The 60,780-nt window shown below is 55.8% G+C and overlaps 2 protein-coding genes and 1 long non-coding RNA gene across 5 annotated transcripts; 1 reads left to right on the top strand and 2 right to left on the bottom strand.

Moving 5' to 3' along the window:
* The first annotated feature begins 288 nt into the window (after window positions 1–288).
* Window positions 289–26,318, top strand: LOC118157547 (ADP-ribosylation factor-like protein 3). Its single transcript, XM_035311939.1, has 6 exons — window positions 289–379; window positions 7,818–7,961; window positions 9,110–9,226; window positions 13,713–13,763; window positions 15,729–15,914; window positions 24,395–26,318. Exons 1-6 carry the CDS (start codon window positions 377–379, stop codon window positions 24,440–24,442), a joined length of 549 nt encoding a protein of 182 aa, XP_035167830.1. The 5' UTR covers window positions 289–376; the 3' UTR covers window positions 24,443–26,318.
* Window positions 9,642–22,421, bottom strand: LOC118157548. 3 transcript variants are annotated; one of them, XR_004746665.1, is made up of 3 exons: window positions 22,256–22,421; window positions 17,337–17,401; window positions 9,642–10,188 (listed from the first exon to the last, which is right to left on the bottom strand). It is a non-coding gene; the product is annotated as an uncharacterized LOC118157548 (long non-coding RNA). The 3 variants fall into 3 exon arrangements; XR_004746667.1 differs by lacking the exon at window positions 22,256–22,421 and adding an exon at window positions 21,942–22,077; XR_004746666.1 differs by lacking the exon at window positions 22,256–22,421 and adding an exon at window positions 18,009–18,146.
* Window positions 26,319–34,525: 8,207 nt separating the features above from the next.
* LOC118157546 (probable E3 ubiquitin-protein ligase TRIM8) lies at window positions 34,526–60,222 on the bottom strand. Its single transcript, XM_035311938.1, has 7 exons — window positions 59,492–60,222; window positions 58,539–59,189; window positions 38,559–38,654; window positions 37,689–37,922; window positions 37,207–37,238; window positions 36,799–36,914; window positions 34,526–36,054 (listed from the first exon to the last, which is right to left on the bottom strand). Exons 2-7 carry the CDS (start codon window positions 59,106–59,108, stop codon window positions 35,447–35,449), a joined length of 1,656 nt encoding a protein of 551 aa, XP_035167829.1. The 5' UTR covers window positions 59,109–59,189; window positions 59,492–60,222; the 3' UTR covers window positions 34,526–35,446.
* Window positions 60,223–60,780: the final 558 nt, after the last annotated feature.

Raw genomic sequence — 60,780 nt, forward strand, 5'->3', positions numbered from 1 at the left:
CCCGTTAGCGCTGCGCGGCGCCGCCATGCGCGTCCCCCAGGCTGCGCGCCCCCGCGCCGCGCCCCCCGCCCCCGCCCACGTGACCCTCACCTGCGCGGCCCCCAGACCCCCTAGGCGCGTGCCGCGCCGCGTGGCCGCCCCCGACCAATCACGGCGAGCCGAGCGGCCGCGCCCACCCCGCGGCGGAGGGGGGCGTGGCCGGCGGGCGTGGCCGGTGGGCGTGGCCAGCCTCAGCGCCGGCCCCGCCCCTCTTCCCCCTCCCCGCCGGCCGTGCGCGCGTTGCGTCCGCACGGCGGGAAAGCGGTGACGTGATTACGCACGGCGGCGGCGTGTGCGTGACGCAGTTGCCCATGGTAACGCCGGAGCCGCGCGGAGGATGGTGAGCGGCGCGGCCCGGCCCGGCCCGGCCCCGGGGAGCCCCGCGGGTATCGGGGGGCGGCACCGGCCTCACGGGGAACCCTTGGGGGTCTCGGGGCCGGTCCGGGGAGATCGGGGCTTGGGGGGGGGGTTGGTTTGTGTGGGTCTGGGGGGTAGTGGGGCCTGAGGCGGGGGTAGTGGGGCCTGGGGGGGGGGTAGTGGGGCCTGGGGAGGGTTGATGGGGCCTGCAGGGGGCTGTGTGGGCTTGGGGGAGGGCGTCCTGTCAGCGCTGCCGCCTCCGGGGGGATGGGTTTGGTGCTGTGAGGTGTCTGACAGGAGCGGTGTGGGATGAGGGGGGGCTGGGGGTCTTTCGTGCTGCGGAGCGTGTGTTAATGGCAATGCTGGGGGAGAGGTGGGTGGTGAGGTGCGGTGTGGTCTGATTTGAGGTTGGGTGGTGGGCTGGGATGCTGGTAATGACCTGGGTTCGGATGTCAGAGCGGGACAGGGGGTGCTGGCAGAGTCTGGGGGTGCCAGGTGGGTGAGGACCAGCAGCAGGGTGCTGTGGTGGTGGGGAGCTGCTGCTGGGGTGCTGAGAGCACAGGCAGAAGGAAACGGCATCAGGGATGGATCTGCCCCGAGGACAAAGCAGTGTGTTGTCCAGGAGCCTGCTGGATGTGTGCACAGGAGGAGGCGTGAGTGAGAGCAGCGAAGGCAGCTCCGCATCCTCACTGGGTTAATTCTGGCTGCGTCCCCACCTGCTGGGCTGCAGAGAGAGGCTGAGATAAGGTCTGCAGGATCTGCTCTATTTTAGATCAGTTGATGATGGAGCGTGTCACGCCAGGCACCAAAACCGTCACAGGATGGACATCTGCTGTGGAGATGAAGGCAGCTGCCTCCAGCAGCGCCGTGCTTTGCGGGACACATTTGGCCTGCAGCTGCTGCTAGCCAAATCTGCTCTTCTGCCGTGTGATGTCCCGATAAACTGGTGTCGTCTGGGATCTGGCTGCTGTTATCTGAGGGCTTTGTGTGTGGAGAGGGTGGGCTGGGAGTTTTCCAGCGCCTGTGTTATTTGATGCGGCGTTTTAATGCCTCTTTGTCTATTTTCCAGTTCTGGGAGTTGTTTGTCGGATTGCAGCCTCGCAGACGGGGTGGGTGGCACTTTGGGGTGCCCGATGGACGGGTTGTGCTGGGCAGAGGACCGGGGAGCTCTGTGCCGTCTCTCTGGCGTCTCAATTTTCCCTCAAACTGAATAACCGTTAGTGGTAGGAACCCTCTGAAACACCAGCAAATATAACTAGAGCAGCCCGGGGGTGTGGGTCAGCAGCCAGAACTGATGCAGACAGCTCCATGTAACAATTTACTGCTTGTCATCTGAGCGCGTAGCTGCCCGAGCATGTTTCTGGCACTGGTAGGCGCTGACCCCCCCCTCGATGGCTGCGTGCTCTGACTCCAGTGATAAGGGCGTTAATGCCGAGGTTTGCGTGAGATCGGTGCTGATCCAAGTGAGTAGGTTCAGAGGGGAAGCGTCTCGTTCTGCCGAGCACACCAGCGGCTCTCACAGCTGTGGGGCAGTGGTGGCAGGAGGTCACAGGTGGAGCACGGAGGGAAAGACGGGCCATAAAAACGCAGAGCGTTTTATCGGGATGCGCAGCGCTGGGCTCCGTGGCTTGGCTGAGCAGCACGTGTGCTGGGCTCGCAGCGAGGTGAGGGGAGATGCTACGGGCAAGGATGTGCGGCTTTCCAGAGTTTGGGAAGCGCTGGGCAAAGCAGGGCTTGCAGGGTACTTGTCACACTGCGTAACGATTTCACCCGGTGAGATGGCGCCTTCCTGGCCCGTAGCAGGGCCGGAGGATGACCTGTGTTCTTCTCAAACTGTTGACTGAAGCTCGCGTTGTTCTGTCAAAACCAGGGCTGTCAAAACACGGCCCTGTTGTATCGCTGAGGAAACGGAGTCGTGGGGTGTCTAGAGAACACCAGGCAGGTCTCGTGGAGAGGTAGAGGTAGATGTGTAGTCGGGCATCTTCCTCCTGGCCCTGACCTCCAGTTTCTAGGACAAATGGCATTGCAGGGACTGGACGAGGCTGTCAAGTGCCAAAAGCACCGTAGCAGAGGCGAAGGGCGTTGACATCATCCGGTGGTGGGCTTAACTCTTTGCACAGGGCAGAATGCCGCCTTGCAACCTGCTCAGAGCATTTGATTTTAATTATGGAAGGCGAATTCCTGCTGCTCCTGGTTAATACACCAAACCAGAGAGTGCCGCGTGACCTCTCTGGCAGAGACCTATGTTAGGAGGTTTGAGCTGGAAGAACTCCGTAGGTGACTTGCCTCTGAATGTGAGATTTCGGAGGAGAAAAGGAAGTCTGCGCTGAATGACACCATATGGTGGAGACATGCAGCAAGCAAATGGCTTGCTTGGGAGTTCTGCCAGAGGAAGAAGTATTGAATCAACGGCGCTCAATAGATTAATTTACTTCGGTTGTATTTTGAGAAAGGCTGGGTGATTTTATGACCATTAGTGACATTTGCAGCTCTGCAGCCGAAGATAAAGGTAATCAGACGTCATTCTTCAGGGCCCCAGCTAATCAGCGCAGTTGTCAGAGCGGGCTCTTCTCCTCCAGCTCCCTGTGCGCAGAAGTGCACGCGGGACAACAAATGTAGCCTCAAATATCCCCGCTGAAAGCCGGGTGTTGGGCTCAGCGAAACCACTCGTCCTTCCCCAGGCGTGTGGCTGCTGCGTGACTGCCTGCAGGCACGGCTTGCTTGTCTTTATCTCGCTGTTTAAACGCGGCGAGCTGCTGCTGTAGCGCTGGTTGTGGGCCGGGGCTGCGCTGTGCTCGGTGCTGTGCGCGCAGAGCAAGATGTGTCCCCGCTCCTCAGAAATACGGGGTGAGGTGAGAGATAACAGAGCGATACGAGGAGGAGAACGCCGGGCAGGTTGGAACTTGGCCCGTTCGCCGCCTAAACCTCCTCAAGGGCTGTAGGTGTGGCGGAGGAGGAATTAGCAGGAGAATCGAGGAGTGGTTTTAGGGATGTTTTGCGAAGTTTCTCCCACGGTGGTAGGGGAGGCACAAAGGGGCTGGCCTGAGAATGGAGCCAGGCCTGGTGCAGCTCTGGGAAGCGGAGCTGTCAGCTGGAGGGGGACAGCACGACGTGGGGACGGGGTGTCCACGTGGGGACAACGGGGTGAGACGTGGCCACGGGGGCAGGCTGAGAGGCAGAGCTTTGCGGCTGCATCGTGTCTCGGCGAATTGATTTGATTTCGGCTAAATATCCACGTCTACTAGATAAGCAGTCGCTGGTGACTGAGGGCGGTTTTGTTTTAAATCCATTATCTGAGCTTTGTGGCTAATAAAGTTCAACAATGCATTTACTTCCCTCTCCTAATAGGAATCAACTGTGCTCGGCCGTGGCTTGCGGGCTGTGCTTTATCCGTGCCCTGTGTATCCAGCCCTCAGTACAAGGGGAGATTGTTCTTTCCATTCCGGCCGCCTATTGCCGATCTGATACAATATTTAAACAGATTATCTCAATGCTCTGTTTGTCCCAAACCAATTTTTGTTTTGGCCTGTAAAGTGAATCTTCCTTTCAGCGGCTTCTGTGGTGCAGGATGTAGTTACATGCATCAACTAGTTCAAAAGGCCCATCTACAGCCGGGATTTAAAGCTGAATAAACCCACAAAACCCTTAGCTAGGCCTATAAATGTCACTGTATCTTTATATATGCCTGTACTTTTTTCTTTTTTTAAAAGAACGGGATTACTGCGTGCAGCTATAACTGGAAGCCCTTTGATAATTCAGTGGGTATTTTAAACCTAGCAATGATACGCTTTCATAAAACCGCACATCCCTGTTTTCTGAAGGATGCTAATAAGATGGTTAGCCCTTTCTTTCATGTTCAGCGTGTTTATGAGGGCACTTACCATTTAGCTGCATCTCTGAATGTAATGCCCCGCTCTGATTTCACAGTAATTGGCAGGAGCCTTTTTCTTCTTTCTGTGCGTCCCCGCTCGCTGTCTGGAAAATGCACTCTCCTCCTTGCTGACCCCATCAGTCTGTCTCCTGGTGGTGCCATAAAGAAAACCCTCTCCACCAAGGATAATGATGTTTATAAACAAGCCAATCTGATAGAAAACACCCAGTTTGCTTAACCCCGAGGGGACCAAGCAGCGGCTGCCAGCCGCCTGTGCCCGGCCTTGGGTTCCTCTGCGCGCCTGCCCCTCTCCAAAGGCTGCACGCGCTGCCACGCTGTGCCGCTCGTTATCTCAGCAGCATCTGCAGTTCCCTTCTCTCTTACAGATGCCGCAGTCTGCTTAGTTTTGTGCAAGTGACGTGCTGCCCTTAGCCTCCTGCCAGCCGGCTCTGCAGCTCCTCAGCCGGGCGACGTCTCCCCTGACCTGCAGGAGACGCGTCCTGCTCCTCACCCTGCTCCTCACCCTCCAGCCCAGCCTGTGCCGGGCATCCTCCCTGCTCGGTTCAGGCTACATCCCAACACCCAGACATTTGTCTGTTAGCTGTGCTGCCTCAAAGGCCTCCATCCAAGTTAGTTTCAGCGTTGTGTTTGCAGGCAGAGGAGTGCTAATCCATCAGCGTGTGTGCAGGGAGGGTCGCTTGTCCCACGTAGCGGCTGCGTGCAGCAGGGAACTCAGCTGAGTGATTTTTTCCAGTCTACCGAGCTGTCAGGAAATGCTTTCTGTCTTCCTAGCTAGTGTGCTCATAAGACCAATTAGAAAAAATAATAAATACATTAGAAACCAGTCTGTGAACAGCTTTCCTTAATCTTAAATATTCACTAGAGGGAGGATGCAGGGTACAAGTTTTCAGTTCTATTTACGGAATAGTAACGAGCGTAGTAGCCAAGGCTGTGATTTGGCTGGTGATTTAAATTGTGTATACAAAGCATGTAACCTATGCTGGCAGCTAGTGAAATAAAGTCCACTTCTATATTGGCTTGCTTGTCTCCCAGCCTTTTAAATCAGCTTACTTTATACCTTAGAGAATACTTTTATTTCTATATATATCCTCGCGCCTATTGGCTACCCCAGATAATCCTGTGATCAGCCGTGCAGCGGTGTCACTCGAGTCGAATGGGGAACGATGCTGATCGTTTTCTCGTAGGCTGTCATACTAGCCCAGAAATAGCATCCGTCTACAATGGGAGAAGCTCTATTAACGTTTACAGCAGTTCCTCTTCCCGACCCCTGAGAATTGCTCCCTGGTACATACATAAGCAGCGCTTCCCAATGCGTTTCTCTGCGCTCGCTATTTTGGAGTTGGATCCCGAAACGTAAGGGCTCCTAATCCTGCTCTGCTCTGGGATATGCTCGTCTGCTCTTAGCAAGTGGTGCTGCGAATAGGATTAGCATTTCAACAACTTCTTTTTTTAACTGCGAGCAATAAACTAAAATAATAGGGCCTGATTCAGGGCCCTCTGCAGTTGGCAGTGGTGCTCGAGCTGGTATGCGTTGGCTTTGGGTCAGCCCTGTAAGAATGGGGACTTCACAGCCTTTCCCTGCAAAGGAGGGGGAACGTGTGAATTTTAGAGTTCCTGCTCTCGTGGGGTCTGTCCACACTGAGCTGAGCTCCGTGGATTTACAAGCCAACAAACACAGCCGTAAATTTGCCAGCAGGTGAAAAGCAAATGCGCGTTGCTCACCAGGCAGTTAAAACTTGTGTTTTTTAATGATGTCAAGGGCACTGAGGACACGCACGGTAACAGGCAGGCGTTAGGGGCGTTCCTGTCACTCTGCCTTTCCCCTGCCCTCAGCCCCATGAAGCTCAGCCCGTCAGCAGAAGGAGCCGGGCGCCGTGGCTGCGGGAAGGAGCTGCAGGGCTGTGAGGAGCTGCGGCAGCTGGCTGTGCCTGACGCGGCGCTTCAAATCCATCAGCCACGGGCCCGGCAGCGGGAGCCAGCTGTGAGCACCCTGGGGCTCTTCGACTAATGGTGATTTGGGGGTTTACTGCGCCTGCACCCCGTGGGCACGGCACCCTCTGCCAAGCAGGGCCTGTTCCTGATTAACGCCCCTCGAGCTGGGCCTGCGTTCCCAGGTTTTTACCAGCCTGCTTCTGATAGAGGGGATGCAGCCCCAGGGGCAGGCTCGGGGTAAGATTTCAGTTTTGCTGTTATGGTTCCCTGCGTGACCTCAGAATTTCTGACCCTCAGCTCGACACGGGGTGTTTTAAAAGCACAGGCACGATGGCAGTCACGCAGATTTTTACAAATACCCTCCAAAGGCAGTTTAATAAGTTCCTCCTCTTCTCTTTCACATCATGTATTTACCGTTTCTGGTAGTTAAATGGATAACCAATAAATTACTTCCCAATCAGAAATTGCCAGGATAAAACCTAGTTTGCGTTTGAATCTTGGCATATTCTTGCTCTGCGCTATTGAAAGCCGTGGAATTGTGAGATCCATAGGGCTGTGTCCTTTCCGAAATGCTCCGTGCCACCTCTGCACCGAGCAGTGGCTGGTGGTGTCTCGCAGGTGCTCCAGGTGGGCTCCCCAGGAGCCAGCGGAAGGGCAGCGCAGCAGCTCCCTGCAGCTCTTCATCTTGAGGACAGGTTTCTGATTGCCGGGATCCGGAGGGGATCGGGAGCAACCTTCATGGCTCAAATAGTCCTTGGCTCCCAGTTGGAATATTTAGACTTGCAAGAGCATCCGTGCACTGCAGGATCAGGTGGAATTGGGGTGATTTGCGCCTCTCAGCTGCATGCCAGGATCCCGAGCGCTCCCCCAGCCGTCACAGAGAGGTCTCCGAGCGGTGGCACCGACAAAAGCTTGGGTGCGCTGCCGTAACGTGCCTGGCTGTAAATGAGCTGACCTGCATATTCTGTTTCCTAATCCTGAGTGATACTGTCAGCTCAGAGAGCTGAGCCTGGCTAATGACTGCAATCCACTGTGCTTTTCTTAGCGAGGACGTGTGGTGATCTGAGATAGTTGTTAAGTGCTACATCCTGAGAAGCAGAACTGCACGTGCCCCATGGGTCCGGCATGTTTTAGGCAGATAAACGGGGTTTGAGATGATCAGGGAGTTACTATGAAAAGAACTGGTGTCAGGTACACAGTAACCTACAGTTAACTAGGAGGGAGATTAAATTAATGGGGTTTTCCCTCTGATAAAGATAATGAAGAGCTTGCAAGGACTTGGTTTGCAGCTCCTACACATTATATCCTCAGGCGCTGTCTTCCTGGCACAGGCAGTGCCAAGCAGCTGCATGACGTGAGCAATGCAGCCAGTGGTGCACCCCACTGAGTGAAATCTGTGCTCTCTGAGACCTCGCTGCTGGTCCTTGGGATGAAGGAGGTCCTTGGGGATAGATGAGGAAATGGGGACAGGGGAAAAGGTTCAAGTTGTCCTGGAATCCACTGCCATACAGAAGCTGTTTTGAGGAAAGGGGGGCATGGCGTGGTGGGAGGAGAGAGTCAGAGGGGAAATAACAGCTAGTCTCTCTTGCTGATTTAGGGTTTACTCTCAATCCTGCGTAAACTGAAAAGCACCCCAGACCAGGAGGTAAGGATCCTCCTCTTGGGACTGGATAATGCAGGCAAGACCACGCTCCTGAAACAGTTGGCATCGGAGGACATCAGCCACATCACACCAACACAGGTGAGGAAGGCCTTTCCCTGCTCAAGGCAATTCTCGTGGTCCCACTTGCTTTACAAAACTACAAACCACTAACAATTCAGGAGAGTATTTCAGTAAAAGGGGGCGGCGCAGCTGGAGTCTGGTACCCCATTAAGTTTCTGAGTTGTCTGTGTAAGAGGAGGCTCCCTGAAATGGTCCCAGATGATGCTCCCAGAGAGCACCAGGCCAGATCTGCCAGGTAGCACAAAAGTGAAGGTGTGCTGTGAAGTTCTGCAGAAGGCTTTTGGGTCATGCTGGTGTTACGTGGATGAGCCTTAGCTACCATTTGTCCACACCAAACAGCGGACTTGTGCAGGGGATGTCCCCATCTCCCTGCATCTTTCACCCATCCAGCTCCAAGCGTCTCACATATTCCATCGCTCCTTCTCCGATGCCTCTGGCCTCCTTTCTTTGAGCTCAGGGCTGGGGAGAGGGACGTCACCCCTCAGGAGTGCTGCAGCACTGCTCCTGTGTTGACCAGAGGAGGTTGCTAGAGAGCTGTGGGAGATGCTTCCCCCACCCCATAGCTGCCTCGCAAAGCTCCCAGCCCCAACACCCCGATTCCAAGCCCCAGTCCCCTGGGTGGTGTGGCAGCACGTTGCCAGCCCACGCCACATCCTGTTTTTCTACTTGAATGCCCTTTCAAATGGTGCTTTAATTGATGAAATGGACCCTTCAGACATGCAGCTGTTGCTCTTTTAAGCCTGGCATTAGTTGTGTCGTGTCGAATTGAGTTGAGACCTCTGGCTTCGTGTTAGCTAGGACTCTACTCAGCTTTCACAGGCTCGGTCCTGCTTCTCACAGCGCCCTTGTTTTCTCCTTATCTGCAGCTCTCCCACCTCTTCCTGCACCCACCCTGCTGAGCCTTCCCGGGGCACTAACTGCATCATATGTTTCCGCAGCCATGACAGCATCAACCCTTGACCCAGGAGCACAGGCGAGCTGATGGCTTGGCGTCTGCATTCGCTTTTGCCGGTGCCCCTCCTGCAGCCGATCCATCTTTGTGGCTGCCTGGCCCACCTCGCTGCACGTTGCAGGCACGGGATATATAAGGTGTTAATGTCTGCCTGTGAACATGATCCAGCCATTCAGGTTTATGCTCCATGTGGCTTTTTTTCTGCTCTTTCCAGGGCTTTAACATCAAAAGCGTACAGTCCCAGGGCTTCAAGCTGAACGTATGGGACATAGGTGGACAGAGGAAGATCAGGCCGTACTGGAGGAACTATTTTGAAAACACTGATATCCTTGTGAGTATTGGCTGCAGCTGAATGCTGTGTTCATGCAATGGCTTTCCAAGATCTCGGCCAGAAATTCAGGAACAAGCAATGTAATGTCCCAGCCCTCAGCAACACCATTGCCATTGTAACAGGAGTTATTCTGAGGAAAATGGCAAGATTGGTTGGGTGCAGTAAGAAAAATACACTGATGTTTGGAGAAATCATGCAGTTGTATGTTTTTACTTTTACAGGACGGGGCTGGTTAGAGCTAGCCAGTTCCTTTCCTCTCATCTCAGGCTCTTTCACATGAAAGAACATTAATAACTTTAAGTTTGCCCATCTATAGCTCCTTTCACTGGAGGCTCTGAAGGCTTGTCATGGGTATTAGTGACCTGAGCCTCGCATGCAGTGGCAGGTCAGTGTGGTGCCTTTGTTTCGTAGCTGGAGAAACTGAGGCACAGAAGATTTCAGTGTCACATCTGGCATCAGATAGGAAGGCTTCTGGTTGAGGGGCACAGAGAGACCCCTTGTCTTTTCCTTTGGTCCTTTAATCATTAGACTGTCCTTTAATGTTTTTGACAACTTAGCTGCAATTACCTTACAATTTGCTACAGCTTACTACAATTGTAATTACGCTGCAGGGCTGTGCCAGAGCACGTTACCCTGGGACCCTCCGAGTGAGTTCTGACTAGTTTCAAAGAGCACCTCTAAAGCTCAGCCACACGTGGCAGGCTGGGGGCTCCAAGCCCACCCTCCTGCCAAGCGGCATTGCCAGTGGGAGCAGAGAAAAGGCTGCTCTGAGCAAGGTCTGCAGGCTCCCAGGGGAAAGCAGGAAGCTCTCTCTGAAAGACGCCCTTCCTCCCTTCTGTCACACACATACTCACCAACGTGCTGGGAGCTTCAGTGCACTTCCACAGACGGACCAGTGCTGCTAGGAACAGGACCCTTTGCTCCACGGTTCGTGTCTGGAAGGGCCAGGCAGTACCTGCAGGCTTAGAAAACATTGTCCAACCAAAGCTGTTATTTAAAGGGGACTAAAAAGTCCCCAGCAGTCTCTCTGCAGATTCCCCTTTTTCAGCATTCATTTGTAATCTGATGTTTGAGGTCAACCACTGTGGCATAAACCTGGGCAGCTGCTTTTGCAAAGAGCAATGGTGCGATCTTCCTAGGGGGAAGATCTGTGTTTGAAGAACCAGCAGGAGAAATATCACGTACCCCTCTGTGGCCATCAGGAAGGGGAGCATGGCACGGCTGTGAGGTGATCAGACCCACTGAGTCCAGGCTCTGCAGCTGCCTGCGGTGGGGAGGCCGTAGGTTTGCAAATCAAAGTCAACACCGCAAAGCAGCAGCTAGGGGATCTTTGTCTCTGCTACAGCAGTTGCTCAGGCTGCAGAGACTGCGCGACTGCAAAACACTATCTGGGAGTCTGCTGGCAAAAACAATGAACTGTGCTGGTCTGTGGGCTTCCTCCCTTCCCAGGGTGTGCTGCATGGGAGAAATAAAGATGAATTTTAAGGCTGAAGGAGATGAAAGCAGTTGTGTTCCCTATCCTCCTCCCTTCCCACCTAAATCAATGCACAGAGAAAACCTTTCTTTTCATACGAGTAAGAAAATAGGTAGAAGCGGAGTCAGTTGTGGGAAGCAGCAGAGTGAATACAGAGAGGGAGTGAGTGGTGTGCTTGTGGACCTGAGCTCTCCTGCCTGCATTCCCTGATGGCCAGCCGGCAGCCAGTCCCAGACTGGGAGCTGTCTGCACGTTAGTGCAGTGCTTTGCCATGTCCATACACATCAAAACAGGGATAGTATCTAAAAGGATGGGACTGAGCTCTCCTGCCAGCCCTCGCACCTCTTACAACCGGTAATTTATCCCCTCACTAACCTGGTGCATGTCACACCTCTGTAAAATGAGCTAACTTAGCCCTCATACTATTCCCTCATCCAGCCCCGCTGCTTGCAATTTCTCCCCAGCCCACTTACCCCAGGTTTTGTTTTGGCCTATTGCTCAAAGGAGGCACCCAGCTTTACAAGAATTCCTTTCTCAAGCTCCAGTACAATGTACTCAAGGGCTGTTCAAACTGGTGAGCCGTGCTGCAAAACACTACAGCCAGAAACAAGATCTTGTGTGGGCCTGGCTGTAGGAGGAAGACAGAAATAAGATACGCCACAGTTCCCAGGACCCCCTGCTTCTGTCTTCTCCTAAACTATATTGCACAAAGCAGAAAGGACCCTCTGAAGGGTATTAAAAAGCAGGAAGTGATTGCAAATTCAAATCCATGCAGGTGCCTTTGAATGAGAGCTTGGTCTTGCATCACACACCTGTGATATTTGGAAGCTTAACCCAGGCAAATAAGGTGTGGATATCTGGCTGATTGCATATTCAGACAGGCACCTGCAGCTATTTGGCACAGTGCTTTCTGGTTTGGAAGTAGGCACTCCGCACATACTTTACCTTCTCCGTGCTGTGCTTCTGTGGCTTTCGCCCTGAGCGCTGTTGTCTCCAATTCTTATCTTGCAAGATAGCTCCCTTGCAAGCAACGGAGAGAAAGCCTGGCTGGCTGGGACTCGGGGCTCTTCCTTGCCAGTTAGAGGAGCACCGTAATAGGGGAGGTGCCACCTCTCAGACGAGAAGGAGCACATTGAGAATACTCACACGGGCATTGCATTCGTGCGTCTTTAAGCTTCCCCTGAGACATCCTGAAGGAGGAAAGATGACAGTCAATTTTCACAACCACCAGCCTGCAGCTTCTTCCTTTCTTTTGGTTTGCGCTTCCTACCCCGAACGGGGTGCACAGGGGGGTGCTTTGGAGGGGCAGGGAGGACGCAGTATGGCTGATGTACTTGCGATCACACTGCGGTGGGACGCTGTCACGCATGCCTGTGGGCCTGTCCCCCTCACGTGGCACTGGGCACGTGCACTGCTGCCACATCCCTGTACAGCTGCGTCCAGCCCCACTGCATATCCCCCAGCCTCTGTCAGCACGCATCAGCCTGCCCTTGGGAGGACGACAGACCCCAAGTGATCGGCAGAGGACTGCGAGGTTGCTGGTTTTCCTCCTTCTCAAGCCTGGCATGCAGATTCTCCTGATGTGCGTTTGGTCCTGTTTTAAACAACCCCAGCCCTGCTCATTAAGGGAGTGACTGCAGATTAGTAGATATTGCTGCTAGAGATCTTCCCTCCCCCTACTATTTGGTCAAAAATATCCTGGAAGCATGGAGTCATACGCTGAGACTGCCTGCGAGGATGCCATTTATCTTGATGGCGGGGTGCTGTGCTCATCTCTTCCCTCAAACCCAGGCTGACACTTGCTCCCTGTAAGCCACCAGAGCATGCATATGACATGCTAACATCTTCAGTCAGCGCTGATGGAGAATGGCAGGGACTGGAAGCAAAAGGCTCAGTGTTTGTCACCAGTCCTGGCCCTGTCTGCTGCCCCAGCATCCTTCTCCTTCAAAACCCTTCCCAACTAATAAAAAAGGGGTGCCAGGAGATTCTTGCCTGAGTACTGAGGTTCCCCAATTTCTTTAAATGTAGCTCGATATGTGTACGTGTTGAACCGCAATGGTATTGCTGCAGGGAGGGACGGTGGCTGGACTTACTAATTACTTATCTAGGAGGATCTTCAAGGAGCCTTTTAGCCCGTGCAGACTGAGAGCTGCCTCTGTTGGAAAGCTCCTTCGCATTTACAGAAGGAAATCAGCACGTGAAATGCTGCTCGGAGGCGGCAGAGCCCCCCTGCCAAGGCAGGGAGCCCTCAGCCTGGAGAACCACCCTTCTCCCTACCAGGGGACAGATGTCTGGCTGGGACCTCCTCGTGGACTGTGAGAGGTGGTGCCCAGCTCCGAGGGGGTGGCAGGGCTATGAGGTCACACCTGGTGAGCCAGCTGCTCCGTCTCCTCCACCATCCTGGTGGACAAGCTGGCAGCTGAAGACAGTCTTGCAAGCTGGATCCAGCCATCATCCATGCCCACCTGTTCCAGGAGGTTGCAGCAGGAGAAACTCACTGTCCCCAATATATTCGTGCTTCCTCTGTCCCGAGTGCCATGATGTGCCCTGATGGCTTATGAGGAAGCGATGTGTCCTGCTAGAGGGCAGCACGGCCTGTTCACGGCAGTGCAGTGCTTGGTCACCATGTTTACTAGGGTGATGGCTCGTCTGGCTCCCCACATCTCGCCATCCTGTGCTCAGCTTCAGCCTGTAAGCTGGTCATTACTAAAGATGCCAGGAAGTCTCCTGTTCTCTGCAGGTAATAGCTACCACGGAGGCAGTAAGAGCATTCCCAGTACTGCCGCCAGCTCCTTTCTGATCCCAACCACATGGCTGTTCACTCCCTCTGGCTTTTAGAAAGGTGGTTCCTCTCCTTCCTGTCACCAAGTTTTGTCAACATTTGCTATATAAATAATACCAAGCAGCTTTATGCCCCAAGGCATAATTATTAGGCTCGAGTCATTTAAACACACGCTAGTGTGGAAGAATACTGGCTGGGAGAAGTAACGTTTCCCCTCCTTTCTTTTTCAGATCTATGTCATTGACAGTGCAGATAGGAAGAGGTTTGAAGAAACGGGTCAGGTGAGTTTCTTATGCCCAGCTTCCTTTGAAGTAACGGAGTGCTTCTGAGTGCCCCTTGCTCACAAAAGTTAGGAGGATGATTTTGTTGTTTATGAGGGAAATTTGCATTTCAAGAGAGACTTGCCTTTCAACATCAATGCAGATTATTTTGGTAGATGGGAAACAAGGAACATAGGTAGCCTAATTCTGTTTAAATAGAACAGTTTTCATTAAAATTATACAATAATAGCAAAGGGAGCCCAATACTGAAAGCAAAAACTTCTCTAAGTCCTTTAAACCTTGCCAAACCAAGACCCTGAGGAATCTTATTTTCTTATTTACAAAGTTGAAATGGAAATCATATTGACTTGATTGTCTTTTGGATGTAATTGAAAAAAAAAAGAAAACAGGAACTTTGTAAGTAGGACTGGCTAGAAAATACGATTTCCGTTTTACAAAGTTTTGATGTTTTGTAACATTTTGTGTTTTAGGATGGAATAAAAATAGGACTTTTGTAAAATTTAGAAAGTGACAGCATCCTGAAATAGCTTGCAACAGATTCACCCCCTTGAAACGGGAAAGTCAGAAATGAGAGATTTAGGTTAAAGCCCTCTGTTCTGCCCGATTTGAAGGAGCCACTTGATCTTTTGTCTCTCAATTCTCAAGGGCACACCCTAACAGCAGGACTGTTGGTTACTCTAGGGTTGGGAGGACTCTCTCTCCTGTTGGTGCTGTTTCATTTTATATCAGCAATTAAATATTCATTAGGCAAAAGAGAGGAAGCAGAAGCTTAGAGCACTTGCCTGAGTCAGGCGGGTTCAGCCTGGACCCCTCACATTTCCACAAACAATTTGGTTTCAATAAATCAGACGTGTCAGATGAAAGACCTATTTTGTTGAAAAATTCCCAGCCAACTCTGTTTATAACTCCATTCTCTTGTCCTGTTTTCCAAACCAAACATTGCTTTTGGGGGGATGGAGTCAGATTACCACTGCAGTTTAGCATCTCCCTGGCTGCACTCATTTAATTCAAAAGTTTCTAGTCAGGGGATGAAAGATGTGAGGACAGTATCTGAAAGTGAGACCCTGCCAGCTAAATAAGGAGCCCACAGAAATCTCATCTACTCATCTGTCTGCAACGCCAGCAGTCCCTACAGGTTCAAGTTCTGCTGGGCTTGCCATATGCTCACATGGCGAAGTGACTTGAGACTGTACTCGTTTCACATGAGGCTGTTGCACAACTCTAGACATGAAGTATTCCAGCCATCGTTGATCTACTGCAGATTCAGATTTGAGCTATTAAAAGACTCTCTAAGTCACCCACTTTTAAATGAACAAACCCATTTCTCAGGATGCCACCCAACGTGTGCTGCACATATGGAGCCAAAATCCAGCGAATAAAGCTGATCTAGCTTGTCTTCAGCTAGCCAGTGCTTTCAAAGCATTGCCACTTTCTTGTGGGATTTCCATTTCTGGGAGGGAAAAAAAAAAGGAAAAAGAAAAAGTCCTCTGCCACTCAAATTGCTGCTTATAGTACTTGGAACAAAACCCCGAAACTCATTATTAGCGAAGATATCAGGGCTTGTGTCAGCGGCTGCTCAGGTACAAATGCCAGTCAGGCAGTAACTTAAAACAAATTCCTCGTACTGCCAATTTACATGTTTTTTTGCTGTTTCATCAGTTTTGGTCTCTGAGGAGCAGAGACTGGTAAAACACAGAGTTGTAGCCTTTAAGGCAACTGCTAATTTCAGACTAAGATGAAGATTTTTGTAACCTGTAATTGGAAGAAATAGCTTTTGAACCTTGGGCACAGATGATTGTATACATTTTTGCTCTCTTATAATAAGATCCAAGTTTCACTGGAACAAATCTTCCAGCATTTGCCCTAAATATATTTCTAATTAGAGACAACCACTGGTGGTTGAAGGTTTTCTTCCCTTCCCTCTCTCTGTCTTCCCCCCACCCTACTCCCTTGTAAATGATATAGGAGCTGGCTGAGCTTTTGGATGAAGAAAAGCTTAGTGGAGTCCCCGTGCTCATATTCGCTAACAAGCAGGATTTGCTGACGGCTGCCCCTGCTTCAGAGATTGCCGAGGGACTGAACCTACACACAATCCGTGACAGAGTCTGGCAGATCCAGTCTTGTTCGGCTCTTTCTGGAGAGGGAGTACAGGTGAGGCTCTGGAGAAGGCTTGCTGTGCCAGCAGGCCATCTGCGAGAGAGAGAGCTCCTTGTCTGATGATCTGCAGGGTGGGGCTGGACCGGCTGCGTCGCAAAAGAGGGTCAGCGCAGCCAAACCCCGCGCTGCGCACAGCATGGGGGGCGCATATCTCATGGCCTGTGCAAAGGGGAGGGGGAGCTACAGGCCCTTGGGATCTCTCCATCCCTAGGAAAGGGGAGCCAGCACCTCCCCACCCTGGACCCCTTAGCCGGGCCAAACAAAGACATTGATTTATTTTAAAGAGACTGCTGTCAGGTTAATCATTTTCACAAAACAAATCGCCTTTTACTATTAACCCCTTTGACTGTTACAAGTGTGCACTTTAGAAATCTGATTTACCTTCACTACTAATGTCATTTGGCGTTTTGCTCAACCCAGGCGCCAGAGAGAAAGCGATCAATTTTTCTGGTCCAGAGAAACACAAGAGCTGCACATGGGGCAAAGACCACTTCTGTCTAATGGCAGCGTGTGGGGCAGCAAAAACCTGCACTGGGGCTGAGCTGTGTTCCTGTGCCACACTGTAATAGCTGAGCCTTGTGCTGCTGTGCTGTAGCCAATTTCTGCAGCATAGTAGCTCTTTGTAATGTAAATGGGACCTAGGTTTGTTTATTTCACTCTTAGGCTTTCCTGAATTAATGAAATATTTGCAGTGCTCCCAATCCGAGCAGGCAGGATTACTCCCTTTACCGATACTTAAAGAAACAGAATCGTGAAGATATTTATCTTCATTGCAAATTCAGTAAAACCTTATTTGCAGATGCTACAGAGATATTCAAGATAGTCAGATCTCAAGCTGAGTATGAAAAGTCACAGAAGAAGCCCACAACACTGAGTGGGCAGTAAAATGGCAGATGAAATTCAGCGTTGACAAGTGCAAAATGATGCACAAGAGGAACAACAACCCTAACTATACGCTTACAGCGATGGACTCAAAATTAGCTGCCATTACTCAGAGAGCAGATCATTGGGAACAGCAGCTTAGTGCTCGTCAAAGGCCAAAAAGGAAAATCAAATGCTAGGGAATTACCAGAAACCAAATAAGAAACTTTCCAGAAAACATCTCTTATGTAGCAGAATAAAAGCACAGTGGCTCCCAGCCTTGAACGTGACATTCCTTTCTGCCTCTGTTCCCATGTAAAAAGACTTCTGTAGTAGTAGAATCAGAATCAAAGAAGAAGTTAGGTTAAAGGGTCTTTAGGACATCTTCAAACCACCCTCCTCCTTCAAGGAGGGATACCTACAAGTGTAGAGGAGGATGCTGAAGGCCTTGTCCAACCAGGTCATAAAGATCTCCAAGCTGGGAGATTCCCCAGACTCTCTATGAAACCTCACCCAATGCTTAACTACCCTCACCAGGAAGGATTGTCCACATACCTGCTCAGAAGTATGAGAGATTTGAAGATCTTCTTTTGAGAACGATCAGCGGTACAGAGTGGCACCTGTAAACAGAGAGAATAAAGGGGTTAGGACTTGCAGCTTGGAAGGGAGAGGACAGAGTGGGAATGTCTTCAGAATTTGTAAAATAAGGCTTAAAAATGGCAGATAGACCATATGCTATTTCTCACATTGCTAGAGGAAGGGCTGATTATTTCTTACTGAAATAATCAGACCGCCTTTTAAAAGGAATAAAAACTGCTTCTTTGCTCGCTGCATAATTAGTTATGGATCTCATTGGCACAGAACGCTGAGGAGACCAAAGCTATCAGTAGGTTCAGAAAAATACTAAGCAATTTCTAAAGAAGAAGTTATCTGAGAATCATCTTCAGATAACTGCTGTTCACCAAGATCTGGAGATAGCTTTTTAATGAGAAACAGCTTGGGCCATGGACTGGGAGGGGAGAACAGAGCAAGCGAGATCCTGTTCCTGCATGTCCTTTGCCTTGGCATCCCAAAAGGCCATTCCGGCCTGGAGGAACCCCTGGCCTGACCCACTGCAGCAGTTCTGCTTTGAAATTCTTAACCTAACATTTAGACCTAATCACAGCAGACGGTGTCCTTCAAAGAGCCTCTATTTAGTTAGCTAAGATACAAATTGTTGTAACCAACCTTGTGAAAAGCTCCAGCTCTGTGATCTTTATTTGGAAGGGGTGGTCTTCGAGGGAAACACATTCCTCAGTGGCAGCGTATGTTCAAGTCCAAAGAAATGTGGTCAAGATCAAGAAAGTGAGGTTGTAGTTCAAAGGGTTGCAGACAAGCGCAGGTTACCTCCTTCCTTCCTCCAGACCCTCCCCTACGTTATGTAAGCCCAAGCCAGCTCCCCAGCTGTGAAGAGGCAGTAAAATGGTGGATGAAATTCAGGGACGTGGAAGAACTAAATGATAGATAACAGCACTTCCTGATGATGAGCTTTGACAAAAGCCTCCTTCCCCAACTGATCTATGGGCTCTCGGAAGTGCCCTACCCGCTTATTTGTTGTTGGGTCCTTCTTTCTCTGCCCTGTCCTTGAAGTACAGTGTATCCCTACACACTTAGTTGAGTAAAATACACAGCCCGATATCCTCAACAAGAAAAATTACATCAATTTCTGTTCTTACTTCCAGAAAACAGAAGACAAGAGCTAAATAAAAGTATTTGCAGCCATATATACTTTGTTTATCATGCTTATCTAGACAAATTAATTTAGATGCAGGCCAGATCACATCCTGTTTTGTAGTCCCCAGTCTCCCTGCCCTAAATACTGCAGCTTATTCCATAAATGATTGTTGCAGAAAGGTCAGGTAAGTTACAAACTCTCTGCAGCTTATAGAAGAAAAAGCCCTTAAATCTCTCTTCTGCTGTAACTCCAGCCCTGTCAGATCAGGCAGCGAGGATGCCAAGCTCCCCCTTTGCTTGCAGACTCATTGAACAAAATGTTCTGTGGGATGGCTTTTAAACTAAAGGATTTTGGGTGCAACTGGATTAGCCCAGGAAGAAACAACATCTTCATCCCTTGAACTCTCAGGAGAGGTTAACATACTCAAAATTTAGGGCAATCAAATTAAAAATTGTTTAAAGAGTGAGATTAAGAAAGAAGGTTTTGAGGATCGTGGCACATGATACCTCTACCAGTGGCTCAGAAAGGGAGCTCTCTGTGTGCAGTTAAATCTCAGGTCACTGCTTTAAGGACTTCTTTGGGAAATGACAATGAGTGACAGAAAAGTAAATGAAGATGGGGAAGCCTCAGGTATTCAGAATGAAAGCCGAGCAGCAAGCACGCTAACCATCGCTGCCGATGGAATACATGAGCTAGAGTAAAATCGGAGACATCACTGAAGGATTTTGCAAGTGAGAGTGGTGGCACATCTAGTACCGAGCACATGCATGGATAGAGTTCATAGAGGAAGATTTTTGTGATAGCTCGAAGGAAGAGTGATGAGGAAAGATAAATAACACCAACAGATGAAGGAGAAATAGTTTGAAGGTCATTTAATTAGTTTAGCTGCTAGCACCATGGTGTATAGAATTGGGTAGTTAAGACTGGGGATTTCAAGGTTAATGAGATTAGATTATGGTTAATAGAATGATATAAATTTAGAGAATTTAACTATTATTTGAAATAGGTTATTTAATAAAACTCTTAATTAAGGAGGGAATCCATATTGTCATCTTCTCTTTTAAAACAAGCCATTGGGGACTAGGGGAAAGGGGCCCAGTAACGTCCTGGGCAGGCTCAGGAGAGAGGTGACTGGGTTAACTGGAAATTCTGCGTAGAGCTTTCCCCTCTAGAAGCCAGCTGGTATCCCCCACTATGCCAGCTGAAGACTTCATTACCTCCTAACTGAAACCATGGGCAGCACTTTGCTTCTTAATCAGACTTCGTAGGGCCATTGAGAGAGGAGCAGCATCCCTCATGCTTAGGGGCTATTTCAAGCAAACCGTCTGCTTGGGTCTGATTTTGACCTTCAGACCTTGTCAGGAGAGCAGGAAAGCCTTTTCTCCCTGCCACAGCCCCTTGGACTGTGCCTCTGGAGCAGCATCCCATTTCTACTTACACCGAGACCCTTGCAAACAAACGAGGGAGGCAATCGCTGATGCTAGCAGAGAAAAGCAAGAGAGCTCTTGCCTCACAGCAGCTCTCCGCTGCCACGTAGGCTCTCTGGGGGTTGTGCTCTCCGACCAGATCTCCGGTTGTAGTCCTTGGCGTGCAAAAGCTCTGCACGTTCCACCCCAGCCAGCTGGGGTGGGGTGAAAGCAGAAAGGACTCCTCTGCTTTGCTGCCTGCCCTCTTGCTGGAGGTGCTACTTAGGGGCCAGGGCGTGTATTAAACATGAGTCAAGCCTTTGGACCGCTCCGTGCTCTGCAGCTCGTTTCTCGTTTGAAGCAAGTCTCCGATCAAGGCAGCAGGAGCTCCGCGTGCCCTGAGGAATCATCCTCCAGAACGATGCTGCAGCATATTGTGTCCAGAGTCTCCCAAGCATAATGGCACCCTGGAGACCATTAAAAGCCAGTGGAAATGAGAGTAGCCACTAAACTTCTCTAATTTATGCCAGAGCTGCTCTGGCCCAAAGGACTGTGGGAAAGGCTGAGCCACTTTCTCCTCCCTGGCTGTTTCAACCTAGATGAGAAGGGAGCCCGAGCCCTGTGTTGTGCTGGGGCTGCCATTCAGCACTTCCACAAGGGCAAGATCGAGCACAGGGCTCCCAACAATCATCTGGGTTGCATCCTCTGAGCTAGGTTTTGTCTTAAAGATGTCTTAGCCACAGCAGGCTAGCCAGAGTTCCTCCACGTCTTAACAAGGTTCTGGGGCTACTTGTAAATGTGATTTAAAACCAATTTTGACGACTGCAGCTCTCCTGGGGCAGGCAGAGCCAGTTGATGATGAGGAAAAGCAGCAATATTTCCAGATTACAGGGCAAAGTCTTGTGATTTTTAAGCAGGGTAAGAAGAGAGTCTACAAAGCTGCATCAGGGATACAAGGTCTCAGAGGACAAAAGAAAAGCTTGCACCCAGGCAAAAAAAAACAATGGATGATGTACTTGTGGGAGCCTGTAAAAGCCTGCCTGTGCGATGACTGGAGGTACAAAGAAATGACAGATAATGAAGGCACAGTCCTAGCTGTGCAGAGAGAGAAGAAAGTGACAGTTAAAATAACATACACCAAAAATGCTAGAGATGGAGAATTTTGCACTCGCCTGACCCAATTTATTATGGCAGACAGAGGATTACATGAAAGGATTAAGCTTTGCTGTCCTTAAGGTCACATTAGGGGTCACAAGTTTGTGGCCTTGCCTGATCCCTGGCTTACAGGGGAGCAGGAATCGGGAGGCTTTTTCTGGAGTGGAAGGGACTTGTTCCCGGTGTTTGAAGTCAGATTACTTCACTCCCCCAGCTGCAAAGCTGATAATGCAGAGAATAAGCAAGCAGCGGGCTAATCTCAAGCAGGACTTCGTATTTCTCCTGGGGGAGGCTCTACCAGCTCTCTCCCAAAGGGTGCACAGTACAACTCCCCTGGCGCAACAGCAGATGTGACTGCAGCAAGGCGGGGTTGTGCCAGGCAGCATTTCTCTGCAAGGAGCATTATCTCCTTCCCTGGAGTTCGCTCTCTTTGCTTTGGTAAAGTTTACTAGCTGCTTGTTAAGGAGCTAAGAGAGCTGAAGCTGAAAGATCTGAAATCTTTCCCTGGCTAAGTTTTCCCATGGTTGACTTGAGGCTGGAATACTAATGTTGTATCCGTCTCCATCCTCAGAATACCTGCCAACGTTTCTGTGTCTCAACAAAGCAGCCCAAGGACATCTATCAAGATCTAAATGTTACTGTAGGGATTGTACTTTCTGCACAGAGCCATCTTTTAAGCATGCAGATATAGGGACAGAATGTGTAGGGACAAAGGATGACAGCAGTTGACTCCTCACGGGCTTGACTCTTTCAAGCATCGTTTCCTCCTTCCCGTGTGCTTTCCCCACAGCAGCTCTTTGTGTTTGCAGCAGCTTCTCTGCATTTCTTTGCCTTACCAACCCCCTGTCCAGCTTCACACCTTAGGTAGAAAAATTGCAAACGTACCTTTTGGTTTCTTTTGCCTTCCACTGCATTCGCTGTTCTCCAAAGCATTTGGGGACGCTGCAGAAGACGTGCACCCTAACAAAGGTGCACCAGAAGCCACAGAGGTGGCTGCAGCGTGGCCGGAGATGAGCAAAGCGTCTCACGCATACCTCTCTGATACATCACGCTTAGAGCTGGACACATTCATTTTCTCTTTACCACTGTCAGGCAGGGAGATATTTACAATTAGATGCAATTTTTCCTGCCAATTAACTCATGTCAGAAGAGAGTTTTAAAAATCGATTCCTGCTTTAAAAGTTCGGTGACCTACTTACGTATTTCAAGCCCGTTTGGAGTTCACCTTTCCTCTTGCGTTTTGCTATGTCATTCTTTTGCCCTCGTTACATGCTTGATGCAGCCAGGCTCCCAGCCATGGTAAATCCCATCATAAACTCTGCTTTATGACCCTCACCGCACCGGTGCTAAAACGGTCTGCCTTTCCCCTTCTCAGGCTCCCCAATGGCAGCAGGCAGAGTTTTAATCACTGTGAATTCAGGTTGTGGTCAGATTAGGTAGAAGATAGGATGCATGTTTGTTGTTTTGCAGTGATGTATTGTTTCTGGGATTACTGTGCTGAATAGCAGAGGGTGTCAGCTGATATTTATTACTTTAAGCTGTCTCAGCTGTTCTGGTTCAGCAAATAAACCTACATTCAAAATGAATGAGGAGCTCTGCTTGCCTTGTATGCCATGATGTGTGCAAATGTGATTATTGCTTCCGAGGCAGGGGAAGCTGAAATCATTGTGGGAGCATTTTTCGTTATTTATTTATTTTTACTCTTTGCAGGCAATCATGCAGATTTCTAAAGCACACAATCAAGCCAAAGGCTTGACACCTCTCCTCCTAGCCCCATTGTGAAGCCCTGGCATTCCACATGCTGGGAATCGCTCGCTCCCTCTCCCTCTAACGTGATAAGCTTTAAACCGCGCTATTGATTGCTTAAGGCATTACATGTTTTACACCTAGGTTATCAGTGTTATTGAAAGGGGAAGACACAAAGCTACTGGGCCTTAAAATGAATCTACCTCTCTTCTTTTCCCATTTGCTCTGAGGATTTCAGACAATTTGTTTTACACCGATCTCTGCTGCGGAGATAAATAAATGAAACTGGAGACATCAGCCCTCCCCAAGGTTAGAGTTAGAAGTGTTATTAGTGCTGGGCCTCCTGTGCACCCCAGCACAAACTGGGCTCACCGATTCTTTATTTAACGCAGCAGCGAGGGCCAATTTCAAAAGTTGCTGCTCCCCTTCAGATAAGAAGTGTCACACAGCACAACAATCAAGGCAAATTGGTATTTGCAAGTGAGAACCTGCTTCTGATTAAGCCCTGGGGACTCCCTCTCTCTCTTTTTACTCTTCAGCTCCCCTCTGACGTGGCCACCACCTTTGTGGCTGGGGGAGGCAATGTGGAGGCACGGTGGTAGGGCTTGGCTCGCCCAAAATGATCCAGAACTGACCACTGAACATAACACAGTGAAATCCCTCCGAACTGAAAGGTGACTTTAGCCCAATTTGCAAGCACAAAGATGTGCAGCTCCCCTCCCATCCACAAAAGCCTCCCTGCCAGCAGAGACACCTTGTAGACAGGGTGGAGGCGGTAGATTTGACAGGACACAAACACGAGGAGACCGTGCACCTTGCCTCCCCCTTCTGCTGGTCTCACAGGAGCAGATAAAATGTCGCTTTGCCCTTCAATAGCGCATCCCATTGTGGGACCTCAGCAAAAACTCACGCTCAGTTCTTCACTGCAGAAGGGCCACCCCACCGCTTGCAGTGGTCAGAGACGCTGCACACGTTTTTACAGCAGCACCCTAACGGGTGTACTACCATCCCCAAACTTGACCACCTCTATTCTCACTGAAACCCGGTGGGCTCCCCCAGCACCTGTTTTCCCTGAGGGCCCCGCAGCTCGGGGAGCAGAGCCCACGTCCAGTTATTTCAGTGGCTTTTGTCCATCTGAGAGGATGTGATTTTACCAGGGACACGCAGGAAGCTTGCAGCTGAGCAAAGAACCCGAGCCATGTTAGAGCTGGCTGTGTAGCGAACAGCCCGGAGTGCCCGCTCTCCAAGATAAGGTGACATGCCCAAGGTTACACAAATCATCCGAACCTGGAATCGAGCCTCAGTCTGCTGCTGACATACCTTAACCACAAAGCGATCCTTCCTTGAGGGGACACAGTGACATGATGAGATGGGGATGATTTTATGGGCAGGAGAAGGATTTAATGACCCCTCTGTGCAACACCCACCGAGTAACGAAGCGCTTGTCTGTTAGCCGCGGTGTTTCTGGGGCGCAGAGGGCAGGCGTGGGGTAGCTGAGGAGGCAGAGCGCGGCGCCTGCGGCACGGAGTCGGGTGGGACTGGGGGATTCCTTTTCCCTTCGCTCGACTAACACTGCCTTTCTCTGTCTAAAGGACGGCATGAATTGGGTGTGCAAAAATGTCAATGCTAAGAAGAAATAAAGCGGTCTGAGCTGCATGGAAATGGAGGAGCGGTGGGAGCAGAATTCTAGCCCGAAAACACTAATTTGCTGCTTTCTGACCAAATGTTTTTCCATCTGTGCACAGCTACAGCTGTTAAAAGAAAAAAAAAAGAGCGAGAAAAAAGGGAACAACATTGGTTAAAATCTACTGCTGGATTTGGAACTTGACCTGCTCTTTAGTATCATTTTTTATCCCAATAAAGGAATGATATATTTCCTCCCTATGCATAAATAGTATTAAATGTCTGATTAGCAAGCAAGTTTGTAAGCAGGAGCAAGGCTGTGATTCAGCGTGAGGCAGAGGGAGTGGTGAGTTGCTGTAGCTGCTGAAATGCGTAGGACCTGCCCTATACACGCAGCCTTGCGGTCGCTGAGGACACGCTCAGGTGTCAGTCACAGCTTTTCCTCAGCGACAGATAAAATGCGGTTCTGTTACCAGCTGGGGGTAGCTTCTTTAAAAAAAAAAAAAAAAAAAAGCTGCTAAGAAGTCATTTGTGTAATGAGGGTAGAAGACTTCCACATATTCCTATAGCCATAAAAGAGGAGTTTGATCATAACGAGACGCTGTTGCATTGCGACGCTGCCGTAGAAGGAGGAGGAAGGTTATGTGTGTATAATTGAAGCTCTTTACAATTGGAATAATGCAGGATGAGCGTGCCTAGGGCTTTTCTCGCAGCTGAAGGAGAATTTAGCCCAGCGTTTCACCTTGAGCCAGCAAAAACGTGGTTCCTGTGTTCAGTAAGCTCCATATGTGAGATTAGTCTTGATGTTGAACAATCCCTGTTGATTTTCCTTTGATGTTAAGGCAACTCCGCAGCAAAATGCAATTAAGTCCATGATTACTTTCTCGAATGAGATACCAGGTCCCAGGCTTCCTTTCTGAAATGTGCAAAATCTATTCTCCTACCCCCCTGCCTCGGCAGGCCCTGCTGAGCCCTCCGGGAGCAGGCGGGGGACTGCCCCGCCGCGGGCTGGCTGCGCGGGGCTGCCGGCCGCCCCAGCCCGGTGCCAGCTGCACATCATCCTGGTGGAGGGCGACGAGCCTGGGAACGGCAGATGGGAAGCGCTCTTTGAAACGAGGATTCATTCTTCCCTCAACTGCCTTTCCGCTCAAAGGATGCAGTTGCCGAGATGGGAAAGCGAACGCTTTTTCCACCTCCTCGTCCCCGATTCAAATCCAGCCCCAGCTGACAGCGGGCAGGAGTCATTAGCACGCCAAAGCAGCCATGTCCTGCACGGAGCGAGCTTGGTGACTCCTGGGCCGGTTTCTAATGCACAGATGGTAAAATAATCCCACTGCCCTGCTTGCCAGCTTTGTTTGCTGCCTGCCTGCGAAAGGCCAGAGACCGACTGGGGACTGCATTACCCCTTCCACCCCGTGCAGACGGAGCGGCGGGCGGCGCGGGGCGAGCTGTGCGTAGCGCGGCATGTGGCTTTACCACGCGTCAGCGGGTTGACTCATGGACCCAGGCAGCCGGCTGACACCCCTGGAGCTCCCAGCTCTTTGCTCCTCCCTTCCCCTGGACATCTCCAGCTCACGGCAGAAACATCTGCACCGCACGCCGAGCAGCTCCTGGCCGCCTACGTGTTAGGGCCCGGCAGCTTAAAATCATCCGGGGCTGATTCCGGGTCCCCCCCGTGCAGCAGGGTGCGTGCAGCGGCGGTTCAGGGGTTGAGCTGCGTGTCGTTCAGCTGTCTTTGCTGTGGCTGGGGGCAGAGGGACAGCTGGGACAGCAACTGCTGTAGCAATCCCAGTTTAATCTGCCTGCGTCCGTGAGTCAGCACCCTGTGAGTGCATCTGTCTCCAGCGCCGAGGCAGGACGTGCATACGGAGTGAGGCAGCCTCGCTGCAAAAAGAAATCAAGAGGATGACTGGGAGGGGGAAAGGGAGCAGGCTCAAGCGAGCTGTTAGGCAATAGCTCATGACACAAAGAAGTGACACACTTCCAGCTTTGCGTGGCTTGAGTAAGGAGTCATGGGGAAAGATGTTCATTTAAACACAGCGACTGTGTTGGCTTACGGGGAACCCCAAGAATCTGAGCCCCACGTGTTCCCGGAGCTGGTCAGCCAAAGAAGGAGTAACGCATCCTAGCGTGCATACAAAAGGTCGCTTTCCCCCCCTATTAATGCATTTGCCTGATGCAAGTGCTGTAAAGAATTGCAGCCCTTTCTCGAAGGCATGATTTGCGCTGGCAGAGTGACAGAGCTGTGTGACAGATCCTCCCAAACTCTGGATTTGCCCTCACTGCATGCGAGGTGCTGAGTGAAATGCTCTGGCATCTGCCCTCTGGCCCCGTCAGGGCAAAGCAAAATCCCCCAGGGGAAGGAGAGGCTCCTTTTCTCTTGCAAGGAAGCTCAGGTGGGTGCTTCCCAGCTCTCTCCTTCCCTAAGCAGTGACAAACTCACCCTGTGACACCCAACCTGTGCCCATGGTTAACCTCCTGGAATCAAAACACAAACATTTTTTTAGGCTCGCATCAGTTATGCTTAGAAACGCGTGTAAAATACGTTATACGTTTGTATAGCAAATTTCCTCTTGCTCCAGTTTGGAAGGAAAAATCGCCTTACTGAACTCAGGACCCAGAGTGTTTGCTGGCTCATTCGGTGTGCTCGCACGTGGCTGCACGCAGCGGTTCCTCGCCTCTGTGCCAGCCGGAGCTTTACCTGCAGCCCAGGCAGACAAATGTGGTCTGCCCGCGAGGGTGAAAATGCCCCCGGCTTCAGTAAATCACCCCGCAGCAATGGCCATCAATGCTCTTTGTATTGTAACCTCGCTGTGCGCATCGAGCTGCTGAAAATTTAAAAGGATTTGAGGTTCCCTCCCCCTGCTCCTTGTCTGGACGCTGCCCGCTGTGCCCCACGCGGGGCTCCCGCCCCGCAGCACCGGGCTCGCTGCAGCCAGCCGAAATGTCTGCGGCCATGGAGAGCAACCCCTGCCCCTCTGCCAGCCCTCCGGGTCCCGGTGGGTTTATGCTAATTGCCCGAGGAGGCTTTGTCCTTCCAACTCTGTCTGCTTTGCCCTCTTTTAAGGAAGATTCGAGGGAAGCAAAGCATCTCATTGGTATGGGGGGAGCCCCGCCACGCGTCGCATCGATTCATAGATTTTTAAAGCCAGAAGGGACCATTATGTTCCTCTCTCCTGACCTCCCGCATAACACAGCCCATTAAATTCCACCCAGCGAGTCTCGCGGCGAGCTCGGTGACTTGCGGCTGAATTAGAGCACCTCTGCTAGGAAGACGCCCGGCCTTGATTTAAAGGCTCCGAGTGACAGCCGAATCCAGGCCGGGCCTTGAGGAGTTTGTCGCAGGGGTTAATTCCCTTCCCAAGGGGAGGTTGTCTCGCTTCACTTTCACATCATTAAATCTGGTTTTACCTTTGTGATGGATTAAAGACGCCTCTCCTGCTCGCTTGTGTTCTCTGGAGGGGAAAGATGATGGAGAAGGAAAATTTCCCAAGGGCACGTCAGGAAATGGGGGTTCACGTCCCTGTTCCGGCAGCCCGTATGGGGCGGGGACTCGTGCCCGAAGCCCGGTTCCCCCAGGTCAGGTTTGCTGGAGGATTTCTCCTTGCCCTTGGAGAAGGTTGACCAAAGCCTCCTGCGCTTCTCCCCGGACCCCAATACCGCTTCAAGGCTATTTCCCTGTCAAAAACAGAACAGCTCAGAGAAAACACAACAAATCAGAGACTTGTTTTATTACTACGTGTGCTGGGATGAGCCCAGCCCAGGCAGCCTCGCTCCCTGCCCCACGGGGCACCAACGGGCTCTGCCACAAAAGCAAAAGGTCGCCGCTGTCTCTTCCCATCGCATCCCCTGCCCCGGCCGGGCCCACACAAGCTCTGTCTTTTATGTTCCCTTTTTTGACTTTCACCAAAAAGGGGTGTTTGCAATATCTGGTCATGTCGGTACTCGGTGTATGATTTAGATGTCTTTGTCAAAAAATAAATGTATTAAAATTTAGTAGAAAGACGAGCTGTGTCTCGGGGTGCTCCTTTCCCCTCGTCCCAGCGGTGCGGCCGCCTCCGCTTCTCCCTCTGCCTCCTCCTCCCGAAGCACAGCGGCGCTTTCCAGCTCTCGGACAAGCCGAAAGTTTTGGAACAGGGCCCTTTTCCCCTGGATTTTCACTCGTCCCAAACTACCACGAAAGCGAGGAAGAGGAGCTTCGAGACGAGCTTTTTGTCTCAAAAACCATTTTGTAGGTTAAAAAAAAAAACAAACGTGTGTCATGAAAGCCATTCCCTGCTGATCTGGCAGGAAAATGAAAGGGGGAAAAGAAAAGCGGAGAATAATTTTGTTTGCTGCAACGTAGCTGAGGTTGAAGGCAGTTCTGAGGGGGAAGCGAGTTCTGGTTTTGTTTCTTTCCAACTAATTTGACTCATTACTGTCCCTGCAACGCCAGAACAGCCCAAAAAGCGAGAGGCTGTTGGAGCTCTTTAAAACATCGGCTCCTTCCCTGCACAGCCAGGATGCCTGGAAGGCTGTCGGAGCGATTGGAAAAAAACATTATAGATGGTCACACTTAATTTCTTTTCTTTTTTTTTTTTTTTTTTTTTTTTTTTAAGGCATGCTTTATACCGATTCCCGCTATTTTTTTCCAGCAAAGTAGGAAATACTTTTTCATCTTGTTTGCCTAACGGATTGGATGTGAAAAATATTTCTCTGGCAAGTGAACACCCTGAGAGTTGTTTGACTTGTCACGACGTTATATATCGGCCCCCGCGGCCCCCTGCCCCCGAAGCCTCCGCGTTTCCCCTCTCCTGTTGCTGTTTACAGTGGGACACGCCGTAATTTATGGCGAGGCTGTGTGTGACCTTGCATGCGTCTGCTGGAGCGAGCCGGAGCTCCCTTCCCCGCACAAGCCCCGCTTTACATTTACGTGATGAATTTAGTGCTCCCGAAAGGACGCGGAGCCGAGTGGATTGGATGCGGGGAGGGAAGGGGGGAATAATAATAACAACCCACCGCCTGAAGGAGTGACAAACAGTGAGATTTTTGTTCCTCTTTGGTCGGGGTTGCCGGTTGTTTACGGCCTCGTGCACCCCGGAGGAGCGCCGCTAGTGGAGGCCAGACGGCCTCTGGGATGCAGGGCTGGAGGTTTCATCGTCCTCCTGTCCCCTCCGCCAGGACCCCGGGGCACCCACCCTCAATTAAGGGGATTTTTTAAAATTTTATTTTATTCTGTCTAAGTGGAAACAAGCTCGTACTGGAGTCTCGCGATTGGCTCCTGGCTAAATTGCAGCTCCGGGCTCAGTTGGCTGAACTGGGGCTTGTTGTATTTTTTATTGCAATCTGCTCACTTATTTCCCTTTCCAGTGGTGACTGGAAGCAAAACTCCCGTAAATCTGCAGCTGGGCTGGGGGACGGCTTGGTGGGACTGGCACAAGTGTGTGCATGTGTGCCTCCCCACGCCGTTCCCATTTAGCTGGTTGAACGAGAGGAGTATCCCTATCCTTCTGAATGGGGGACATAATAAAATAAAAGACAATCCCCGTCCGAGGAGGACGGGCTGGAAGGAGAGCTCGTCCGTGCCGTGCCGTGACCGCACCACGGGACAGCGACGTGCAGCCCCGAATAAATAATCCTAACAGGAAGGGAAGCTGTCAGGTAGGTTAGGCCCCGAGCCTGATCTACGTTAGGAGCTGGCAGGAACGCCCTGCAGATAAATCATCCGGATGAGAGGTATTTTTAAATACAAGTTGTCCTTGCTGCTTGGCTCACAACCTTTATTTCGTGCTACCGTCGGAGCCGAGCCCCTGCCTCCTCGGGGTGCTGAGGGGGACGAATGTGGGGCCTGCAGCTGGGGGACCCCCATGTGTGACAGCTGGGCCCCGACCCCTGCTTCGGCCGCTGCGCTGTGGGGCCGGGCAGCTTGGGGTGGCCGAGCCAGCTGTCCCAGCCCGGCTACTTCCCCCCTGTGCCAGACACGAGGATTTACGCGTGTTTCGAGCCCGTTTTTATAGCCGGCACCTGTGAGGCCAGCGCTGGGCCAGGATGTCCAAGGGGGCCCAGGCCATGGGGGCCGGGACAGCCAGCTCTTGGCCTGGGGAAACTGAGGCACCAGGGGACGGAGGTGTTTGTGTCCCCGAGGGGCACCCTGCGAGGGGCAGGGGCTGTTTCGGTCCCCGGGGAGGGCAGGCTGGGTCGCTCGTGCACGGATCGCCCCGTCCTCGGGCCCGCAGAGCTGCTGAATCAGGCGCATTGAGCGCGGCACAGCTGGTGCGGGCGGGGGGGGAAGGGGGGCCGCAGTTGCTCCTGACACTTTTGCCTCTGAATGTGATGATAAACTCCCTTTCCCGATTAGCGCTGATCCCTCTGCCTCCAAAACAGTTGGCCCTAATGAACATACGGCCCAACAGCTGTAAGCGGTTATACATATGCATGGATATATATATTTATCCCCCCCCCAGCCCATCCATATATACTGGAGATCACAGCTGTTGCTATTCTTCCTTGCAATGCAGATCAGACGCTCTCTCTCTTTGGAGTCTTACTTGACCTATTTTGCAGGCGCAAGATTTTTTGTGATGATGATTTCCCCAGTTGGTGCTTTTGATTCCGCCTGAAACATCTTGATTGAAGGCAAACAATGGCAGCTCCGGCAGCCGGCAGCGCCCCGCACCCACGCGCCGCCCGGCAGCCGCCACGCGACGGCTGCGGGCCCGAGGGACGGCTCCGGGGACGCTCCCCGGGGCGGCCGGTGCCTCCCTCCCTGTCCCTTCCCCATGCCCACCGACCCTCCATGCTGGCGTCCCCGTCCCCTGCAACCTCTGGGACATCCCCCAAAATCTCGCAAAATAAGGTGATTTCCCTGTGGGGACACTCCTGGGGGGGACGTGGGTGCCCCAGCTGGAGGCTGCGCATCCCCTGCGATGCCCTGAGCAGCCCTTGGGTGATGGGGACCTTCCCGTCCCCTTCCCTGGGGGTTCCCTGCCTCGGCTCGCTGCTCACTGTGGGGTTTGGGGGCCGGCAGGAGCCACCCCCCAGCCCCCCCAGCCAACCCCCTGGAGAAGGGCCCCGAAGCGGCCTCGTCCCGGCACGGAGGAGCGGGCCAGGAGCGCACAAAGCCATTTTTTGTTTGGCTTTTCCGTTTGAAGTGTGTCCTTCATCCCCGTTTCTACAGCAACCGGGAAGTTCATGTCCTGGCCTGGATGGAGGGGACGAAGCAGCCGAGGGGGAGAGGAGAGGGGAGGACGGGGGGAGCCAGAAATAAGTTTTCAGGGACAGAAGGCCGCGCTGTACGGCTCCGTCCTGGGCACCGGGAGGCCGTGGGGTGACTGCAACTGGGGCTGGGCTCCGAGCCTGTCCCTGTCCCTCCATCACCAGATGTGACATGGGCAGCGGGGGCCAAATTTGGGGGTGTAAAACATCATCCATTGGGACCTGCCCCAAAATGGGGCTCCAAGGCCAGCACCAAAAGCAGCACGGGGCCCTCACATGGCTTGAGGAGCAGCCAGGAGCACCACAGGGGCCACCACACAGGGACCCCCCCACAGAGCCCCCTCTGCTTGGCCCCGGCCCCACCACAACCCCTCTGTGGTGTGAGGGGAAAGAGCGACCTCAGAAATTCACTTTCCTTAAAAAAAGCCGACGACGAGCCGACGGTGCCTCATCTTATGCAGCGAGTCTCTTCATTTATTCATTACGAGATAATACCCAAATCTGGCTAATTAATATTCCTGCATGTTTTCCAAGGGCTGATGAGGTATCTTAAACATCTCTCCGAGATGGGCTTTCATATTTATAAGGTTGATGTGCAAACTTAAATTGACGGCAGCTAAATATACTCCTCATGTTTAAGCATGGGGCTGCGTTCCCGGGGAGGGGGGATCCTGGGGCACGCGCCCCGGCTCCAAGAGGGACCCCGGGGGGGCTGTCAGCCCAAAAAGGCTCCCATGGACCGGCGTGTGATGCCGTGGTGTCTTTCTGCAATTCTGGGAGGTTTTCCAGTTTAATGGCAGTGGAGCTGGTGGATATCTGGGGTCTGAGGTCCCCACCCCGGGGGGGTGGTGCAGGTGCCGGAGCAGGGACCGCGGGGTCGCGCTGAAATCCTTCTGCAGGGTTAAAAATAGGACCTGGTGGCAAAGTGGAAGCCTGGTTTGCATTCTCCCTCATTATGCTGATTGCTTATTTACGTGTATGCAAATGGTGGAAAAGGCAGCGGCTCCTCCACCTGGGGACCCTTTGGCTCAGTGGAGCCCCAGCCCTGCCGGGTAAGTCCCTAAAATGCCGAAGGACCAGGACCCCAGCCTTTGGCTGCCCAGGCCTGCCACCCCCTCTCTGGGATCACGCTGGAAATGAAGCATCCACCCCGTGATGTGCCGGTGCAGGGGACGAGCAGCCCAAACACCAGACTGCGGTGGCCGGGGTGCGATGGTTATCGATGGTTATCGGCGCCGCTCGCCCCGCGCCGCCAGATGTGCGTGTCCGGCCCCAGCTGTTCCCCATCAGCCTGCCCCCACCCGCACCGCCGGGCCCCGAGATCCTTTTTCCACCAGGCCCCATGTCCTTCATCAGACACCAATTTGGTCTGGCCCAGCTGCTCATTTTTCTTTCTGCCGTGTGACATGTTTTCACCCGGCTCCTAATCCGTCTCCTTCCATTCACAACTCGAGCTGTTTATTGATGGGCCCCCGCTCGCCCCCTCCTCCTCCTCCCCTGCTCTCCCCCTCGGACCGAGCCATCCATCAACAAAACCCCAAAAAGCTTCGGGCTTCCCCTCCCGACAGCCCTCCAAGTCCTTAGCCCAGCCCAGCGAGGCCATCGTGTCCCTGCCTGCCACCGGTGCGATGCTGTGGGACTGGGTGCTCGTGTCCCCCTCGGGGCCAGGGGACAAGCGCCGGGGCTCCACAAGGGGCACCCTCGTTTGCGGGGTGCTCCCCATGACGAGGCGCAGGGCAAGGTGGGGACACGTCTGGTGGAAATGGGCTCGGTACCACAGGGTACGGGGAGCTGTGCCCTTACCAGGAGAGCCAGGGCTCTCTCGTCTCTCTCAGCCCTGTTCCTCCTCCGTTTTTGGCTTTCTGTGCCTGCCTCCCCGTTCAGCACTGAGCCGTGAGGGGGAAGCAGCATGGAGGGGATCCAAACCAGAGTAAAAAGGAGGATATTTGGCAACCAAAAAAACAAAAACAAAAACAAATGAGCCCAAACCTGAAGAAAATGACAGAAAGATCCCTAATGGCTCCCCAGAGCTGCTCTTTTCCCCAGATAAGGAGCTCTCCCCCTGTGGCCCTGGCTGAAGGCTTCCTCCTCGCCCTTCCCCGCCCCAGCCTGGGGCGCTGCCAGTGGGGACAAGGCTTCAGGGGCCGGGGCCGCGTTGCTGCCCGCGCTGGGTTCGGGCACGAAGCCGCCGTCCCCATCCCCGTCCCGCCACAATGGGGATTGTTCTGGAGGCCGTGGGCAGGATGCGGCCCGGCCGGCCCCACGCCTGACTCACATCCTCGCGGGCTGGGAGGGAGCCCATGGAGTCACCTCTCCGGCATCCCCCAGGGGACACCAACCCCGGTGTGGGCTGGGACGCGGCACCAGCACTGCTGGCAGCCACCCCGGGGCTTTTTGGGGTCCGGGCTGGGGCCCCCAATTCTCCAGGTCAACCCAAGCGAGGAAGCCGAAACCGCAGATGCTGCTGGCGGCCCCGGCCGGCCTCCCACACGTCCCCCAGAGCCGGCCAAGCCCGGGGCCTCTGCCGAGCTCGGTGGAAAGGTTTGGGCAGGAAGGAGCCTGGCGTCGCCGAGCCCGCAGCGCAAATCACCGCCTCCGCGTCCCGGACGGGGCCGCGTGCCCCCACGCTGCCTTCGGGGTTCCTTAGCAGAGGGTCTCGGCCCGAAACAAGCCACAACCGAGAGCAGAGGAGGTCACCAGCTCAGAGCCACGACACGCACGTCCCCCCTCGTCCGCCCCGTCCCCAAACTGCTCCCCCCGAAGGAGCCCGGGGCCATCCGTGCCCTCCAGGCTGCTGGGGGAAGCGGGCGGCAGCCTCCTGCCAGAGCTCCCGTTCCCGGGGAAGAGCCGCAGCAGAGCGAGGCGTTTGCACTAAGTGATCACATTTATTTGAATATTTTTTTTTCTTTTTTTTTTTTTTTTTTTTTTCTGTGTGTGTTCTAAAATTGGTTACAGAATAAATACCTGTGCCTTATAGCAGGAAGTCCACTTTTTTTTTATACAAAGTGCTTGTTACAGGAAGTTGCATCAGCGATACGTCGGGGGGGTGCATTTCGGCAACGCTTCCCCTCCTGAAAACTAGAACAGATTTTTTTTTTATTTATTCGTTTTTTTTTTTTTTTAAAGTTTCTTTTCCCTTTTTTTTTGTGCATTAAATTTCCTGCCATGGTGTATTTACAAATCTCTGAAAGAAGGAAAAAAAAATGCCAATATGCATGAGAAGTGGCCTTTTAACACAAAAAAATCAGCCTTTAAAAAAAAAAGTAACAAACCCAAAATCTACACGTATCATTTCATACTGAATCAATGAGAGATTTTTTTTTTTTTCTTTTTAAAAAGGGGAAGAGAGGGGTGGGGAAGGGGGAAAACTGAACCAAACCAAAAAAATGAACTCAGAGAAATTGAAACGGAGAAGGTGCAATTGTCCCTTCTGAAGTTTTCCGAAGCCAGAGAGTAGCAAGTAGGAGCGTGACGCACAGAACCAGACGCCCGACTGAAATCCCCATCGATTTCTTCCATGTAATTCTCCCTCGTCTTTTCCCAGCGAGGGACAGGAAGGACTTTCCAAAATTAAATTAAAAAAAAAAAAAGAATTAAAAGGAAAAAAAAAAACAACAAAACAAAACATTATTATTTTGTTTTAAAACGGAAAGAAAAAAAATAAAGAGATGAGGGAACAACCCTCCCCAAAATCCTGGAGAGGCACGAGGCGGGAAGGAAACCGGGTTTGATTTGAAAGGAAAGGAAACAAAACAGAAAAGCCCAAACAAAGCAGACTTCTCTCTCCGAACGCGCCATCAACCAGGACTCTCCGGAGAGTGTGACGGTTAACTGGTGACGTAGTGTTTGGCCGACGGCTGGCCGTAGACCCTATAGAAATCCTGCCGCCCGTGCTGCTGGGATGCGTCAATCCATTCCCGCACGGCAAGTCCCGGGAGCGACTGGGGCACGGCGGGCGCGGGCGGCAGCGGGTGCGAGTACTCCTGCGAGGAGACCGTCCAGGGGAAGTGCCCCGACCGCGGGTAGGGCTGGTGCCCGCTGTGGTTGGACACCGAGGAACAGTAACAGTTGTCCACTGAGCAGACGAGGATTTTGCGCCCGCCGTACTGGGAGAGCACGGACTGCTGAGATGACGTGGTGTTGGGGTAGTGAGATGGGTTGAAGACGGAGCCCGAGTGCACCGGCTGCGGGCCGCTGGGAAGTCCAACAATGTGCTGCGTGGAGCTACAAGGCACCATGGCTTGTGCGGACTGCCCCTCGCCGGCCGAAGCGCCCTGGCTCATGTACTGGCTCGCCACAGTCCCGGACGATGGCTCGAGGAAGCTGCCCTCGGGGAAGGCGGTGGAGTGCTTGCGCTTCTCCGCGCCGGAGTTGCTGACGGTGCAGGGGTACATGGGGATGCTCTGCAGGAAGGGGACGGGGGTGCTCAGGGGACCTGCGGGGGGAACAGGAGAGCAGGACCGCGTCAGGTTTCATCCCGATGGCTCCGGGGACGATCTGCTGCACGTCCCGGCCCCGTGCGCCAAGTGAGGTGTACGGCACAGCTCGGCTCCTTGCCAGGTGCAGGGTGGATGCGGGGTGCCCCAGCCACCAGCCCGAAGCTGCATCAAAGCCCCGAGACCTGTGCCCTGGCCCTGTACCAGCTGAAGGCCCCCGGGCTGCCCTGCCACTGGCAAACAGGGCACTCCCCTACACGCAGGTGAATTTGGGGACCTCGCCGACAGGTTCGGACTGGCCCCAAGCGCCGCTCTCTAAGCACGTGCTCAGGCTGAGCCCCACGCACAGCTCGGTCCCTGTCCCAGGATCAGCAGAACCCCAAATCCCCAGAGAAGAGAGGACCACGGAGCCTCCGCGGGACGTGATCAGCTTCCAGGCAGTCCCAGGCATGGGGTGGGGGCTGTGGGACCACATCGGTCCCTGTTTGTCCCTGCCCATGGTGTCCCTGCCCATGGTGTGACCCCTGTGTCTTCCCACAGATCTTTCTGCCCACGGCCACCTTTTGCTGTGTCACCCCACACACGTCCATTTCACAGCGCCTCCATGTCCTAACCCTGACCGCAGAGGGGCTCCCAGGGGCCCCAGCACCCCGATGGCCATCCCCACCCTCTCGCACTGGGACCCATGCAGGAGGCAGCGAGGGCCTGTCCCCTGTCCCCCCCACCCCCCCGGCTTCACCCACCTTCCAGCAGCTTCCTGAGCTGCTTCTCCTTCTTGGCGATCTCGTTCAGGAAGAGCTTGGAGTTGAGGTGCCCAATTTTGGGTGGAGGCAGGCTGCCACCTGTACAGTTCTGGGTCCTGTTGGGGACCGGGGATGGAGAGGAGGGGTGAGGGACAAAACACACACAGGGGAGGGTCTGGCTCCCCCCTGGGCTCCTTCCCACACACCCAAGGGCCAAACCCCTTCCCCGGGGAGGCAGCAGGGACCTGCTCCCATCCACCACCCGGGCCCTTCCCCAGTGGCTCAGGGCAGCCCCGCAGCCCCCCGGCAGCTCCAGTATCCCCAGCCCTGCTCCACCTCTTTCGGTGGGGCTGCTGCACCCCACAACAGCCCCCTTCCCCCCCAAACCCACTTGCCCCCTGTGCTTACCTGTCCATTAAGATTTTCACAGACTTGGTGTTCTAGGAGGGGAAGGAGAAGCCCTGGTCAGTGAGGACAGGCCCTGCCCCAGCAGCCACCTCCCCTTCAGTGTCACCTTCTGGGTCCCCTCCCCAGTGCCCAGGGCTGCGTGTGCCTCCAAACACCACGGGTGATGGGGCAGCCCCCCAAGCTGCCCCGGACCACCCCACACTCCCTGGTCCTCATACCTCCCTCTGCCCTCCCCGTCCTGACGAGCCCCAAATCCAGCAGGGCACCGAGCCCCAAACCCCTCTGTCCCCACAGCCCAGGCTGCCCCTGCCCATCTCCATCCGCAGCGTGTCCTCGTCCACCCCTCCTCGCCCTGACCCCTGATGGGAACCTCCTGGAGGCAGCAGCAGACCCGACACGCTGCCGTCCCCTGCTCCTCACCATGCCCCACGCCGTCCCCGCTGCCCCGCCGCACCAAACCCGCCGGCGGGAGCAGTGCTCACCTTCATGAAGTTGATGTCCTCGGTTTTGTCAAACATGACCTGGACGGAGCTGAGGAGCTTCTTGGCCTCCTGCATGCGCTCGTTGAGGTGAAGGACCTGGGCCGCGTTCTCGTTGCAGAACTTGGCCTGGGCCTTGTCCAGGATCTCCATGGTCTTCCGCAGGTCCTCGTCCAAGATCTGGTGCATCTTCTCGTACTGCAGGCGCACCTCGTCCTTCAGCTGGCTCACCTTCTCCTGGGGGGCAGGAGCAGGCTCAGCCCCTTGGCACCCCCCGGCCCTCTCTGTGATGCCCCAGGACACCTGGGTCCTTCCCCAGCTGCCAGGGCGGCTGCCACACGCTGCAGAAACCCTCCCTGTTCCCATCCCCATCCCCACCCCGGAGCCGTCCGAGCCCCAGGCTGGGGACACGCCATGCTCCAGAACCCTTCCCTCCACTTCCCGGGAGACCAGACGGGGCTCCAAGGACCAAGAGCCCAAATGCTTTATCTGTGTCCCAGCACAACGGCCGCTTGCTGCTCTCACCTCCTGGGTGGTTCAGGGACTTACGGGGATCTGCACCTCCAGACCCTTCCCTCCCGCTTGGGATGAAGCTGGTGGCCCGGGGAAGGCTGTGCTGAGCCGAGGGTGCCATGGCTGGTACCTAAGGACAGCCTCCATCCTCGGCCCAACACGCAGGGGGCTGTAGGGCAGCCCCAAACACATTCTGTCCCCCAGAAGTAGGCCTGCCAGGGCCGAAATGGAGACAGCAGGTACAGCAGGACTGGTTCATCCATGCCCATCTTCTCCAGGCCCGCTGCCCACCCCAGAACCCTGAAGCCCCAGGGGTGGCATTCCCCAGGGTGAGCGGCGGCGCGGCGAAGCGCCCCTCACCTCCACCAGCCGCTTGTCCGACTCGAGCTTGTAGAGCTGCTCCTCGATGTCCTGCTCCCGCTCCTCCAGGCGGTCCTGCTGCTTCATCAGCATCTTCTGCAGGGGGGGGAGAGGGCGGCAGCCGTCAGAGGTGAACCCGGCGGCCACGTGCAGCCACGGGGCCGATCGTGCCAGCTCTGCCCGTTTTACCACCCGGCCGCTGCAGCTTGGTCGCAGCCGAGCCCTGGGGACCTCGGGGGACACACGGGGGGCTCATCTCCTGCCACTTCGATGGCCGTGGGGCTGCCGCGAGCCAGCCGCCGTCCCTCCCGCACCGCCAGATCCCTTCTCCTGTCCCTGCCGGCGTGACGAGCCTCAGAGCCAGCGTCAACATAATCGGGAGGGACGGAGAGAGGAGGCAGTGAGCCCACGTTCCCCCCAGGGCCGGGCAATCAGCCTAGGAACTGGGACAAAAAGCCACCCCTCGCTGGTGCGCGGCTGCGGGACAAATCCCGACCCCGATGAATTCCCGGCGCAGGGCAGGGCTCGCCGGCACCGACCGCCCGGCACTGAGACGCGGCGTGAGAGGCTCTCGGCGGCGGGGGCGAGATGGGAAGAACCAGGCAGCGAGGATGAATTTCGAGGGGATTATTGCTATTATAAACCGCCGCTCGGGGATTTATAATCAAGTAATTAATTCCTGGACTAGGCGGGAGGGGGAGGGTGGCAGAAGCACTGCTGGGATTAATTGCATCGCAGGGAAAGGCTGTCACCTCCGACTCCGCTCGGGAGCAGGAATTTGAAGCCTTCTCCCTCCTGTTGTTTTTCTTAAGGTCTCGGGCACCTCCAGCCCTGGCGCCGCTGCGCTCGGCAGCCGGGTCAGCCCCACCACCCGGCACAGAGCAATCGCCCTAAAAGCGGCTCCCAGCACTAATAATAATGAGGAGCTAAAAAAAAACCCTCCATCTTCCCACTCACAGCCGCGCTCCACATGCGTGCTCAGGGCCCACGTGTGCGCCCACACAGGCACGGAGGACACGCAGACCGCACACACCCATCGAAACGGGGCCCCAGAGGCAGCGCCAGCGCCGCAGCCCCTAAGTGTGGGTGCACACTTGTGCAAAAAACGAGGGCTGCAAGCACGGCGCTGAAGGGCGCGCAGCTTTTGAGAGCAGCTACATTTTGAGCGTCGGTGTGCAGAAAGATGTGGTGCATGCAGAAGTCTCCCTTCCCTCACTGCTGCCTGCGCTGCTGCAGCACCGGGAGGCTGCAGCCGCAGCATCCTGCTGCCTCCGGGCTCCCCCCCACGGGGCGGGTTATCAAGGTCCCCGACCCGCACCGTGGCCCCCGGGCTGGGAGATGCTGCAGATCCGCACCCCACGAAGGGATCCTGCTTGAAGAGCTGCCCGGAGAGCAGCACTTATGGGTTGAAGAGCAGGTTAAATACGGTGAAAGCTGGCACAGGGAATTCCCACCAGGCTGCCCAGCTCCAGGAGCTCCAGCAGGAGCCATGGGTGGAGGGTCCTTGGTGGCCAGCACAGCCCCTCTGCTCCGCTCTGTCCTGCCCAAGCCAAGCCCTGCAGGGCACCATCCTCTGCCCCGAGCCATCCTCTACGCCTCCCTCCCTGCCGCGAGAGCCTCGCCGTCTCCACGCCCGCAGCCAGAACCACCCTACAACAGCCCCCGGCAGCACCGGGTCCCCTGCCCCAAAACAGCACCCGAGAACGGGGCCCTGACACTGCCCTTGCCGAGGACAGCAGCCTTTGCCATCGCTCCCACGTGCCGGCACCTGCAGAGGAGGCTGCCAGCCCCGCTGCTGCTGAGGATTCCCCCAGGGACCGACCGAACAGCCCTGGCCACGCATGCACCGTCCCTGTCCCTGTCCCACCGGGCTGCAGCTGCCGTGGCGGGGCTGCCAGCCGCTGCCTTTTGTGACTGGCCTCACAGCGCTGCCCTCCCAGAACTGTGTCATGACACAAAATCACAAATAAATACACAACTTTGTATCTGAAGTTAACTTCACAGCCTCTCGCAGCTGGAAAAAGTGACCAAAATCCAGCCTAAAGCCGTAGAAACCTAAGAGGTTTCTAATAAAGGACATGGAGCATGTTGGTTTTTTTTTTTTCAGGCTCACATTTGAATCACTCTCTTGATTTCAGGGTGATTTAAAACCATGCCTGAGATTGCAGCGGGATGGGAGGGCTTCTCACCCACGGCAACTGAAACCTTAACAAGACACTTGGGTACGAGCTGCCCCTTCTGGCTCCGAGGAGCGAAATCTCATTGTCTCTGCAGCACAGGCTGAATTCCTTAGGTATTTTGAAAAGGAAAATATATCCCTTTCCCTTCCATCCCCTCCCAAATCTGGTATTTCTGAAGTCATGAACTCCTCCTCCTCCTCCAGGATCAGAATTTCTCAGGGTAATTTCTCATATTTCATGCATGACCTTGGTGCTGGGATAGCTGCAGCTCTCCCCGCGCACGCTCTTCGCACGAGCCCTTCCCAGGCTCCGTGATCAGAGTTTGTCTTCTGAGGCTTGCTGAGGTGCTGGGACTACACAAATCGGGCACCCCAGATGCCCTGTATCGAGCAGCACTGCAGTAGATGTGAGCACAGGAGGGTGGTCGGAGACCTTCCAGCTGCGGGTTTTGGAGGAGAACCTCAGCCCCCAGAAGGATTAGCCCCATCCAGTCCCAAATCCGCAGTTATCTCCCACCGCAGTTGCAGGCGGAGCACGTTGTATTTCCACGTCAGCAGAGTTTATGCGAGCTCATCTGACAAATCATTAATATATTAATCTGCGGCCGGGGTAATTGGCTCTTCTACCCCAGCCCGCCATGTCCCAGCGAGACAGCGCTAATTGCTGGACACCAGCTTATCCTGCTGGAATTAAAGGAAATCGCCCCCCTCTCATGGAAAAATAGAGAGGAAAACCAGCTGGGACACAAGAGGAGGGCAGAGGGTTGCTCTGGGAGCAGGCGACGGGCAGTAACCCCATGCAGGCAGCAGAAAGGAGGTGAGATGATCCTCCTCCAACCAGGAGGAGCAGGGTGAGCCCTGGGGAGATCTCACTCACGTGGGGCTGGTTGGGGCACGGAGGCCGAGCACTGGGGGAGGGATGTGCTGGGAGGCACATCTCCGCGGGACCAAAGGCAAGCGCTGCAAGACCTCACGGTGGGGAGGTGCGCATGGGTCCCAGCAGGATTGTGCTGGGGAGAAGGACAGAGGAGAAATCTGCAGGCAAGATGTCTGCCGGCTTGTGCGGTGCTGGTGTCCCTCCATCCTCTCCCGAAGGACGGTGCTAAGCCTGCGGTCACTGCTGCAGCAGATTACAGCCCTGTCCTGGTGCTGGCAGCGGGGCAGTGAGAGCAAAACCCCAGCAGCAAACCCAGCCGGGCAGCAAAACCCCACGACAGACCCGAGGCTTCACCCGCATCCCCTGTGGGACTTGTTTCACCCAGGCCACAAACCCCGGAGCAGCTCTTGCCTTAGATGAGATTGGGACCAACAAGAAGCCAGAGGGGCTTGCTGTGCTGGTGGGGAAAGCGAGGGCTCTGCAGCTTCTCTCTTGCAGAGCAGGAGCAGGAGCAACGACGTCTCCGCACGCTGACGGAAGCTGCCTACAGGACTCTAATTCCCACCCCTACATCAGAGGCTGTCACGGGAGGGCAGACGGGCGAGGAGCAAGGCCCCACAGCCCTCGTGCCCTGAAGAAACCTGGATGAAAAAGTTTAGCCAGGACAGCGTGACCAGCCATCCCATCGCCTGCCCCCGTCCCCCCCGGTTCCGCTGGGGCTCAGAAAGCCCCACACTGCAGAGGAGGAGCCCGGCTGGCCCGAGGCAGCGCCTGCAGCTGGGGAGCTGGCCGAGGCCGGGTGCCGGGCTCCCCGCATCCCTCCTCCCCACTGCCTCGTGCCTTCCCCCCGCCGCCAAACCGCGGTGAATGAGGACATTGTCTGCCGCGGCCGGAAAGACAGGACGGAGGGAGCGGGGCGGCAGGGGAGGAAGGGCGAGGAGGAGGAAGGTGGGACGGCAGCGGAGGAGCCCTGAAGGGCAGATGCCTTTCTCGGGAACGGCTCCAGACACCTGCAGCTGGGCCCAGGGCCCCGCATCAAGGGCGCCCATTGAGGCGAGCATCCCGGCACAGAGCTGCCTTGGGGAGGGAGCGGGGGGCTGGAGACGGGCCCCACGTCACAGCCGCTGAATGCTAATGCACCAAGAAGCCCGGGGTGGAGACGCAAGAGCAAACTTTCGCCTCCCTTGGCCGATTTGCCCCGCTCTGCCGGCAGCTAGACTGTTTTCTGAGAAAAACCCACACGCGGAGCTGTTCCGATCCATCCTGAGAACATGACCTGCCCCCAAACCCAACGCTGCTCTTTGCAGAGCCCCCAAAACCAGGGGAACCCCCAAACCCAGCATGGAAAACACCAGGTGGGACTGGAATTGGGGCAGGAGGGAAACCTCCTGAAGGCCATGGTGCCCCATAGATGCAACAACACCTTAGCAGAATGGGGACACCGGGGCAGCCCCACGGACCCTGCACACCCCCGGGACCACCAGCCCTCGCACCCCGTGTGGCTCCTGCTGACAGGCCTGGGCAGGAGCAGCTCTCAAACCCCCCTGCTACACTTGCAGGAGGCCGATCGGCTTACAGAGACAGGAAGGAAATGTTTTCTGGTCGGGGTTTCATCTTGCACGCCTTTACAGTAACCGCTGGGTGGGGGGGGGGCTCAGGACAGAGCACGAGGCCTTCCCCCCGGCCCCAGGTTTTGCTTTTCTCATGGGTTCTCCCCGGGCAGAAATCAGGCTGCGGCAGGCCCCACAGCTCCCCAGGGAGCCCAAAGAGGGGTGCTGGGGCTGAGCATCTGCTTGCCCGGGGTGTCCCGGCTCTTCCCAGCCGTTCCTAAAACGCCACACGTGGCGAGAGCCAGGGGACACCTTCCCTCGTGGCATACAGCCCTGCAGACCGGCCCTAAAGCAGCAGGCCCAAAACATGGCAGCCTCGCTCCCAGCATGGGAGGAGAGGGGCTGGGAGCACGGGGCAGACGCACGGGGGGGCAGAGGAGATGTTTGTCTGCAGAACACGGCAAGTCCCAGCTCTGCAGGACGAAGACTTGGGCTCCTTTCAGAGCAGCCTCAGCCATGGCCCTGTGCCTGAGAGGAGCCCGGGGAGGCGGCGTCCGGCTGGGGGAAGTGCTCCCACCCCCCCAAGCTGCCCGCTCCTCCCGATTCCTCGTCAAGGCGGTGCCGGCCGGGACATGCAGCGGGTGCCCTCGACCCCAGCGAGGCAGGGACGAGCCCAGCTCCAGTGACAGGCAGCACAGCCTTCAGCTCCTGCTTCCTCTCCTTTAGACCCCAGTTTCCTCACACAGCGATGCCCAGGAAGGCTGGTGCTGTTTGCCTGCGGCGGCATCCTCCCAGCAGCCTGCAGACACAGGGAACAGCCACTCCTGCCACCCCAGACAGAACGGGGGGGGTCCATGTCCATTTTTTGGACCCCCACAAACCCAACCCCAGCTCCACAGGGCATAGGGAGCAAACCCTGCGCAGGGGACCTGGTGGGGATGGGGCTTGCAAGGATCAGGGCGAATCGCTCGGTGCCTGCAGGGCCAGGCCCCTGGGGCAGAGAGCAGCCCCGGGAACCTTTTTCCTCGCTGCTGGGAAGGGAGGAAGAGGAGATCCCCGCCCAGGCCTGGGTGCGGACGCCAGCCTGCCGCCGTTCCAGCCCGCAGCGCTCCCGGCCAGAGCTGGGGAGGGAGGACGGAGCAGGCTGCCTCGCCTGGAAGAGAGAGCCAGGAGCAGTCCCAGGGCTTGGCCCTGCATGGAGGATGAGGTCCAGGTCTTCTCTGACACCAGGGATACAGAGCAGGAGCTCCTTCCCCGTCCTTTTGGGGACATGGATGGGACAGCAGCCCCTGGGACCTCACCTCCATGTCAACAGCGCTTTGGCACTGCCAGGGCACCAGGGAAGCACAGAGGTCTGAGATATCCTACGAAGTTTCAGGACTGGGATCCAACCCCAGCACTCTCAGCAAGTGTTTCCAGCCCCTTGAGACCTCACGCTGACATCAACACCTGGAAGACATCTGGGTCCTGCTGACAAACATCGCCATCGAGCCCTTGCCTGCTTCCTCCCCTCCACACCAAAAATAAAAGCTGGGCCTTGCAGCTACGCTGCCGGCCTCAAAATCCCAGGTTAAGGTGCTCCAGAGCACAGGGACCCTGCGGTCAGTGAGGGGAGAGATGGGTTTGTACGCCTGGAAGGGGATGGGGGAAGGTCTCCTGCCCCAGGCAAAGCCCTTCGTCCTGCTGGGCTGCAGCGCCCTGCCCCGAGGAGGGCTGTGGGGACAGGGAGGACCACATTCACCAGGCTTCACGGTTTTTCAGAGCCTAAGAAATCACCTAAGAAGTCCTGCCCCTTCCTCGTGCTCTGTGCTTGTAGCTCCTTGAAAGCTTCTCTCAATTTACGTGTAAGCTACAGGAGCCCTCCTTAACCTTCTTTTCTCCTTCCTCAGTCGCTTGTCTTATGGATCTGCCCCTTCCTCGTCATGGATCCAGCTGAAACGTTAACTCAGGAATAAAAGCAGCCTGCTTTCAGCCGGATCACCTCCCCGAACCGAGTCTCACCGCGCTCCTCCAGCTCCAGGAGCACCCAGTGGCACAAAGGGGCAGTGGGTCAGCGCTGTAACTCGGACACATCGCAACGCCCTGCTCCTCGCACGAGCCCTCTTCCATGCTGCTCCACCACCTATGAGTCGTTCCTTCCATAATCCCCATGAAAAAACAAACAGCCTTTGGCAGCACCCCCAGTCCTGCCTGGATCCGCCGGTGTCCCGGTCGCTCCCAGCTGCTGGATCCCCAAATCTCCCAAACCTGCTTTGAGCTCAGGGACCCGGCCAGCGGTCCCCAGGCTGCAGCAGGCGGGACGCCTCGCCTCCCAGAGCAGCCATCCCCTAAAAACCCACTCCCATTGCCTGGCAGCCAACCTGCCCCCATCTGCAGCCCCTGCACAGTTGAGAAAGCCTCGCTCCCTCTTCCAAATAAACATCTTGGATTCAAGATCCAGCTGGCCTGTGTGATCTCAGAGCCTTCTCCCCGCAGGGGTGAAACGCAGCCAGCCTCTCCCACCCTCTTGCCGAAGGCTGAGCTGCCTCTCCCCTGCCCAAAGACCTCTGCTCGGGGCTCAGCCCTGCTACGGCGAGACCCCAGCTCCCAGCGGCAGCCCCCTGCCCTTCCTCACACCCCACCAGCTCAGCGGGGTGGGCAGGGGCTGAGCTCTGCTCCCCGGGAGCCCGCCCGAGGACACGGACGCTCGAGAAGGTGATCGAGGGCACCCCGATGTCACCTTCGTGCAGAGGTGACAACCCGCTGCCGTGCGGGCAAGAAATCCCCGCTTTGATTTAAAGGCAGCGATTTCCCCCCCCCATCTGATCTAGTTAAACTTCCAACTGCTCAAGGCTATTTTAATTTGTACTGCTAAGTTAAATCAACACAAACAAGGGCAGAACAGGTTTACATGCGCCTCTGTCACTGGCTAGCACAGCTCCATCTCTCTAGGCAGCCTTTTTTTTTTCTAATAAAGATAAGGGGGGGCCTTTTTTGTGCACCTCCGACTGACAAATGGAGCCTGAAAGTGACTTGGGAGTCACCGCCTTCCAGCAAGTCAAGGTGACTTATGCGCCAACAGGCTGGATTCAAAGAGCTTTGCAAAAATGCAGATCAACTAACAAGATTTATAAAACCTGCTGGGGGCTTAGAGGCCGCTTAATTCTCCAAGGTGCCAAGGCGAGTGCCTGGCTTGCAGAGGAATGGGTAGGACTTACGGAGGTGGCTACCTCAACCCTTAGGTTGCTTCAAGGAAAGGGATTCCACTTCTCCAGGAGACCACGGTTTGATGCGAGATGTTTACTCAAAGCCCGGGCTCCTCCATCGCTTACTCTACGGAGAAAGAAGCAGAGCCCTGCCGCTGCCTGCAGCCCTTACGATCGCTTACCCCAGCGCCGCAGCGGAAATCTGCTGCTTCAGCTAACCGGCGACGAAACCCCCCAGAGGAACACGAGACTCGGGATTCAGCGCACAAACTGGGGGAAAAAAAAAGAGGAGAGAAAGCAAACTACGAACTCCTGCAGCATCCCAGATCTCCGTGGGGCTTTCCAGGCGGGGAGCAGCCCCTCTGCCCCTGCCCGTGCTGAGGGCCATGAGCAGCGAGCCCCTCGTGGTTTGACACCAAGGATGCTCGAGGAGCACAGCACCACTGGGATTCTTGGGGAGCCGGCGCCGCGACCGCGCCGCCGCCTCCTCGCAGGAAAGCCGCTGGGTTTTCTCCCTCGCCCATTTTATTTTTTATTTATTTTTTTTTCTCCTTTGCGAGGCGGCTGTTGAGAATCTGAAAGCCCGGATTATAATCTTTATGAATCCCATAGTTAGAGCGTGCTGAACAGCAGCCCAGCAACACCAGATGTTCAAACAAAGCTGCCAACCGACAGCTGTCTGCAGCTTGCAGCGTGTTTTTACTTTAAAATGCAAAATGATACCAATCTATATTAAAAGAGAGACGTTCGGAGCCGTGCGATAGCAGCTGAAGCCGCGGATATTGCTCTTTCTTGCAGGGTGTGGCAACAGAAGGAAATATCTCAGAAACTACTGCTTAAGCTGCGCTCCCAGCCCCCCCCCCAAATCCTGGCCCCTTTCCTAATGGGAAAGAGCCTCACGTTACTGCTTGAGTGCCGTGAATGTACCAGTGCGTGTCCAAACAAGCCAGTAAAAAGAAAAATGCAGCATGAACAAACAGCGGCTGGCGGAGGGTGCCAGAACGAATCCGGGCGCTGCAGAGCCCGCACCTGGCCCCGAGCGACGCGAGGGACGGAGGGAGCCGGCCCCGCTCCTGCCTCGCCGGCCATCAGCCCTGCCCAGCACACACCAGGGGGGCAAAGGCAGAGCCTGGCCGGCTTCTGGAGCAGCTCCCAGGAGCAGGCACAAGGCGTTCTGCCCTGCGACAGAGCCAGGGGCTCGGCCTCGCTGTCCTAACCTTTGGATGCGCCGGCCACCACCGGGTTTTGGAGGTGGCGAGTCCTGAGCAGGCTGGGCACGGCACGGTACTCGCCGCTCGAAGGAACGGAGCAGCGGGCTCTGGCTTAGCCAAACGTGACGTCCCGTATCCCCCACCAGCCGCGGTCACAGGAAATCCTTGGGATCGGTCCCAGCATCGCCTCATTGTGCTCCGAGCAGCGGCAGCATGAATGAATCACGCTCCTCGCCGTGACACCCAGCTCCCAGCAACGTCCTCGCGATCAAAATATTTACGTTGCAAATGAGTAAGAATGGGACCAAATCCCCTCCCCGGCTCGGTGACACAAGAAGGCCAATCTGCTCCTGCACCACGCAAGCTGGTGGCAGGAGGACGAGGGCGCAGGAGGCCAGGACCCGGTGCTTGGGCAGCGCCAGACCCGAGCCCAGCTCCGTGGCAGCGAAGCCCAGGTGGGAACTACGAGTCCCACAGCTCCCTGCTCCCGCCGGAGCCCAGGAGCCACGAGGGAGCATGCTGGGACCTGTAGTTCACAGCCAGCCGGCTGCCGAGCCCCGCGCGCCGTAAACACGTCTGGAATCAAACAGACGCGAGGCCCCCAGCTCGTGGCACGACGCCAGCGGCGGCTCCTCGCCGGCAGGCGCTCGGTGCGTTCCCTTGCGATGCACGAGCCCCTTTCCGAGGGGAGCAGGGCGCCTGCACCCCACAAACCCCTAGCGGCCAGCACAAGGGGAGCTCCAGGAGATGCGAGCCCCTCTGCTCCTGCTCCCAGGGCTTCGTTTCGCCTCTGGCACGGCGCGGTGCCCCTGCGCTCGCCGGCAGTGCGGTGTCAGCAGGCATTACTTCACACCACGGCCAGGCTTCCTGGCAGGGAGGAAGGGGAAGAGGAACCCGGGGCAAAGGCAGCCGGCACCTCCAGCTCCCGGGGCAGTGCCAGGAGGTGGGCACGGCCCCTTCTCTCATCGCCCTTGCGCTCGGGAAGGAAACATCCTATTTCCTAACCCGCCTCCCCGAGCCGCGACGGAGCGCACACCCCTCGCAGGATGCGTGGAAAAAAAAAAAAAAGGGGGCTGGAGTTTATTTTAATTCGCTCTTGCAAATAAATCAATTCCACCTTCTCCATCTGTGGTTGTGGCTGCTGCTCGCCGTGGGAAGGTGCCCGGCTCCGGCTCCCACGGGAATGGCCCCAACGCCAGCGCCCGAAAACCGGCGCAACTCCGCGCCCCAGCTGCCCATCGCCTGCCCACGGGTGGTGACAGGCTTGTGGTACCGGTTAATAGATAAAAACAGGTAAAACGATGCATTTGAGAAGTCATTCAATAACGACGAGCTTCCCAAATTGCTCTCTCCAATCTCCTCCTCAAAACCAGGCGGTACCCACAGCACCAGAGCAGCCTCCTGCTTCGCCACGGCCTCTGCAGCCCCAAATCCACCCCCAGCAGCAACAGCCCCCGGCGTGCCAGCCCCCAGGTGGCTTTGTTTTGTCTGCCCCGCATCCCCAGCTGCCTGGGGAAGGCGATGGGGTGGTGTGGGAGACCTGCAGGACCTGCTCCACGTCAGGGGGACATCGCTGATGGCGTGGGGACAGCTGAGGAGAGGGGGGTTCGGACGCAACCCCCACCGCGGTCCTTTGATGTGCTGACTTGTGCTCCTAGGAGGACGCCTGTCATTGGTTTTTAATCTCGCCTGATTACGGGCCAGCCTTTGACATTATCGATCCCTGGCCCCCGAGGTGTCATTTATCTTCCAGATGTGATGGCACATCGGAGCCCAGCAGCTCGGAACCCGGCCGGCTCCATCCTTCCAGGGAGCGAGGACCCGCTCAGCTCCTCGGTGCTGCCGATCTGCACGAGCCACGTTGAAAGCTCAGTTTCCATCCCCAAAGGCGATGGATTTTGCTAGCTGCTCTTTCTCCACGTAAATGCTGCAGAATCGGGTGCAGCGGGCAGCCAGAGCCCAGCAGAGCCCAGCAGGGCAGGGCTCAGCATGCAGCAGAGCCGCCTCGGGGAAGTCTGAGGGCAGCCGGACCTGGCATTTGATCTCCCGACTCAAAACTCCAGCTCCTCGTGTCTCTGGCAGATCAGCAGTGCTTTATCAGGCTTGGCAGCCCAAGGTGCCTCCAGCACCCGCCGCTTCCCTCTTTCGGTTCCGTTAGCCTCTTTTAGGGGGGGACGCGGCGCAGCACCAAGGTTAAGGACGTGCCGGGGGCCAGGCGGGACGGGGCAGCGCAGGGTACGGAGGAGCCATTTCCAGCCGTGACCGCGCTGCCATTTCCTGCAGCAGCAGGACCAGCTCCTCGTCCCCACAGAGAGATTATCTGCTACCTGGGCTACGCGGTGGCTTCTCCTCACCTGCCCGCGCGGCTCGCACCCCCTGCTCCCCCTGTCATCCGCCCAGGCTGGCAGGAGGCCCCAGCCTCCACCTCTCAGGAAAAACGACGTTCCCCTCCGATTTCTGACACGTTACCGGGGGCAGCACCACGGTTTTCTTCTCGGATGCTTCTTGCCTCTCCCTCCATCAAAGCCAGGCCTCGCCTTCTGGGAAGAAGGAACATTTCCCGAGGAATGCCCCGGCGGGCGGCCGTACCGCGCAGACAGAGGCTTTGCTTTTGCTTGTCGCCTCGGTGTTATTTATTAGATTACTGCAAAAGCACCTTGATGGATGGAGATCAGCGCCGCGCGTGCTGACAGATAACGGTAGCCACGAGCCAACCTTGGGGAGGACCAAGGGCAGAAGCGTTTGGGTGGGGGCAGCTTGCCGGGGACGCTGCAGCACCCCCGGTAGGAGCAGCCGTCAGCAAAACCAGCCGGAGTTTCTGCTGCTGGCCCTCAGGAGAGCCCCCCCAGCTCAGCTTCTCTCCTTCAGGTAGCACCCCGATTCCTCTACCCAGACGCCAGCTTGCTGCAGGGATTACACCGACCTTTTCCTCCCTGGTGTAATTAAAATGCCGCGAAAGCCCAGGCTGGATGGAGGACGAGCCGTGGCTTTGCCCGCTGGGCTCACGTCCTTGATGGGTGATGGGTTTGGAGAGGAGGGGTCTTTGCACGGCACATTTGCAGCCCCTTGCCCCGCAGGCTGCCAGCAGGCAGGAGCACAGAGTAACCCCAAAAGGCGCCCCGAGTTCCCTGCTGGAGCACACGACCAAGCCAGCCCCGACACAAGCAGGGCTCACCGACCCTCAGCCACACGGCGCAGGGGAGCTGCAGGAATTCCCTCCCGGGTCCAGCCACCCCCTCACCGAGGGGCCTGCCACAACACCCGAGGGAAGGTGGGGAAAGGGGGAGGCACTTTGTGTGTCCCCCCCCCCCCAAAGAGGGACCGCGGCGGGGACGGAGACCTCGCGGCGCATTTATTCCGCTCCATCCACCCGAGAGCCGCACGTCAAGGGGCTTTTGCCGGCGGAGCCTGGTGCACCAGGACCCGAGAACAAAGGGAGGCACCCGCACCCCCATCCCTTTGTCTGAGCGCAGAGGAGTTTCACCTGCAGGGAAAGCCAGCTCCCACCCCAAAGAGCCGGCGGATCCAACGGGGAGAGGGACACAGCCCCCTGCCCGCGGGAGGACAAGGAGCACCGAGCGAGCCCACGGCAGCCACCCACCCCCCCCCGTGCTTCCCAACGAGTGTCACCGCTGGGTCCAGGAGCCCAAAACATTGCCACAAACACAGCCGAGCATGTGGCCGAGCACCGCAGCCCGGGGCTCAGCTCCCCTGGCACCAAAACCCCAGGAATGATGGCCAGGGGAGGGGGCTGGAGCTTCCTTTCCTGGGGACGGGGCTTCAGAGCCGCACAATGACCGGCTGGAGCCAGGGTTTGGATTAAGCTGTTGTAGGGCAAGGGAAGCTGCCGCCTCCATTAGGCTACGGGGGATTTGCTGCCCCTTTTTCCCCAGGCTCCAGCTCTGGGATGGAGCTTTGAGGTCGCCCAGAGAGGTGAGCAGGAGCGGGGGGATGCCAAGCGAGCAGGGGATGCTGCACGCAGGGGCGGGCGGAGGGAGGAGAGGGCAGCTCAGCCCTCCCCGAGCCCCGCGTCCTGCAGTCGGCTGGCCTGACAACGTTTACTCATATTTCAGAGAGACACAGCCATCCGGAACGTCACTCCCTGCCAACTGCCTCATCTGGAGCCATCCCCAGCTCGCTCCTTTCCAACCCGTGCCGGAGACGGGCCCCCCCAGAACAGCCACAGAGCGAGGAACCCAAACAGGAAAGGTAGGGGGAGAGAAACAAAAAACACAGAAAGGGGGAGAAAAGGCAGAGAAATTAAATCGATTTGCGCTTTTTTTTTTTGCCCCCCTAGGTCTGGTGCTCCATCACAGATCGGTCTGTGAGCGTGGTAGGTAGAAGCCACCGCTGCAGGGTGGCAGGGCGCTGCTCCGAGCAGCTTTGCTCATGTTACCATCACAAGCAAATCACAAGACAGCAAGTGGATGAGCACGATCCCCTGGCGAGAAGGGGCCAAAGCTGTCCTTATCGGGAAGGATCCAGGACTGGGAACCGCTTCCCGGAGTTCATCTGGAGGACATATGTACAAGCCCTCGCGTGCATCCCGCGTCTCGTGCTTGCACATCACCACCCAGCCCTGCGGATCCGGGACCAGGCTTCTCCTCCAGCTCCCAACCTGGCTGCCTTCAGCCCCGCTGGGCGAAGGAGGGATGGCTGGCCCTGCTCTTCCTCCTGCGGAGGAAAGGGAAGAGGAGGACACCCCACGCCATCCATCCTCCCAGTCCCGCAGCCCTGACACCATCGAGCCCTCGTCCCCTGACGCCGACCAAGGCCGCACCTCCCGTGCCTGCAGGCTGCTGCTAAACACCCCAAATTGACCAAGTCACCAGAGACCGGGACGGAGCCGCAGCATTTTATCTCGTTACAAGAAAAAAAAAGCGAGGCCAGACCAGATTCTGCCCCAGAGCCTGCGTGGCAAAGCAGAATCTTGCTCCAAGTGTTTATTTATAAAGCTGTACATCCATGTACATTTGAATTCTGACAGAATTAATTCTGGCATCCAGCTAATTCAAAGCATTCCTCCCCCATCACACTACTGTTGCAGGCCAGCCCAGCACAGAAGCTGATTATAAAATGCTGCACTAGCCAGGCATTTCTGCAAAGGCTTGTGCTATTGAGCATTCAGCCTTTCCTTGCTTGGCTATTTCATTGTTTCGGTGTCGATCCCTCCTCTCTTGCCCTGTGTTTCCTGGTTACTTTTGTCCCTGCTCTGGAAGCACTGCTGCTCGCAGCCCCATTTCAGTGTCAGATTAAAAAAAAAAAAATTACGTGAAATTAAAGAGAAGGCAAAAAAAAATTACCCCCGTGTAGCGAGACTTGCAGCAAACAGGTAACAAGCAAAAATAGGCCAGCGTGCTGCACGGCGAGCTGCAGGCGGACCTGCGGACAGAAAACCCACTGCCTTCCTCCGAAGCACGGCTCCGAAATCCCTGTGTGGTCACACGCTGTCCTCCCGAACAGAGCGGAGAGAGGTCAGGGCAGGCAGCAATGTAAGAGCCTCTTTATTCTTGGGCAGTTGCACGAATCTGATCGCTTGTGCCCTTTGTGAGCCATGGAAATGTGCCTCCTCCTCCCGCCCCTCCGCCACCCCGGAGCTCTGCCCTGCTCGGAAAGGGGCAGGGGCCCAGCGGCGGCGGCTCCTGGGGAGCCACGGGAGGGGAGGAGATGGGAAGAAGGTCCTGGGGCTCACATCTTCCTCAGGACTCACCCGGGCTCCCACAGGGCTAAGGAGCAGAGCGGGGTGTCACGCTGGGGTCTTTTCGCCTTCTCCCACTCCACCACGCCGACGGGCGCGAGGAGAGCGGCGCGCTCCACGCCTGCAGCCACGTGGCACCGACACGAATGTCACGGGTTAGATTTGGGCCAAAGCAGGGTCTGGGCTAAGCGTGAGGCTCGCTGCCAGCCAAAGCTGGGCTTGTACCTGCTGGCTGGGAGACCAGACCCACGCCACCGGGCTGTCCTCCACCTCCGCTGTCACTTCTCTGCATAGGCTGTGGGTCCAGAGCAACCTGAGGGGGTAAGGGCAAGGCAAACGCTCGAGCCCAGCAGGAAAGCAGCAGGGAAAAACCCTTAATCCAGCCCCTGGGGAGGGAGGCAGCTGTTCCAGCTCAGCCGAAGAGCTGGGACCACGAGGACCCCACCGCTGCTTGGCCAGATGGGTTCCCACCGGGGCGCCTGGGCACCCCAGGGTCTCTGGGGCAGCACAGGTTGCTGTCGGCTGGGCTTAAATTCCCTGCTGCCCTGACAACAAAGCACAGCAGAGCTTGACAGATCAATGTCACGCTGCTAGGAAGCCGGCTAGGTGGGTGCTGGCATCTCCACCACTGCCCAAGGCCCGAGAAGTCACCGCTCATCAGGGCAGCTTGACCAAGTGACAGCGTCCCAGGGCACAACCATCAGTCACGTTTAGGAGCCTGGCGCTGGGACGAGGCCCCCAGGCAGGAGCTGGGGACATCGGGAGGCAGGGACAGGGGCTGAGCTGACAGGGGAGGAGGCCGGCGCTGGAGGTTTGGCTCCGGGGTGCCAGCAGAGGCTCAGGTGGAGGGCGCAGGGAGGATCTGCGCTGCTCCGGCTTCCCAGGACCTACCGCCAGAGCAATACGGGGACCGGGTACGTTCAGAGAGCTCCGTGGGGAACGCCTGGCAGGCACCAGCCCACACCATCTACAGTCACGGGAGCGAAATTAATGCCCGAGAACTTGGGCACCCGCGCTCGCAGTGCCTCCAGTGAGCTGGAGTCATCTGGAAAATAAGTAAGCCTGTAAAAATCCAGCCCATCGCGAGTTACCAAACCTGTTCCGGAGTAAAAGAACCTCCAGCAGCTCGAGCCAGGAGCCTGCCGGTGGGGCCGACCCCAGCGCCGGGGCTCCCCAGGTCCCAGCTTAGCACCTCTGGATGGAGAGCAGCATGGGGACATGGCACGGCACCGTCCTCAAGCAGGAAGGTGTCTGTGGTGTCTGAGCCATCCACCAAGGGAAAGCCGGTGGTGTTTTGGTGAACACCAAGCGCTCACCTCTCCTTTCCCCTATTCTTCATCAAACACCTAACCTCAGCTTATCCAGGGGCTAAGAAGGGGAACCCCAGCCCGCTGAGGAGCGGTGGCACCCAGGAGCCCGGTCCCCATCCCCCCTGTCCTCAGGACTTCCGCGGCTCCAGGGCCAGCTCTGCTCCCACCCGCCTGCAGGAGGCTCCCGAATGTCTTCCCGCAGGTCGCAGCACCACAGCGCGCTCTCTCCCTCTCCATTCAAAAACGCTGGGGATTTTCAGAAGGCAGAGGAATTTTCTCATGACTTGCACACGGTGCTGTAAGCAAGGTCAGAGAGAAAGCCGTCCCTGTTCCCTGAAACAAAACCCAAGCAGGGGCAGAGCCTCTACTTAACCCCTTTTCCACTGGTGGCACCTTCAGCTCAAAACATTCTCCTGGGACACCCACAAGCAAGCTCTGATGTCCCCAGCTTCAGACAACCACGTCCCACACAAAGCTGGGGCAAACGTGGCAATACCCAGCAAAGGTTTGGGCGAGCCCCTTCCTCCCATCGTTCTCGGGCCGCTGCCTTCTCACCTCTGCTTCAACCCCAGGAACGTATTTTTTCCCCATTCTGGGGTAAACGAACAAAAATTGGGCAACACCACTACTTCAGCCTGGACGAACTTTCGTTTTTAACCCTGTTGGTGGGTTTCCCCGTGCATGGGAATAGCAGGTGGGAGGCACCCGGCTCTGACAGCAAAGGCAGAGATGGAAGGAGAAAATGTTTCGTTTTGAGACCTTGACACAAAACAAAACGTCAAGAAGCAAAAAAAGAGGGTGGGTTGTTGGCTTTTTTTTTTTTCCTCTCCTCTTTAAGCGCTACAAAAACAGGAAACAAAGGAGAAAACATCTCACGGGGGGGAAGGGGAGGTAAGCGTTTTATACGCCCACGAAAGAAAGATTAACCACATATTTTATTTACTGTTTGTATTATGGTTGCACCTTCGAGTTCACCCAGCTGTGAGCCAGGGCTCTGCGGGTTTGCACAGAACCCAATATTGAGAGGTCCCTCTCCCCCAAAACGACCCCAGCACCAGCCCCTGGAGCGGGGAGCTGAAGCACGGACAGCCTCCTCCTTCCTCCCACGCTGACCTGCCTCCAGGTTTCACCCAGCGACTGCTCACTGGCCCAAATCACCAGCTGGGAAAGCACCGGTTCTGCCCCAGGAGGGTTTGGAGCCTCTTTTCCCCTGCCATGACACCCTCGGAGGTGAGCTGGAGTAATACACGGCAGGAGAGGGCAGTTTGTCTGAAGAGCGCTTGCGGACTCCTGGCTCTCGGGGCCGCCTCCGCCAGCGGGTCGATCTCACGCCCCGTAACGCTCACAGTCCCCGCGCCAGACACGGGGCGGAGGATGAGGCTCCGAGCCTCCAAACTTTGACTCATTTCTCAATTAAGATCTTCCCAGAGGAGAACCACAGAGGCACGCATGGAACAAATCTCTCACGGCCGCTCGGTCCCTGGGCCTCCCCCGATCTTTCCAGCCCAGCCTCGCTCACACGTCCCCACCGCGCTCATCCCCGGGATGCTCGGGGACCGCATCCAGCGGCGTGGGGCGAGCCAGCAGCTGGGAATCCCGTGCCCGACCCCAGCATGTGGGAAGCCGTCACCGGCCGGGCGCACGCAGGATGGGACAAGCAAGTGGCCTAATTCGGGAGCCGACGCAGCCGCATTCCTGGCCGGGACCAGCTCACGTGGCTCGTTGAGGATTTCCATCAGAGACCTGCCCAGGGCCACACAGCGAGCACGGGGCAGAGCCAGGAGCTCGCCCGCTGTTCATCCAGGGGCTCTTCCCAGGTCGCAGGGATGCTGCTTGACCTCCAGGACCCTTTGGCTACCCCGATCCCCAGCTTGAGGCTGCCCCAGCCTCTGAGCACCCAACGGCACGCCCAGTGCGAAGAGACAAGCTTATCATTGCGGGGACGGGAAATTAAGATAACGCGGCGATGGAGGTACTAAGGGATTTTGCCAAGGTCACACAAGAAGTCTGCAGCTCTGCTACACAGGCACCTTCAGCGCCTGGCCATCCATCCTAAAATTTCACGCCGGGGCCAAAATTCAGCCTAGCCAGCGGCAGCGTTGCGCCAGGTCATTAGGAGCATGAATCTGCAAGGAGCAGCGAGCATCCAGCCGTAACAACAGCCACAACAACAACAGAAAACGCCGAGTGTGGGAATGGATGAGATCAAAGTGTCCTGGAAAAGGACCTGGAAAAACTCTCTGGGTCCCTGACTAACGCTCCCGGGAAACACACGCACGAGCAGCCCCGTCCCAGCCCCGCGCAGTCCTCCCAGGGTGGCTCCTCCACCCTGGCAGAGGGAGACAAAAATGACTTCCTATAAATAGAAGCAGAAAAGCGCTTCTCAAAAAGCCTGGCTGGGTCTTTCCCCTTCCAGCGCGTGTGCTGGCACCTCCGTGGAGGTCTCTGGTTTTCCCCCAAAAAACCTGGAGAGGAAAATAACCTTCCTGTTAGCTCACGCTGGCTGCTCTCCGCACAGAGCCGCCTCCCCCCCTCGCAGGCCTGGCCATCCAATTGGAAAGTAATTATACTGCAATTTTTATTTATGACTCTTTTTTTTTATTGCTAAATGGTGACTCATTTTGGCAACATTAAAATACACAGGAAATCGTCCCCATTTTACAGTAATCACCATTCAATTCATTGTTAAATATTTATTCGGCAGACGAGCGCCGGGGCCTCTCTGGAGGGGTCGAGGCAGGCGGGTGGGCAGCGCGGCGGGGTGGCACCGGGCTGGTCCCCGGGGCCCTGCAATGCCCACCGGCAACGCCAGGCTCCGGAGCCAGGGTGAAAGCTCCTGCCAGATGGCCCGGCCGCGAGCGAGGCAGACTCACTTTCCCCCAGATCCAGCGCTACGCCCCGCGCTGCTGCAGGGACAGGGGCCGGCAAAAACGCAGTGTTTGGCCCAAACCCAACCCCGACGGGAGCAAGAAGCCACATCTCCCCCGAGTCGCTGACACGAAGCTCTCCCTGCTCCGGCCTTGTGCAGAGGGAGGGGAAGGCTGACATGGCCTCAGGGGGAGACGAGGAGGACGGTGGGAAGAGCCGGGCTTTGACATTCACGAGCCTTACAATGAACAGGGCCTGTGTCCCCGCCGCGCGGCGGCTTTGTCACCCCCCGAGCCGACAACCTGAACCCCGTTTCAGGGTGCCTCAGGCCCGGGATGGAGCCCACCTCGCCCCCATGGCTCCATCCACCGCCAGGTTTTAACGTGTTCCACCAAACCAGCTGACCCTGAACCACAGCAGGGCCAAAACGGGGAGATTCCTCCCCAAAACGCCCTCTTCTCAGCACCATGACCTCCACCCGGCCCCACACGCCGAGGGGCCACCCAGCGGCGGCGCAGACCCCCATGGGCGGCCCCGTCCCCCCCGTCCCCTCGCTGCTCGGGCAGGGGCGGCCCTCCCCGCCGCGCCCCGGCGTAGCCGCAATCTAACATGTCTGCTCCTGCCGACTTCCTCCTGGCTGCCCCAGCGCCGCGGAGGGCACCGGCGAGGCGCTACGCCAAAGGGCCGGGGCCACAGCGCCGGGCAGGAGAAGGGGGTTTGGGTAGGCCCTACGCAAACACGGGCCCGTTGGGACACAAACAGGGCACGCCACGGGGCAGCGGATCCAGGAGGAGGAGGGAGAAAAGAGGAAGGCTGCTGCTGCGGGATGCACCCTCAGCAGGGGTCTGCTGGAGGCTCCTTCCCTCACCGGCCTCGATGGTGGCAGGGAGCCTCCTTGACCCACCCCTAGGTGATGGGACGTGCTTGGCAGAAGGACCACCACGCCGGCACCTCCTCAGGAGCCAGTCCTCGATGGCGGCACCGGCCTCCTGCCACGTGCATCCCACCCACCCACAGCAGCCCCGCGCGGGGCAGAGGCCACCTCCGTCCCGAGGGTGGGTGGAAGCCGAGGCGCGCGTGGGATGGTCGAGGACGGACTTACCCTGATCTCATTGCGACGGATCTCCACGTCGCAGACCGAGTGTCCCTGGTGGGCCCCGCTGTAGTAGCAGCAGAACTGGCAGACGGCCACCTGCTCGGCTTCGCAGTGGTACAGGCGGTAGGCGTTGTGCTGGGGGCAGCTCCAGGCCCGCACGTCGTCCGCCTCCACCAGGAGGTGCCCACGGGCCGTGGAGGGCTGCTGCAGGTGGGTCTGGACGTGGGACTGGCAGCACGGGGCCTCGCACCTCAAGCAGATCTTCTGGGCGGGCAGCGGCGGGCCCCGGCGGCAGAAGACGCAGTGCAAGACGGAGGGGGGCTTCTCCAGGTTGAGGGAGTTGAACTTCTCCACGATGTTGGTGAGCTTCAGGTTCTTCTCCAGGTTGGGTTTCTGGTTGTACGCCTGGTTGCACTCCGGACACCGCACCAAGCCCGACTCCTTGGCCCACGCCTCCCCGATGCAGCCCCGGCAGAAGTTGTGCTTGCAGGGAAGCTGGACGGGCTCCACGAAGACGTGCAGGCAGATGGGGCAGATGAGCTCCTCTTCGAAACAGTTCTTCCAGTTCTCGGCCATCTCTGCCGGCGGTCTCTGGCGACTCTCCCCCCGCTGAATCTCTCAGTTTGCTCTACAGATGGACGCCGGGGTCTCTCCTCCCTGCAACAGGAAGTCTCGGGGTGAATCGCCGGGCTCCCCCCCTCCTCCCCGGCACGCACAATAAATAAAAAAACCTCAACGGATCTCTAAAATCGGGTATAAAAACGAGCCACGGGGCAGCACTCTAGGAATCTCAAGCACGAAAACACGGTATCTGTGTCATTTCATCGAAAAAGCAAGGCAAACGGTTAAAAAAAAAGGGGAAAAAAAGGCGTGATGTTGTAGGATTTACAACCCAAAGTCTTAACAACCCCCAAAAGCAATTTGTCTCCTTTTATCCCCGAGGGCGAATCGAAACTTACCGAAGGTTGAAAAAAATCCATACAAAATCCAGCAGCAGGGTCCAAGTGCCATATAAACCTCCTAAATTTAGCGCTCCGGATTTGATTTTTCTTTTCTTAGGTTTGCAACCGACATTCAATATTTTAAAGGGACTTTTGTCCCCCACCAACCTGGCTAGCAGCTGAGAGCCCAGACTCGCTCCGATTTTTTTTTTCCTGTATTCCTCCTCCCTCTCTCCCTGATGGGAGTTCAGAATCGGAGTCTTTTAAAGGAAACAGATCAAAGGGTTAAGATCCAAAACGGGAAAAGGAGGAAGATTAAAAATAATTAAAAAAATAATATAACAGCAACGATGACGACGGTGAAAAAAAAACACGAATTCTCTCCGCGGCCCCAAAGGTTTGCTTCTAACCCGGCAGAGCGGCGAAAAAAAAGGAAGAGGAAAAAAAAAAAAAGAAAAAAAAAAAAAAAAAAAGAGAGAAGAAAAAAAAGCCCCTCTCGCCTGCTTCAAAATTGTGAGGTCTTGAATGGGAGAGCTCGGAGGGAAGACAGGCCAATCATTCAGACGAGATTCCAGCCCCGAGCCCAAAGCAACCCTCCCAGCCTCTGCCTCCGTTCATAAATAGGAATGAAAAAAGAAAATGGGTTTCGCAAAGGGAGGGAGGGAGGAAGGAGGGAGGGGAAGGAGGGGGAGAGCCCGAGCGCCGCGAACCCAAAATCAACCTGCTCGAAATTCTCACGAGGGGCTGGGTCCTCGTCGGGGGAGGAAAATAAAATATATTAAAAAAAAAATTAAAAAAAAAGGAGAAGAGGGGGGGGAAAGCAGGGGGGGGTTCCCGCTAGCCCCCTCTCATTCCAGCCCCCGGAGCTCCAGCCCCCCCCCGGGAGGGAGCCAACAAGGGGGCGGGGGGGGGGCCGGGGCTGCCCAGCGCTACCGGGGGGGCTCCGGGAACCGGGCACGGGGCTGGGCCGAGTCAGCCCTCAGCCATTTTGAGCTGCCCTACTGGGAAAATAAAAAAAGGTATTAAAAAATAATTAAAAAAATAAATAAAAAAGCCCCAACCCCAAACCCACCCACGGCAGCACGCAGCCTCGCCGCCTCCTCCTCCTCCTCCCGCAGCCCAGCGGGGGGTGCCGGGGGGGGCCCGGCCCCGCTGCCCCCGGTGCCCGATGCCGGTCCCGGTGCCCGGTGGGGGCCGCTCAGCGCCCCCCGCCCCCGCCGCCTCCGGCCATCTTGGGCTCGCCCCGGGCGCCGCCCGCCGGGCCCCACGCCCGGCCTCCCTCCGCCGCCCCCGGGAGGCGGCCGCGG

This window comes from Oxyura jamaicensis (assembly GCF_011077185.1).
Source record: "Oxyura jamaicensis isolate SHBP4307 breed ruddy duck chromosome 6 unlocalized genomic scaffold, BPBGC_Ojam_1.0 oxy6_random_OJ106650, whole genome shotgun sequence".
Lineage (NCBI taxonomy): Eukaryota > Metazoa > Chordata > Aves > Anseriformes > Anatidae > Oxyura > Oxyura jamaicensis.

Coding starts and splice junctions, on each gene's coding strand:
- LOC118157547 (XM_035311939.1), top strand. Junction 7,962..9,109: donor GCCACATCACACCAACACAG/GTGAGGAAGGCC, acceptor TGCTCTTTCCAG/GGCTTTAACATCAAAAGCGT. Junction 15,915..24,394: donor TTTCTGGAGAGGGAGTACAG/GTGAGGCTCTGG, acceptor CTCTGTCTAAAG/GACGGCATGAATTGGGTGTG.
- LOC118157546 (XM_035311938.1), bottom strand. CDS start 59,108: ATGGCCGAGAACTGGAAGAACTGTTTCGAAGAGGAGCTCATCTGCCCC. Junction 38,655..58,538: donor TCCGTCGCAATGAGATCAGG/GTAAGTCCGTCC, acceptor CCCCCCCTGCAG/AAGATGCTGATGAAGCAGCA. Junction 36,055..36,798: donor GCTCAGGAAGCTGCTGGAAG/GTGGGTGAAGCC, acceptor TTCCCCCCGCAG/GTCCCCTGAGCACCCCCGTC.